General features: G+C 41.5%; 2 protein-coding genes and 1 long non-coding RNA gene across 9 annotated transcripts in view; 2 read left to right on the top strand and 1 right to left on the bottom strand.

Moving 5' to 3' along the window:
- arid3c (AT rich interactive domain 3C (BRIGHT-like)) overlaps window positions 1–4,182 on the bottom strand; it is a 59,071-nt gene extending 54,889 nt beyond the window's left edge. For both annotated transcript variants that reach the window (XM_077001084.1, XM_077001085.1), the window contains exons 1-2: window positions 4,042–4,182; window positions 2,694–3,371 (exon numbers count right to left, since the gene is read on the bottom strand). In XM_077001084.1, coding sequence (XP_076857199.1) covers window positions 2,694–3,371; window positions 4,042–4,080 — 717 coding nt within the window. In that variant the 5' untranslated portion in view covers window positions 4,081–4,182. The remainder of the gene's footprint in view (window positions 1–2,693; window positions 3,372–4,041) is intronic.
- Window positions 4,183–9,783: 5,601 nt separating this feature from the next.
- Window positions 9,784–30,196, top strand: npr3 (natriuretic peptide receptor 3). 6 transcript variants are annotated; one of them, XM_077001083.1, is made up of 8 exons: window positions 9,784–10,776; window positions 16,977–17,099; window positions 17,714–17,889; window positions 24,426–24,561; window positions 25,344–25,438; window positions 25,963–26,041; window positions 26,221–26,305; window positions 28,439–30,196. In XM_077001083.1, the coding sequence occupies exons 1-8, from the start codon at window positions 10,116–10,118 to the stop codon at window positions 28,545–28,547; spliced, it is 1,464 nt and encodes a 487-aa protein (XP_076857198.1). In that variant the 5' UTR covers window positions 9,784–10,115; the 3' UTR covers window positions 28,548–30,196. The 6 variants fall into 6 exon arrangements, with proteins under 6 accessions (XP_076857198.1, XP_076857197.1, XP_076857194.1 ...); XM_077001082.1 differs by having other exon boundaries at window positions 26,218–26,305; XM_077001079.1 differs by having other exon boundaries at window positions 25,963–26,095.
- A 31,617-nt stretch (window positions 30,197–61,813) lies between these two features.
- On the top strand, window positions 61,814–62,458 carry LOC143509812 (uncharacterized). Its single transcript, XR_013129787.1, has 3 exons — window positions 61,814–61,936; window positions 62,129–62,170; window positions 62,311–62,458. It is a non-coding gene; the product is annotated as an uncharacterized LOC143509812 (long non-coding RNA).
- Window positions 62,459–72,089: the final 9,631 nt, after the last annotated feature.

The raw sequence follows: 72,089 nt of genomic DNA, 5'->3' as shown, positions 1-72,089 counted from the left end.
CGAGAAGCCAGCCATTAGCCTAGATCTGCCAAAGCAAACAAAAGAGGGAAACACACGTCTGGTCTCTGCAGGCTTCTGTAGTGAAACAGTACACCGCCACCTTCTCTCCGCCCCTCCACCACCTCTCCGCCCCTCCACCACCTCTCCGCCCCCTCCACCACCTCCCACCCCCTCCATGGCCTTCCGAAGGAGGCTTGTTATGGGAAAAAGCCATTCGGAGAATTTTTTATGTTTGCAAAACATGGCATAAGAACGACAAGGGCAGAAGGGAGATCAAATACGAGCCCTGAATCCAAAGTGCAGGCTGGAAGGAGCACACAAAGGTTTTCTGTTGTTATCCAGCAATTATAATGAGATTAAAAGTTTGCTAGATTAATTTTTTTTCACCAACTTCAAGAAGTGATGTATTTAATAACACTGGACTTTAAACATAATGCTCATTATTTTAGTCACAGGCAGACTGCTCTTCAGGACACAAAACAAATCCGTAATATGCTTTCAGTTCTTTCTAAAATCTGTCAGTCTAGCAATCACTGTCAGAAGGGCTACAACAATGTGACAGAGAAAGTGTGTGTGTCCACCAAAGGTACGCTGAACAAACACATGCACGTTTGTATGACTGGATTGTGTCGAACTATGCAGTTTGCTGCGATTTCGTAATGCTCTGGCTGTAAGCCGACACACATGCACGCTGCCAGACAGGGAGATCCCAGCATTTTTGGGTGGGAGCCAGACTGGAATGCCAGCAGGTCTAGTTTTCTGCTCTCCTGCCAAAACTCCACGTAACTTTGCACTTCATTCCTCCTGCCCGCCTCACTCTTCCTCAAACAGCAAACGGTTGTGTGACAAACGTTTTGATTTTGGGGGTTTATTTGGCTTCTCTCTACTTGTCCCTTATTGTGTTGCTGCGCATGCACGGGTGTGCGTACACAGCCGGGGGGAAAAAAAATAAACATACTAGAATGAAGAAATCAAAATATATAGTAAACAATGTATCATGAACTCATTCTTCAACTAAAACACTTGTTGTATGGACACTAGATAGCATATAACATCTTATTAATAAGTTGGCCAGAGTAAAACCGCTGCATGAAGTTATAAAAAAGAAATGTTTAAAAGTGGTGGCTTGTAATATGTCAAAGGTTAATCTCTGAAAGCTAAACAGACAAGCTGGCATTATTCACTGTCATAAATGCAAAGTTCAGGAATCTGGTCACAATGTCCAGTGAAATACACTCCTCACCCCCAAAGCAACATCTTGTTCTTATTTCAGAGAGGTATTTATTGCCTTTAAATGTGGGGTTTTTTTTGCAATGTCAAAAACAGGCAGTATACTGGCTCCACTCAGTCTGCTAAATGCATCCTTTCATTGTTACTGCGTGTGAATTGATTTGTGGAAATATCTTAAGGCTGATTACAAAAAGCATGTTTCTGACCTCTTTGAAAGAAAATTGCTTATGACTGTGTGGTGTTTTTTATAGCTTGTTTTGATTCCTATTAGCATTTCCTGACAGACTTTTTACTGAGCATCTGCAGAAACTGATCTACATAACCTCTATCACCTTTTGAACTTCACAATGCTTTTTCAAACTGATATTAAAAATTACATTCTGATAAAAAAATTCATAGTATAAAGTTATTCCTGTATTTTTTGTTGACATTTATGACAGTTTTATTGTATTACACAAGTGAGTGTAGAAAAACAACAGGACATTGTATGCCCTTCCATTTTTTTTCCATTGAAATGCTGCTCATATGCGAATAAGAGGAGAAGGCTCCTATGTCGTTATGTTCCATTTTATGACCCTCAATTAAGGCTGATGCCCTCATTTGAATTGCATTTCTATGCCTTAAATTACACCAGTGCATACACTAATGCAACCCCTAATGTACACATCTCATTTAGCCATGGCTCTGAATGATCCATCATAAATAAAGAATGAAAGGTCCATCCAGGCCCACTCTATATAGATCTGTGTTAGCTTAAGAGCTCAGCCGTCATTGTATCAATGTAAATTTTCCTCAGAGAATACGCTTGAGCTATCTTCTGGGGCAGCTTATATGAGCACTATGCTGACAATTCCAGTGCATAACTCTGTAATGCCATCACACGCCTGCAATTGCACAAATATGTATTGTTTCTTCACTGATTTTTTTAAGACCTAGTTAGTGCCATAACATGGACATAATTAGCATAGAGGTCAATTAGCATAGAGGTAAAGCTAGACAGAAAGGCATGTGCCACCTGGATACGCTGCTCAGACATTATGTAACTTGGCTGGAAGTTAGTCTGAGTACAGCAAAGTCAGAGTAAAGAGTGAATGGAGATGTAAGGAGTTCAGTGCCTATTCAGAGATATTATTAAGCTAGGACCTCAATACTTTGAACTAAAATATCTTATACGTAAAGACACTCTTAACACAACATTAGGCTAATTATCTATCACTGTGAAAAACCATTGTGTACAGTGAAATGACCACATGGCCTTCATGAACTTGTACTGGACAGTTACGGGATGCTGAGGCATTTCTGATACACACAGATGAAAGGTTCTTGGTGTGCCAACTTTGCAAACTCTGTGAGAACAATGCTGGTTAGATGTCATTATTTATTATTTTATGCCAGTTATTTAAGTTTGGGGGTAAGGTACTTTCTTCACTTCTAAACCTAACCTGCAGCTGATGCTGTCTTACCTGTTTAAACTGTTCCTCGTAAGTCCACTCGTGGTGCTGCGATTGTGCGTGCGGTGTTAGTGCACTTGGTGATTCGGGCTGCCTCGGAACCGCATACGGAGGCTGAACTCTGGACAGAGGAAGCGCCGAAATACTTTTTGGAGACTGTCCCGCACCGGAATGCAAGGTATGACGAGGTGGATAACGTGCAAGGGGTCCTTCGAGATCATCGTCTCCTATGCCTTCGTTCATACTGTCTTCTTCCTCAAGGTCCCGGTCGTCCTCATCCATTCCGCGGTCCGCATCTTCCTCATCATCCATGTCGGAGTCGTCCAGGCGCTCCGCAAGACTCCGGACGTCGTGGCGACTGCGGTGCCGCTCGCCGGAGCTCGAACCCGGCGAGTTTGGTGCCCCTCCGGCGAAAGCCCCCCGAACCGACGCCTGGTAGTGACGGAAAGCGAGAGCTTGCTGTTGGATCTGGGTCTCCACCATAGACCTGATGTCCTTGTCTTTCTCGGCTTGGCGAAGCTTCTCTTCCAGGGCGAGGCGAGCTGCCTGCTGTCGCTGGAGGTTTTCCATAACCGCCTCCAACTTCATCCCGGTGCCGCCGGAGTGAGACTGCGCCCCCGCGAAGTGGCCGTGTGGGGCGGGAGAGGGGACGTGCAGGGGAAGGGTGCTCGCTGACGAAAACGCGGCTTGCTGTGGGAGGAAACGGAGCGTCAGTCCCAAACCTCCAGCCATAGGTGAACAAAACGCTAATAAATGCCCACGCCAGCAAAAACAGTAAATGCAAAAGTCACTAAAGTTACGACGGGGCGCACATCTTAGTGCTTTTCAAGGGAGCTTGCGAATTGACCAGATATTCTTAAAAATATAACGAAACGGCAAAAAAACTTTGCATTCTGCAGTGAGTATATAACTAACCGTTTTCTTGTACAAACTTACAATTGTTTTCACTCATTAAGTATTTTAACATACAGGCAAACCAGATATTTTGCGTCTAACAAAAACTGAGTTGCAAAAGTTATCATTCAAAAAGTTGGAAGGAAGTGGAAATTCTCGTGTTCTAAGGCTAACATGTAAAAAAAGAAAGATGTTACTAAGACAGGTAAATGAAATCAAATCTGATTCATATGTATGTACTGCTCAAGGTAACAGAATATCTTATCAAACAGCCTCAGTACTGTCTGCTAGTGCGCTGCTAGTGCGTCTAAGCGACCTAATTGGGTATCAGATGCTATTAAAACATCAAATTCCGTTTATACAAACACACTTTTTAAGAAATAGCTTTAAAGATGTTGAATGTTGTAAAATAAAAACTTTATGCTCCGTTACACCGAATGCTGTAACCAGGACATCGGATGCTTACCAATGCAGATTTAGTTGCAATGCTTGTGTTGTCAACCATGCTTCTCCGGTCAAAGGCAATTAATTTGTTCAAAAGTATCCCTTTATCAAAGAGTCAGACGTCGACGTGTTCCCGTTTCAACATCTAGATATTACGATCGCGAGGAAACTCGATTTGGAAAAAAATATATAAATATATATACATATATATATTGCTATACATATATATATTTGATATCGCGGCGAGTCCGCAGGCTCCGAGGGTTTTGGCAACAAGTGGCAACTGTAGGCAGGATGACCTCTTCAGGCGCAAGATCAGCCCTTCTGCTCCCATTTGCCTACAACACGTCAATGGAGTGATAAATACTAAGGGCAGGGTCTATAGTCGGCTAAGGAAATACAGTTGAACAGTCAAATCAAACCGTGGTTTAACTGATGCACTTACACCTGATAAATTAGGAGGTTGAATTTAAATCACAGGAGTGATGTGAAGACATGTGGAGGTGAGGAATGAGTTATGGAAACAACGGGGCGCTTTAGATGTTTCAAATAAAACACAATTAGATGAATATACGTGTCTGTGTTATATTGTTATATAAAGGAGTTTTGTATGTAATGAATATGTAATCGAAAGCTACTGATATCATGGCGGAAAGGGGAACAAAAACAGTAAGGTGACAGTGCACTGCAAACATCCAAGCCACCGGTATCTCAGTCGTTGATTCAGATATCCTGGAAGATTTTTTAAAGTAACCTGTCGAAGCGTGCAGTGCAAACTACAATATTTTACAATTAAAACGCGGATGATTCTAAATTATGTTAACTACTCAATCTCTAATCCATGGGGCCAATCCCTAAAACAATAGTTAACTACATTACATATCACTTTATATTAGTCTCTGTGAAATGTCAGTAATCCCGCATTGACACTTGACAGAACTTCAGTAGCTGCCTGAAATGTGAAATCACAATAAGTGGTGGTTTTCTGTAGATATAACTACCCTACTATCTGCAGAAAGTATAATTGCCACGTGTCTTTCGATTACTTCAGATCTCTATTTATAACGCCGTTTCCCGGGCTCATGGTTTCCTCTCATATAATTTAGTGAGAATCACCATCACAGATCTTAGATATTAGGTTTATGTGTCATTTCACAGTCATGATTTTCTCATTATTGTACTTTATCCTCATATTGGACATTTCATTAGTAGATAGACTTCAGTCAATCAGACACAAATATGTAAACTTTATCATTTACCAATTTTTGAACACTACTTTTTACTGCATGAAGTTTCTATTTTATAGCTGATTAAAATCGTTTAGTTCGTTGCCACTCCCATGACTTGATGCCTAACAAAACTCTCTTTCTGTTTTTTGAAACTTTGATGAGGAAATCAGTTGTACGGGTTTACGTGTAAGCGACCCGCATAGGTTTAAGGTCTTGATACCATGATTAGATTAAACTGATTAATGATCAATGCGCATAAAGATGTGTGACTGATATAAACTAGATCCACATGTCAGCGTGTAGAAAGATAATGTAAACTAAGGTGGGTTCTTGTGCCAAAGTGTGTCGAGGAGAAATATCCAAATGAAACAAAAGATTTATTAATATTTAATATATGTAGCCTATCTAAACCAGATTGGTACTTTACTACAAGTACAAGCGAAATAATGACACGACAGTTGTCTGAACTCAACACTGGAAGCCCACGTGGTCATTCACAAAGTGAATGTCATCTTGAATCCTGCCCAAGATCGCCATCTACTGTTCACATCTTGTCATCCTCATGAAGATCTTTTTTTCTTCATATCTTTGTGGAAAATCTAATGTATAGTTATCATTGTAAACATAAACCAAAGCTGACTCAGTAATAATAGTTACTTGCACAGAGCTTGTTTAACGTATAGCTACAATATTCATGTTTTTGGTGTCATTTGAAAATTACAGTTTGAGATAGGATGAATTATGTATATAGTATACATGTTCAACTCCACGTAGCTAAAGAAAGACAGAAGTTGGGTGGACAGTACTTCCAGTGGCTACTGGAGAAGACAAAAGTGAATCAGATGAATATGTTACCTAAATAGATCAGGTTTGACACGGAGGTACGTGTGGCTCAAGGGGAAATAAACATGACCTTGCAGCCTGCTCATAAAATGAGACTTTCCATGACAACAATGTGTCATTTCTGATGTTGATCACTTAGCGTTAGTTAAAACAATATATTTTCCTAAAAGACAACATTAAAATATGACACAGTAAGGGCTTATTTATTTAGGCATTATGACAAACATGTTCACATACACGTGCACGCACTCACATGTGCACACACACACATGCACGCACACTCACACGCGCACACAAACACACAAGTTTGAACACCTTTTTGACAGTTATTTTAATAGTTATTTGCAAACACCTCTATGGTACATAAATATCACATGCAATTAAAGTGATTCAATTATGTTGATGTTCACAGAAATAATAATGTGGCTTCATCCCTTATTTTAGACCATTTCAACTTCTCTTAATTAAGTTGCCACAGCAATAGATTGATTCATCTTTATACTGGTTGTGATTAAATGTATTCTTTTTGATTATATGTGGACAAATGCAATTATACCATGTCCAAGCAGCAGCTGTGGAAAACACTCAATACACAAGATGTTGGAAAGGTTGTTAGAGTTTATACTTCTCTTCTGTACTTAGAACAGCCTGAAGTAACACATCTTCCAGAAAACATAAGTGATATGCTCCATGCTTTTAAAAGAGGATATGTTCACTCACAAGATGAACTACTCAGCCTAGGGAAGAGCAATTGATGGAGGGAAGAAAAAGGACAGCAGATGAAGAAATCAATATTGATCAGGGATATTGATCACTCAGTAGAAATGGAAACAGGTTTATCTAAGGACATTTGTCAAGTCACCTAATAGGAGACTAATCAAGCACCCGATGATAAATGAGACAACATATAACTTTGTATCCGATACATTTAGTGCAAGCTATTACTACAAAAAATTCCAGCATTAATATTTCTGTGTCACAGTAATAGAATATTTGGCACACAATATACATGTGCTGTTTTATAACATTTTTTTTGTAAGTAGAGGTAGTTAGTACCTGTATTGGCATCTAAAAATTTCTCCAATTTTAATTAAAACAATTAAGAAACATCAATTGATTATCACAACACCCCCCCCCCCCCCCCCGAAATCCCAGGAACGATATACATCATTGGCAAATTAACTATCCAGTGTAGCAAGAGTGTGAGGATATTCTTATTATGCAACCTGTTTAGATTGTGCCTTCAGTATCAATTTTAAGACAGTGTTATCAGCATTTAACAAAAGTACATTATATAGGCTACTGTAGCTGATGAAATTATAATTTAGACGTTTTAAAATTAGCACTGTACATTCTGATGTTTGTCATATTTCAAACTTTGTGAGGTTATTTATTGTTAAATATTATGAAATGTACAAATAAAATAATAGAAAAATTATGTTAAGGAGAATTTTGGTTTTGTTCTGTCACACTGACATACAAAAACTTTATTTCCTAACAACAGAGTGAAAACACAAAGGCAATTTTCTCTGACGATTTGTGTTTTATAGAAATGTCCAGCAGATGTCTCTTGTAACACATGGAATCTCCAGTTAAATTTTAATTGTATAGCATTTTCACAATATTTATAAGGTCAAAATGCCTTTAACAGACCCCAAAGTCACCCCCAAGTCAAAGTTCAAAGTGCAGTGTAAGGTCTCCAAGAAGACAAGATACAAGTTCTCTTGTATTTAGCTAGGCTCCATCAAAGACCTTAATGCAAAAGCCCACTGGGACACTGAAAAGGACACTGTCACCTGACATTTCATTTCCTGTGACATTATTTTATAGAATTAAATAGAATTCAATTTTACAGAATTACAATTTTCCAAATACTAAAATCACTGGATAATGAAATGAAAGCAACATGAATTGGGAGTATTCTTAAGAAAGAGAGGTGGATATATTATAGGTCTACATCTACTTGATATTCAAGGTTGCTTCTGAAATTACATCCCTTTCCCCTGCCATGACAGATGGTGACTGTGACAATAGCACTTTAATACATTTAAAAGAGCTTAAAAAATCTTCTGCTTAAATGAACACATCATGCAACAACTTGTATTTAACAAACAAAACCAGTTTTGGTAATAGGTGGTAAAATGTTCTGACTTAGTGAGTGAATGTGATATATTCAATTCTGATGCTCAAGTCAAATTTTGGATGAGTTTCTGAATCAGTGATTATTCTATTCCCAGTGGAGAACTACACCTAGTTTAATAGAGGAAACAGTCACTACTTACACGATCCTATGTACCAAGGTGCCCAAAATTCAAGTTTGTTCTACGTCCCAAAACATTTTAATTGGCCCATGGGAATAATTTAGTTTGAATTACAGGCTAAAGAAAACCCCCAGTAAAGGGCCTGTTGACTGAAACGTGTGTAGGTATTTGTTTCTGTAAACCCAGAATTAACTAATAACTCAGAGTGCAGCAAGTGTCATGTGTAGTCTCCACGCAGGACCAATTGCTACGAGGTCGTACACCATTTAGAAGCGTTATGAATGACACACTGTGCCTTTTCTGGAGAGTTTGGGTGAGTCATTCTCAGCGTGCCACCTTAATGAAGCACGCTAAATCGACCTCATCATGTTTCTTTTATTTATGAAAATTGAACACTGGTCAGTGATCTTGCATTAAGAAATTCCATAATGGAAATGGAACACATGTTGAAGTTTCGGAATGTCATAAAAAGTTGAAATAGGCTGTTTTCTATTAAATATAATTCATAGGACGTTTAACCTAGCTTCTTTTGAACTGAACTCGGATTCCAGAGCCTTAATCGTTCGTTTCTGTAGTGTAGTGTATTTTCCGCTAGATGTCGCTGTACACGAAATTTTTCATTTTACGATTTTGTTCCGATTAAAATGCGAGTATTTTGTCGGTGACACGAAACAGTGAAGGGTAAATATGCTTTACAAAATACATACAAGTTTATCAATAACAGGTCGCTGATAACGTTCCGTTTCCACATGTACTCCAGTTGATTTTTAGTTCTTAAGTTTTAAGTCATGCATTAGTTCTGCATTACATTTTGTGCATTTTATGATAAAGTATATGGTCTTAATGTGTCGTTTCATTTGTTTTTTTTCTTTTTTTTTCTTTTTCTTTTTTTTGCTAATCTTTTAAATTGGGAAGTGCACATAACTTCTTTTAAAATAAAATAGGTAACTCCTCACTGCCTTCGAAAACCCAGAGTGACTTGTATATCTATCTATCTATCTATCTATCTATCTATCTATCTATCTATCTATCTATCTATCTATCTATCTATCTATCTATCTATCTATCTATCTATCTATCTATTATATATACACAGTATATGTATGTATGTATATAGTTGTAGTGTGTGTGTGTGTGTGTGTGTGTGTGTGTGTGTGTGTGTGTGTGTGTGTGTGTGTGTGTGTGTGTGCGCGCGCGAGAGAGAGAGAGAGAGTGCGTGTGTGTGTATAAAGACAAACAGACAGATAAATCAAAAACTCACAGAAAACATACAGAATGTGAAGTGTTGGTTGTGTGCGTAAGCAGACAGCTCCATGTTTGTGGAGGTGAGGCTCAATGTAAAGCTTGTGAGAGGTGATCCTGTAACTTTAAGGGAGAGGTGGGCTGCACACAAATGACGCAGGAATAATAATGAAAAGGATGCTTCAAAATTCCTGACCAACTGCAGCGTGTGTGGTAACGACCAGCACAGTTATCATATTGAAACAAGAGGAATTACAAAGAAAAGCCGGAGAGTTAGATAGGGACACAGAAGACCTACCAAGAGAAGAAGGGTTCTGGAGATTCGGACTTGCCCACAGGACCCATGCGCCATTCATTCGAAATCCCGAAAAGAGTGGAATTTTAACATAAGTTTAATTGCGGAGATCTCCAATATTATAGTTTACTGGAGTAAGATTAATTAATCTGAAAAGAAAGTATTTAGAAAAAGTTACACAGTCTACTCCGTCAACTTCTTTAAGAACACTTAAAGATACTACAACATGTTATATTTCCCGTATCTCTGCATCTCTATTTGGGTACTTGGGTTTTCTGTCAAGACAAGTGCACTGAATGAGAACGTCGACGTACTAGTGTTTTTACCTCAAAACAGTTCCTACATTTTTTCAATTTCAAGAGTTTCTCCAGCAATAGAGTACGCAAGACAGCAGCTTGCCAAAGGGCACTTTGCTGGTTTAAGTTTTAATATTCAGTATGTGAGTTCAGAATGTGGGGTGGATGCTCTGTTCGCGCTTGTGGACCGGGCGAGAGATGCCCGACCCGACCTGATCTTGGGTCCGGTTTGCGAGTACGCCGCCGCTCCCGTGGTGAGGGTGGCGTCGCACTGGAACATCCCCGTGGTGTCCGCAGGTGCGTTAGCGTACGGCTTCATCAATAAAAACTCAGAGTTCTCGCTTCTGACACGAACTGCTCCGAGTTACATGAAAATGGCGGAGACGTTCGCGGCTATGTCCCAGCGCTTTGGCTGGAGGAGCGTACTCTTGATATATCAAGATGACAAGGAGGAGAGAAACTGCTACTTCACAGCGGAAGGTGTCCACGTCCTCTTGGAAGAGGATCACGACATGTCTGTGTATGTGATGGATACTGGTGCATCGCAGACACACCTGGACGAGTTCATCAAGCTCATGTACAAGCATGAAGGTAGTAACAGCATCCTAGAGAAATTAAGATGATTTCGTTTTAATGATTAACTTTCTATGATGCAGATTAGTTACACTGTTATCACTTATTGACCAAACATCACAAAGCAAACGTAAGGTGACTTACAAAGTGATGCTAAATACTGTTGATTTCTCTTCTAATGTTTATTACCCACTGATATGCAAACTGTAAGTAAGGGTATGATATTGTTGTGTAGCCTAATGTTCTCTTTATAGCAATTTAGGACGAAGTATTCCAGACACTGTGACTTGTCTTTCAAGATAGATAAGGGGTCAGCTGAGTTGCACAAGAGTGCATGTGGAAAATATGATAAGAATTTTGACAGGCGTGCAGTACTGGCAAACGTTGGGAATTTTAGGTACCAATTGCAGGCTTAGAGGCTTAAGCACTCCCGTACGCACCCACAGGATTAAAAAAGAAACCTATGCACCTCCAGAGAAGCAAAGCAAAGTTAGAGGTCTCCAGTGCTGATCATGCAATTGAGATAAAAAAAATCTGCCCGGCTCTCAAATGCATTTATACGGTACCTTATAAATCTAGGCATAGATGCAGGAATACTATGAACTGTTGTATAGATGACGGTTTTATTATCATTTATTTAAATTAGAAGTTATTTTTGTTTCAATCAGAAGACTAGAGCTTTCAGCTTTGGAAAAAGCTGTTCTTATTGTTGTATATCACTGGTCACCAGCATTTTGTTCTAGAAATTAGTTCAAATTTAACTAAAATAAACTAAACTAAAAATGGTTAATTAGTTTAAAGAATGCCATAGTTGATTAATCTCAAATGTGCACTAAAATCATTTTCTATAATATTTTATGATTGCAATACCATGATAAATAGGGATCATTAGTAATGCATCAATGTGCAATACAGTAACACTACTGTGTGTAGAGTGAATGGACACAAATACAATAAGTGTAAGCATAGTAGAGCCAAAAATCTAACGTATTCTATACCTAGATGCAACAGCCAGAAAATGCCTCCATTTATTAGAAGGATGTCTGTTTAGCTATACAAATTTATCCCAGAATATCCCTTCTGATCTAACTTTTGCTCAGTCTTGTGATTCATTGTGCTTTGCTAGCATATCCAATAGCATTAGTAGTAATGGGCTTGTGGATCTGGACGTTGCTGTACGTAAGGTATTTGCACATGCTTTAGAATCCAAGCATATTGGAAATACCAGCATATACGCATTCGTCTGCTAGAATTTCCTTTGCTTATTTTCTTTGACCATTTCTGGTCACCTGAGAAAATAGCATATAGGCATTATTGTATTCCTCATCTGAGTGTTTTCTTAGGACTTTATAACAGAGATTGGTTTACATTTTACACCTAAGGTGACAAATGTCAGTCATTAAATAATACCATGGCGTTTATAATTATCCTCCTACTGCTGTTTCATCATACACATCTCCATGATGCATTATGATATGTTCTGACTGTTTGGTATTTTGCTATTACAACGAAACTAAGGTCTGAAAGGAAAAGATATTAGAAAAATAAGTTAAGCCATATATATTAAGTCATTAATACAAAATACCTGAAAAACGTAGCATAGCTAGCCTTTGTATAGAATGCTTTTCAACAGTAACTTCAGGGTGCTGAATAATAACAGCTTTATCAAAACATTAATTACACGTATACTCACAATATTTAGTGCTGCTTAGGATGATGAATGGAAATCTATGAATACAGATGCTGTGACTTTTCTTAGGACGATGAATGGAATGGAAGCCTATGAAGATACTGTGACCTTTCTAAGAAGATGTGAAATAGGAAGCTAAGTGGTTTGCCTGGATTTGACAGAGTTTCTGATATGTGATTTGTGATGTATAAAACTATATACCACTGAGCTTGGTTTGGATCAAATACAAATCTATGCATCCTTTCCATTATACTTTTTTAGCCACGTATGAGGAAGAGAACATATCTATTTAACATGCTTTTCATGTAACAGCATCTAGACATTGCCACTAAGATCCATCTGCACAAGGAATTTCTCAGCAGAGTTTGAGCCCTATAACACTTTTCTCACACAATGGCTTCTTCTGCGTGTCAAATGTTTACTCTTACTTGCCTGGAAAACAGATTTCTGTTTCACTGGCTGCCAGTGGTATTCTGTGAATGTTTAACAGATTTTCCATTATCACCTTGAACCATCTAATGCTGTTAAAGTATATCAGTATTTTGCCACCTTTTTCAGTCGGGTGACCTCATTCACACTGATGGTCAATCAGTGGGAACCTCTGTAGTGTGTCCTTTGTACAGTACTTTAATACTAATTGTGCTATTTAAATAAAATTGACCTTACCTTATCTAAAGGTGGCTAGGTTAATCACTTCAGGTGGTATATGACAACACTGTGTGCCCTGAATATCTGGCATGTATGATATTACAAAGGCATGATAGTCTACTGATAAGTCTCGGTGCATTCAGGAAAGACTACAGCAAGGCACTGCAAGATGAGTACCTTGAGTTAATCGAGGCCTATAGTGGCATCTGAGTATTAGTGCCAGGTTATGGAATAAAGCTCTGCAGGGTGGTAGACCTCCAGGTCTACGTCTAACATTTGGCCTGCCTAGAATCAAATTTGGGAATGCTGATCTAATAATATTCTATATATCTTCCTGGTAGTGGTTCTTTTAGATATCTGCCAAGTACCAACAAAAGCCATGTGTTGGTACCAAGGTATAACATTTCCTGTTTTTTGCCCAAGAAAGTGGCCCATGTGAAGTTTGAACTACTCTTGTAGGGGTTCACTCTCTCTCTCTGGTATGTTTCTCATGCTAATACTTCTGCAGGTTTAACATGTAGGTGTTCTTTCGAACCTATTGTTGTCTCGTTGAGTCTTTGTCAGGGTCCCATGAACAAGTCAAAAACTGAGAAACCAGTGTAAGCATTCTGTCTGTAAACCAAGAAAACACAAGACACCTGTCAGTACTTTAATGTGTAATTAACAAATTGTCATAATGTTTTCTTAATAGAGTACCACTAAAATATTCCAACCATTTGCTGTAGCGTAAAACATTTGTTGTAGTGAAATTCATATATACTATATATATACACAATATCAAGATTTGTTTTCGAAATTACATTATGTAAATCAGTCAATATGTAAATCTGTTGACATATTCAAGCATTCATATTCAAGACATTTGTTGACATTTGCCCTACTGCATATCAAAATGTAACTAAAAGGAACTTCATCTATATAGATGTTGTTATTGCTAATGTTATGTAATCAATTTTGACTTAAAGTAATGAACACAGGTATTTAACAGACAAGACTACTACAACTCCCAGCAGGTGAGTGCAGTTTTACAAATTACCATGGCATCCTATAGGCAGTAGAATACACCCTTTATTGTCTATGCACACCTCCTAAAGATATACCCTTAGTCTCATTTCCACTCTTATCCTTTGTGTGTGACTGTTGTGCTCATTGTAGAAGCAAACCTCAGAATTTTATTCCTTCCTGAATCCTCAGACCTTTTGCTCACAGAGCCACAGAGTGTGGGATTCCTATTCATCACGATGTTCGGCTTATGCAACCCAGTGAACACAGTTTTGCATAGTTTTCCTTGGTGTTGTGGGCAGAGCAACTCGTGTTTTTTTTCTTTGGCAACTCATGTCTCAACCCGTGCTGATCAAATTCACACAAGTCTTCCTGCCCATTGCTTGGCATTGTGTTTTTAGGTTTGCTTAATCTGCTTATCGTGGTCTACAATGCTAGGTCAACCTATCCATATGGCCAAAGGCTGGATTTACAATCTTTAGTGATGCTGCAGATATCTCTGCATGAGCAGTGGCCACCACTTCAGCCAGCTCAGCTCCAGATGCAGTCTTTATCATCACCCCAGTCGGCCATGTGTCCTTCACCTCACCGTTACTTTGGAAGATGCTTCCAGTTCCATACATGGTTGAATGGTGACAGTGACTAAGGAGGAGCTACAAGGGAAACAAAAACACCAAAAATGTCTGTTTAATGTCCACAACAACTGGGTTTAGAAGGGCATAGACCAGTGGGCCAAAGACCCCACAAGAACCATTTCCTTATTTAATGCTTCGCCTTCCAAATTCAAATTACACAAACCAGAACAAATACAATAGTCAAAAAGTCATTAATGTGGTTTGAGCTTTTTTTTTATTAATTAATGAGGGACTTCTGGATTTAGTAACATGCAACACATGAGAGGTTTCAGAGGCATTTCTCATGTCCAAATTTAAGTGCTGTTTTTTTTAATCTACACCTTTAAGTGTTTTCTAGCTTGGACTTGTGGCAGGGCAGCACTGAATTGGGTTTGTGCCTTTTTCTTGATTTTTCGTATTTGTGAGAGAGTATGTGTTTATGTCTGTGAGTGTTTAATCAAACAACTTTGACAAAACAAATTGCTGTCACAATAAAAAAAAAACAAACAAATTCCACTGTGAATGGGGTCCTGTGTCACAAACACGTCATACTGGTAATGTAGCAACAAAGACATGAATGATGGATGATGAACCAGATCATCTGTCCATTTTACTGTCACTACACAAGAAGATTTTACATCCAGGACTAGTCATGTGCCATATGACATGTCATGTGCATGTCTTTTAGGAATACAAAACATATGAAAGACAATGTAATGTGTTGTGTAAATATTTACTGGGTTGAGTTTTACAAAAGTCGTTTTACGTTTCAGTTCAAGATGCTTTAAACTTGGATGCTTGGCCTTGAAATGTACAATACGTATGTCAGAGAGAGAATTATGCAAGAAAGTTACATTCAGATTCACCTACGCTTTGCAAACATGTGGTTACCTCTCAGCGTCTGATCTAAAGGTGTTGTGGAAGTTCTGGAATATAGCCATTTCTTTCTTTCTGTCTACCATTTCTTGTAGGACCTTAGTAATGAAACTTGACCAACAAGCCAGGTTGTATATTACTGTGATTTGTTTGTTACAGTCAATCAAGAATACTTTAATGAGGATGAAATACAATGTTTTGACACCAAATGACGTGAGCATTGAACCCAGCGATGGCCCAGTGCAGGCCTGCAGATGAGACCCTGGGTCACAAATGAGTCAATTTCCTGAGCAGATATGTCATTACACTCCTCTTACTCTGCATTCTGCACTGATGTGCAGAGGACCAGACCGTAGCCTCTTAATGTCACTAACAGCATACCACAAATTTGCACAGCAACATAATTTGCATGCATGGGTTCAGAGCTTTTAAAATGACCCCGGGCACATGAAATGTGCCACAGCCGACAGTGAGGACGCCATGTGTTCCCCCTTGCATTCCTCAGCTCATTTGAAACTAGCGTCAGTGGGAAAATCCAGATTTTTGAAATATTGCTGGCTGGGGCCGTACCCCACGGAATGGCCAGCGAGTGGACACAGGGCCCGTAGTGTGCTGCACACTCTGTAATTAAAAGGTGCCATAGAGCAGGAGTACTGAGGTGAAGTTTGTCCCACTCAGTTGAGGATATTTCAGGCAGCGCGCTACACTGACAGAGTTGTGGGGAATGTTCCAGAACTCTGAATCTTCCTATTTATGGGACACTTTGCAAACCTCTGTTTGCATGCTTGTTTGTTTGTTTATTTATTTTTGACCCTCTTGCTCCATGGGAAAATATTTTATCCACCCAACTCTCTTTTTTGTAGTATATTTCTAGGTCAAAATTAAGTTATACTGCAGTTACATGGCATAGCGGTTTTGTGCATTTTTTTTCAGTACATTGTACATGACATTCAAATTGACATATGTCTGTTATTATGAAATCATTGCTGATGTAACCTTTGAATGAGGGCCAGGTGATGGGTTTAACTCTCAGATACTTTTAAAATGTTTGGTACTTATGTGTGTTTGATTTATAGTCTATAAATCTTTTATGAGAAGGGAGCACTTTATTGTGCTCCATTTATCTCATAAACATAATCAGAAAAGGACATTTAAGCAATTTATCCTCATAAGTATAGCTATAAAAATAAGGAAATGCATATTCCAAGTGTTGCCAAAGAATGGGTAAATACAGTGACATCATCATCATTATCACAACTACATTTGACTGCTTGAGCAAACAGTAAAAAAGCTAAACAAAAACAACAACAACAAACCCAAAAATGCTGCACCAGTTCAATTAAAAATCGTTTCTGCTCTTGTTTTTTTTACCCTTGATATCTTTGCAGTGGTGATCATGTGCACCCATGCAGACGCAGTGCGAGAGATCATGTTGAGCGCCCATAGACGGAGATTAACCACCGGCAACAGGGTCTTCTTCAACATCGAGCTCTTCAACTCCTCCTCCTACGGTACGCTTCTCCAAACTCTGTATCTGCTGGTGCTGTTCAGCACAGATTACGCAGCTTATCTTCACAGGCAAGATGCTCCGCTGCTCTGTGTCATTTTCCCAGTCAGACCCTTGCCAGACTGAGGCTGTCCAAGTGAAAGCAAAGCTAGGGCTTCCAGCTCCTCTGTTTGACACAGATTACATTCAGGAGCCTCAGAAGCATTTGGTTCAGGAAAGCAGTTTCTGCATTTTGTTTGGACATCAAGATGTTCCTTTGGAGTCCAGGATAAACTATGCCTAAAAAGAATCTACGATTGTTCCAAGAGTAATCTGTCACTTTCAAAGTATGATGTAATTATTTCTTAAATACAAAGGATCATTCAAATGAAATGTTTAGATCAAAACATATTAGGGCTGTTTACTGTAATTCTAGCAATTTCTACACTTTGTTATTGTTATCATTAACATTTCTTCAATCTCACTAAAGATGTTATCAAATTATAACAGGAATGTAAGGCTGTCTACATATTAAGTACATATTAAACATTTTTGCCACATTCAGCCAAAAGAAACCCATCTAACATGCGATCTATATATTGTGATATGTTCATGTATAAACAAAACAACTTTTCACAGGAGATGGATCATGGAGGAGAGGAGACCGATTCGACAATGAAGCGAAGGCCGCCTTTGCTTCCCTGTACACGGTGACACTGCTGAGCTCCACCAAGCCTGAGTTTGAGAATTTCTCTATGGAGATGAGAAAATCCCACCAGAAAATAGGACTCGATGTATGTGAAGGCTGCAGTAATGTACGTAAGTCTTTGATAGTGGTGCAATAATGCTGTGTACTGGTAGGTCTGGTTACTGGTTACTATTTACATGTAACATTACATGTAAATGTTCACTTGCAAATATTTACGTGTAATCACAGTAAAAGATATAATTTATTATTTATATTAATTGCATCATATATTACTTACATCATTGCATTAAAATATTATGTTTGGCATATTTTGCTAATGAAGCTTGGGCTACAATAGTGGAGTGTCAAGGTGCCAGGGGGCCGAGCTGAGAGAGCAGGGAAAACAACGAACATTCAAGGACAATTCAAAGACAACAGAGGGCAACATATTACAGTTTAAATACACACAATAATGAGAGGAAAACAAGAGACAGGTGAAACAGCTAGCAAAGGCTTTGCTAACAAGAGGGAGTAGCAACGCTAACAATGGTAACAACAAACAAGCATCAACAAACATGCACACAGTGGACCGTACAAGTCAGCCGATACCATCGAGCCAGTTTTTTTATTAATAATTATTATTATAATATAGCCATATTTATCTGACATCTGTGTACATGCTCTCTGTTGGCTCTGTTGTGCATGATGTGACATCAAATGAATTACCACTGGAGCCACCAGTTTTTCTTACTTGTGCACAGGAGGGGTGTAGAGGAGGGGTGTACAGGAGAGGCATCACAGTGGTGGTGGCCAACTTTCCTGATTGATTCCTCTCTACAGTGCCATAGTTTGTCATGTTTCTAGTGTACTTGTGATGACTGGTAGCATGAGGCGGTACCTGCAGACCAATTCAGACTGCACGAGTCCACCTCCTATGGGATGGCACATGCATGCATGTCGCTGCAAGGAGGTTTGCATCTAAAGAGCAAGGAGGAGATACCAGCACATAACCCATTACACAAGAAGAGCTGGACAGGCCCTTAAAGGAGCATCAACCCAGCATGTATGGTATGGTCTAGGAAAACATTGGAGGGTCACACAAACATCTACATAGTCAACAGTACCTGCCGGTTGTCTTAGCACTGTGAAACTTTGAAACAACATTTCTGTTTCTATTGACAGTGTATTGTCCACTTGTATTTATGAAGTACAGCATGTCCTAGTCCTGACTGCCTCATTGTACAGTTTTAAGAATTTGTTCTGATTCTTATGGCTCCCACAGTATGTGTTTAGTTGATGAGATTGAGAAAGGTATTCCAGATTTGCCACCATTGTTCAATATGATTTACATACCATATGATTCATCCTCTTACATGGTAGAAATACTATAAATGCAAAGGCATTGCAGAAAAAAAACTTGTTAACATGTAACTTCAAATGCAATTGCTGTTCTTGTTTTTGTCTTAGTTCACAATTCACTGTCAATTATTACTGAAACATAATTTAATCTACAGAAATACTCAAGCTTGCTGACATGTTTACTTAGTTATCAAACGGCATATCACACACCAGGGCCGGAGTGGGACACTTTTTCAGCCCGGGAGTTTCATGCCCAAATCCGGCCCAAAATTATTTTTCGGCCCAAACTAGTGACTGACATGAGCCAGCCCATCAGGAATCCTGCCGAATTTCCCGATTAGCCACTCCGGCCCTGTCACACACTGACAGCTGACCAAATGACCAGTTTAAGCACTATCCATATCACCTGTTCTTATTCCTAACTCCATTTGAACTTTGGTTTATTTAGATCTGTCTTTGTGACCTGTGTTTGATATGGTGGGAGAAAGCAGCAGACTTTCAGGCTGCCCAAAGCTCTAAAGACAAAGCCCACTACATTTACTCTGTGCTGATGAAAGCCTGAATGGGGTGACCCGTGGTTCCATAAAGCTCATACGAGTCCTAGGAGTGACATGGCTGTTCCGCCTGGCTCTTTGTCAGTGGCGTGTCAGATCCCTTGAAAAACCTTCAGCCATTTGTCAGAGGAGGCAGCGGGAGCCGTCATGCCGAAACAAATAGTTGCTGATGAATCGGCGCGCTGAGGTTAATAAGCTCAGTGGGGTCCCTGCCTATTTCCAGCAGCTCAGCTGCCAGATTAGCAGGAGAGACAGAAGTGAGAAGTTCTTCTGCTCTCTGGTTAGGGACCATAGACTGGGGCAGGCTCATCAAAATCCACAGTCACCAACCTACTGTATGAGAACAAAGACCATTCAGAGTGCCAGGCACAATTACTTTATTGTGCGAGCTCTTCAAGTTACACGTCCCCTATGCAAGTATGGTCTTAGTGGCCAGAAATCTACGCTTGATTTGCAAGATCAGTAATATGTCAGGAGCTGGATTTCCTGCAGAAGGGGCTTGTACCATCTGTTCATTTTGCTGAGTCCAGTGATGTGTTGATGCATACTAAATTACTGACTGGGCTGAAGAATGCACGCTTTATTCATTAAGGAAGGTGATACATTTTTTTGGATTGGCTTACAGTGGGTCGTGGTCTTATGAGCACCCAAAACTGTTTCCAGCAATTCATGCCTGTAGCCAGGGAAAAGGCCTGCCCATTTGCTCAGTACTTATCACATATGTAGAGCTGCAGGCGACATATTCTCATGAAGCCAAATGTTTTGATTATCTACAATATAAACACAGTTATTAGCATGTTATCCATCTTATATTCGACAGCAATGCTTCTGTATACTGAACAATTATTAACTGAACATTTGACTGAATAACTATAATTTTTTTTCATTATTAGATTTTCTAATACATATAGACCAGTCCTCACAATTGAAGCCCATTATAAGACTGATGAGTAATAAAATAACATTTTCTCTGCGTTGCTACATACACACTATGGAAGACTAAAGCCTAGAAGGACCAGATCAGCAAAGGTTATGAATTCTTCCTCTTGGGCAAAGTGGACAGACTCCTAACTGTGTCTCTGTCTCGGTTAGCCCTCCATGAGCAGAACTGAGTAAGGAAGATAAGGGACAAACACATTCAGCTTCTAACTTCCACAAAGCTCCTTGCCCATGGATCGTTATTCAGAGGGCCTTCACACAAAAAGCCACTCATTTGAGCACTCTGTTTAGAGTAAATTCCCACGAGATCCTACATCATAAACGAATAATTCAAGTCACTCAAAAGCAAAAGCAGTCAAGATATTTTTAAACAAGCAATTAGTTACACATCACTGAAAATGTACAGATTAGCATGTACCAATGTTATCTTTTCTTCTAGATTGTTGGTTTGTCCTGGCGTTATCTCAGCTCTTACAAGGATAGCACTAGCGATATATGAAGTTCAAGCTTGACAACAAAATTTATCTCAATTAGTTGGACTTTTTATCACAGTTGTTGGTATTTCTGACAGGCTGTCTGCTTAGACTCTAACAATAATGGCAGACTGTTTAGAGACTGTTACAAAACCCTTCACGGTTGTTAGTGAAGGTTTGTCTTTAAGCAGTTTATATCTTATGCCAAGACCTAATGCACATCACTCAAAAGTCAAACAACTTGCAAAAATATTCCAATTTAAAAGGCAGCTATACCTGAAAACAGTTGATTGAGCCTTTCTTTTACATCAGTGGAGTGAATAAGGGAATTCACTGTTGAATTCCAATTCACTGGACCAGTCTGCAGATCGGTGTAATTGCCTTTTTCCTCAGAAGACTAATCTTTTATCTGGGGCAAAATGGACAGACAATTTTTTTCTGGACCATTAAGGAGACATGAACTGACTATGAAAAATTTGCAAGAAATAGGGACAAAGGGAAAAGAGACAACGGGAACAATGGACATATCAGAGGCCGTACGCTGGCGACAGAGCACTCTGTACAATTGCTGGCAGATGCTGACTGGACCTTTTTCTGTCTCGTATGAACTTGAGTTGTTTTCTTTATAGTCATCCATTTCAAATGGACATGCATATGTGATTTCCGAGTCACATATAAAATTAGATGCTCTGACCTCAGTTTAAGCATACATAAATATTTGTGTAGAGCAAACAAAACCTTTTTCATGTTGCTAAGAGTGCCAGAGTGATTTGAGCTGTCTTTTTCAGTTTTTCAGTGTGAGCATTATTTAAAGGCACTCTGAAAGCATGCGAACACTTCACATCTATTCATTCCATCTAATTCCCACTGAGCCAATCGTGAGATCTGCAGGTCCATAATGCAAGGGTGTCGGGCGCAGCATGATTGATGGGTTTTGTTCTGACATGTACATCAGAGCTGCATTGCAGGATAGTGACAGGAAGACAGTGCTGGGTAATTTTGCACCAGAGCGGAGAAATCGGCATGTGGTTGCTCATTTTGGTGCTGGTCACTAAGGTTAATCCATCTTATGGAAAGGCTACAGGCAAAAGCCTTATATCGAATGAGATTTAAGCATAATTTAATTTCGGCTGGTCATGCATATAGCAATGACTAACAATTTGCTGAAGTCCTTCTAAGTTCCTGGATCTTGATCATAAATGTGCACAGGTACTGGTTCCCCTCAAAGACATTTCAACTGTGTTTCTCCAACTGCTACAGTTTTCTTTTTCTTATTCTCTGACAGTGAATCTGGTGTTTACAAGAACTGTGGTCAACTGCACACACACACACACACACACACACACACACACACACACACACACACACACACACACACACACACACACACACACACAACATCACCACAAGCAATGTAAAGTGTTTTCCCTCATTACAAAATAGTAACCCAGGGTGATTGCTCCATTTAAAAAGGCTGCAAACTGTGAGGTAGCAGAGCATAAATCCAAAAGCCCATGACAGTGGCCTCGTTCCAGGGAAGACGTAACCCCCTGCTTCAACATCTCTTTCTTATGACACATAAGGCCAAAGCCCTGTGTGGTCTTCATGGCTGACTTCTCCCCAGCAACCTGGCTCCCACCGTCAAGCCGCCTGCACATGACGTACAGCCCAGTGATGTGTTTCCTCTTTTCAGCGAGGATTCACTGGCTCTTGCTCGAGGAATTGTTCGCCCCTAAAAGCTGGTGTCTGGTTCAAATACAGCAGGGATGCGACCTGCCACTGTTTTTTCTTTATTATTATATCTTCTGTCACAAGTACAGCTTTAAAGAATGGACAAAGATTTTTTTCACTGCATATCTAGAGGTCCTTTATAAATTAGGCTAGAAAGCTGATGACTGAGCACAGGCAGTTCACGTATAGGCTCTTGCAAAAACTGTTACCAACAGCGCCTGATCTCCAGTGTCAGTGGGGTTTATGTTTCGCAACGAAAAAGAACGACATACTTCAAATGTGGAATGTCCATTCAAATACATTGTGTTGCTGAATTTCACTTCCTGTGAAAACACTGCAGGCTTTGTTATCATCAGAAGACGCTGAGATTCCTCTGCAGATTGCACTTGCAAGAAAGGAATATGCATATAAACAGTTGTATAACTGAATCAGCTTTTCCTGCTGCTCCACTCCTATTAGGCAGAGAAAGGTGAATGTAAATATACAGCGATCCCAGCCGCCAGTTATCGAATCTCCCCCAAGCAGCGGCCCCACTAAGTCTTGGGTTTTACTATTGTTTGCTTTGGGAAGCACTCACGCAACATGCCGTAACACAGGAATGAACCATTAGTCCCTGTGATAACATAAGTAACTATTATTAGTGTTTTCAACGTTTTAATCTAATGCACTTCTTATTGACAGATGCTTTGACAGGGGAGGCATTTATTAGCAAACAGCTCAATTTTATTAGCTAGCTGCGGTTCTAGATTGACTCCACCTCATGATTACATCTTATACTACATTTATGATCAAAATACTGTAGGTTGTGTGTGATTTTGGTGACAGAAGCTAGGTTGTTTGCATACCCATGCTCCCGCTTGGGATTAAGTGTTGTTTGCATACCCATGCTCCCGCTTGGGATTAAGTGTTGTTTGCATACCCATGCTCCTGCTTGGGATTAAGTGTTGTTTGTATACCCATGCTCCCGCTTGGGGTTAAGTGTTGTTTGCATACCCATGCTCCCGCTTGGGATTAAGTGTTGTTTGCATACCCATGCTCCCGCTTGGGATTAAGTATTGTGTGCATACCCATGCTCCCGCTTGGGATTAAGTGTTGTTTGCATACCCATGCTCCCACTTGGGATTAAGTGTTGTTTGCATACCCATGCTCCCGTTTGGGATTAAGTTTTGTTTGCATAATCATGTCCTGCTTGGGATTAAGTGATGTTTGCATACCCATGCTCCCACTTGGGATTAAATGTTGTTTGCACACCCATCCCACTGCTTGGGATTAAAGCACATTTTTCTTGGTATATTCCTGACATTTACAGTTTTCAGTTCACTGTGAAAAAATGCTATTAAAGGCCACCAAGACCTATAGTATTAGGGACTTAGAAAACCTCAAAGACAAAATCAGTCCACTTATAAGCTTTTAAACATCACATAACCTGTACAGTAGCGACTGTCAGTGAGTCCATGAGTGGAAGGCTAATCTTCATTTGAATTTTGGGTGTTTGTCATTACTTTATTAATCCTGGTCCACATGACAATGTAATTTAATACTATTGCATTTGCTTTTTTGAATTAAATCTTGTTTCTCTCTTTGTGTCTTTGTTTGATATGTTGCAGATCAACATGTTTATGGAAGGGTTCCATGATGCTTTGCTGCTGTATGCGCTTGCCTTAGATGAGGCCATGAAAAGTGGTTACACTAAGAAGAACGGAAAGGAGATCACACAAAGAATGTGGAACCGAACGTTTGAAGGTACATGGTGACATCAGTGTCTCTTATTAAAATAAAACATTTTGTTTTATGGGTCTAAGAGAATGACAAAGCTGTGGATGATCCAGCTATGACGTACTGCCTTGGACTGCCTCGTGACCTTTCTTGATGTAAACTGACCAGCCGTTATTTATATGCATGTGTTTCTGGAGAAATGTGGCTTGACCAGTTTGATTTAGTGGGAAACAAATCTGTGATGGAACCAGATGGAGGAAAAGTAAACAGCTGCAAAAAAAGCACATTTTTAGGGTTAATGTTCAAGTTTACTTTTACATCTTAATATTTACTTTAATATTAATGCTAATGCTTTTAATGAGAATTATGTACATATAAGGTTGTAGAATTCACATTGGAACATTTAATTCAGTTTAGTAGTTTCCAGTATTCTTTCCACTTTCATTCATAAGCTTCACTTACAAAGTAGGTGCTCAGCCATGTCTGCTGCTCAAGCCCCTTTTATTGACCGCAATGCCAGAACCAAACGTGAAATAACAATGTTATGTTCTTTGGGAATCATCAGGAACAGGGTCATGTTTTCTTGTTAAATGAAATAATATTTTAAAAATGTCAAGAATTTGGGAACACAGGCGCAGGGATGAAATTACCATTTCTGCAGACCATGCCAACACAAACGGCGGGAGGCAGATGAGGTTTCCCGTTGTATCGGCCGCCTGGAATTTTGTCGACTCTTGCTGATGTTTTCCTTGGAATGTCTGACTCTTCCAGCTAATTAATTTTCACATTCCTTGCATTCTGTCGCACAGGCATTGCTGGCCAGGTGTCTATGGACGCCAATGGTGATAGAAACGGAGATTTCTCTGTGATCAGCATGACAAACCATGAAACCGGAACCCATGAGGTAGGAGTGATAATACATGAAGAAAAACGCCCTGTACATAACACTGTGAATACTGACGTTATACTCTTTTATTAACATTACAAGTTAATACACAGTTTATTACACTAGTGAGGATATACGGGATGCAAATTATACATAATTGTATAATAGAGCTTTAGTTGTTATGTAAAGGTTAAATATATCATAGTGCCTTAAATTATTCACCAGAACTGAATAATAATCAGGCACTTAATACATTTTCTGACAAATTCAGTCAGTAAAAGTAAACTGTATGCTTAATGAGATGGAAATTAGAGCACTACACTGCCACAAACAAACCCTGTAGCTTTCTAGAAAAAAGCATTTGTGTTCTACCCCACCCACCTACCAAATGATGGGCTTGCGAAGTTAAACACAACAGCCTCTATGTTTGTCTGCACTATTCTGTATGGCCTGTTATGTATTGTGTGACTTGTAAAAGTTTGAAGAGGACTGGAAAACAATACTTGCTTTGACATGGTTCTTTGTGTCTTTGTTTTTGTTAGACTGTTATGAACTATTTTGGCACCAATGGAAGTTTGCAGATAAATCCTGACTTCGACCAGAAACTCTTCACTGTCCGGGGTACACCTGAACCTCCAGCCACAAAACCTACAGACCAATCATGTAAATTGGATGGTAAATTGGAGGATGCTTAAACTGTAATATTTATCGAGTTTATATATACAGTTTATATATAAACAGTATATATAAACTTAATTGCAATATTCCTTACTAATGACATCATTTTGTCTCCTAAGCAGGTGGACTAGGCTTATCAGCAGTGACAGGGATTATAGTTGGAGGTCTTCTTGGAACAGCACTACTTATGGCCTTCTACTTTTTTAGGTAAAGGATAAAAAAGGAAATGTTGTTGACTCATTAGTGTCTTCAAAATCTACAGAATATAAGTCACTGTTAGGAGAGTACACACCTTTAGTATTGAAGTACAGTAAACGTGTCCCTAATTTGATGATTTTTTAATTACATCATTTAATTACAATCTCTTATAGTATTCTCTATACTGTGATAGGCAGGGAGTGCGAAATAAATTGGAAGTGATCACGCCAAGTCTTAGGGAAAAGGGAGGGTTTAATGAAGAACGTGTGCAAACCAAAAACCCCTGACTCTATCCAAATTAAGGATATAATAACCAGCAGTCAACTGGTACAAAGACAAGACATATATAAACAGACAAATGACCATCAGGTGAGACGGATCATAGACCCCGGCAGGGGGCCCTCCGTACCCCCCACCAAAGCCGCACTCCCTTCCGGCTGTGCGGCACACAGCGACAGCACACAAAACAGAGCAAAGGGACGGAGGGCAGGGACAAGACAGGGACCCGTTCCCTGCTGTCTTGGGGCTACGACACAAACATACACCAGCTCCCCGTCACTGGGCGGAGACAAGTCAGGGACCCGCTCCCTGCAGTCCTGGAGCTGGAACATAAAGACAAACAGGTTAGCTCAACTCCCTGGGCGGGACCCTGGACCGACTGGGCCGTCAACAAGATAAAACGATGCCCCGGGCGGTCACAGGGCCCTCACGCCCTAACCGGCATTCGGCCGCTGAGCCCCACAAAAGTGTGGGGACTGGGAGCACCAAGCTACCACACGTCACAGGTGTGGATGTGTGCAGGCTGCCACCCTGGGGTGCGGCTACACCACCCACTAGCCACCTCCCAAACCTACCTCTCCTCTCGGAGCTGACCCCTGCCTTCTGCTAGGGGTCACCCCAGCCTCCCGGGGCCTATCAACCCAGGAGTGCTGGAGACCGAGGCTCTGGGCATTCCCATCAACGCTGGGAGAACCGCCCCAGAGCCCTCCTGGTCACCCGAGAAGGAGGGGGGGGGTCTCCCTCCGGTAGACCCCACAAGGTCCAGGAGTGCCGCAGTCCACTGCCAGGAGCAACCTGCAACACGTCACACACACACACACACACACACACACACACACACACACACACACACACACATACACGCACACATACATACACACAACACAAAAGCACACTTAACCTGACCATTAAAACCCCTGAACACAGGGGGGAGGAGACCCCTTCTACAGGGACGCCCTTACCCGTCAACACGGGATATCGGAAGAGCGAGGCAAAAAAGCCGAGAAGCTCTCGCGTCTCTCACTCACACTCCTGTGCGTGCAGCACGCACTAGTCACCTGTCCACACACAAACACAAAAAAACCAATGAAACATTCACACATCAACAAACTCTCTTATCGGCTCAAGTCCATGTCATTACATTAACAATACACAGTACTCACACACATAGACATACTAACGAATGCTGGATGAACAAAACAAGAGGCACTTTAGTTTCACTGGGAGAGCGGTGTTCTGTGGTCACAGGCTCAAGTCACTGCCATGTTACTTAGGGTTCTCAAGACGAACAGACACTTAAACATGAAGGGAGACCGACCAGGCACACTCTCACACAAAAGACACGACAAACATACACCACGTAGACAATCACTCACCACGAGACATGACCATGAACAAAGGAGAAAGAAAAGGAGACTGGCGGCTTCCAAAAGGTGGCTGGTTATTCTGTGATGGGCAGGGAGTGCGAAATAAAATGGAAGCAATCACGCCAAGTCTCAGGGGAAAATGAACACGTTTAATGAAGAACGTGTGCAAACCAAAAACCCGTGACTCGATCCAAATTAAGGATATAATAACTAGCAGTCAACTGGTACAAAAACAAGACATATATAGATAGACAAACGACCATCAGGTGAGGCGGATCATAGACCCCGCCCACCTGAGGGACGAACACAACACAACAACTGCCGCTGTGGATAGGGTCGACCGGCATGGGGCCCTCCGTACTGTGAAATATACACTAAATCAACATCAAATAATTATGTTAATGACCTTAAGTAATAAATAAAGACATGAAGAATGAAGCATGACGATAAAGAATTTTCTGCTCTTTACAAAGACAAATTGTGCTTGGTCCCTCAGGAAGAATTATAGAATAACCATAGAGCGGAGGACACGGCGGGAGCAGTGTGATGGCAAACATCGTCAGCTACGAGAGGACTCCATCAGATCCAACTTCTCAGCAGCGTAGACGTAGGCCAGACCAGCAAACATGCGAGTGCCAGTCCAGTTCTGGCCAAGGTGTGTGTCAGGGCTGTCTGAAGACTCAATAAACACCATTCTAGGAGTCCTGAAATATTTAAACACATACTGTAGTTTTTTTTTCTTGTAAATGTCTCTTGTTCTTTACTTTCATAAACTCAGGAAAGTTTCATTAATTAAAGAGAGCTGCTCGTATAGCTTCTTGAATGAAAATGGATGGGTCTATTTTGGTTCAACTATAGACCTTGTGCTTTCTGAACAAGTTAGCCTTGAAGAGGAATTTGTAAAGGCCCCTATTTGTACAGACTATAGTTAACTGAAAACTGTTCAGTTCTTGGATTGGTGGAGACTGGCATTGATGAATTAAGAGGAATATTAGCAAATCAAAGGTAAGGAGAGGCAAGGTTTATTGAGGAACGAATGCTTTTCAACTCACTCCTCATTAAAATACACGTGAGGAGTAAGTATTCACTCCCATTGGAGGTTTGGTGGAGTCTTTGAGAGGAGGCACTGAACTGTAAAACAAAATCATATGTAAGATTATAATCTGTAAAACCAATGCTTTCACAGGAAAAGTTAATGTTAAGGAATGTTATTAAAGAACGAGTCATTAATTATACATTTATGACGGACAGGCTGCACATATTAGTTTGTTCCAAATTTAAACGATAGAGGCCAGTGTCATTTGACTAGGAAAGAGGAGGCTCTTAAAGGAAATGCAGATATGAATAATAATGTTTTTGGAAAAAAAAGCTATGTTTATAAGTAGAATTTATATTGCACATGTACATTTTTTGGAAAATCCATATATGTATCTAAATGTACTATGTCAGGAAATGCTCATTAATACACCATATTAATTCTATATGAAATATATCTATATTTTTCATGTGTCAATTTTAGGTGTTAAAATGTGAGATTTCACATAAAGCTGTGTTTAAGATTTGTGCAAACACATATTTTAGGGGTTTATTCAAGACTAGTTGCGATCGCAAATGTGTACTGATGTAAGTAAGTGTATCTTCATAATGTGATGTTATTTATTGATCTTTATTTGGTAGAAGTTTCAGTTCCTTAGTGTTGATTTATTAATGTTTTTTCTTGTGTGAACATAAAGAACCCTTTTGTAATAAAACAGTTTATCTGCCATTTTGGAGCATATTTTGGTTGATCATTTGTGTACATGGCTGTGTAAACAAACTAGGCAGAACTGTCACTTATTTATATTACCAGTACATATTGACAAATAAACAAAAAACTATTTTACCCGCTTGTATGTAGAATGTAATTATTTCTCCAGTCTTGAACTTTGGGAGGAAAACATTTATATTGCACAATTTGATAATATTTTGATCTTGAAAAAATAGTTTGTTGTGTCACGGTCACAGCTCCGGACCCTTCCCTGTGGGCGTGCCACTATGTCGTCTGCGTGTCGTTATGCCCATGTATGTACTTCCGTGGGTGTGGGTTGTTCGTGAGCGTGTTCGTAGTCGCACCTGTGCCTTGTCTCGAGATCACGAGGGTTTGTGTTATTCACCTATTTAATGTGCGTTCGCGCAGTGTCTTGTGCTCGTCTTTGTCTAAAGTTTCGTGCCTGTGTGAGAGGTGTGTTGTCTGTTTGCACTCCGCACGGAGCTTCACGTGTTTGTTTGTTTTCATTAAACGTTCAGTGTTGCACAGTTGACGTTCGTCGTGCTTCATATCTCGAGTGTCACATGTTGGTGTTTATAGAATCCCCTAAAAACACTTAACTGCAAATAACTAAGTCTCCTGTGGCTTATTTTCTTTTAGAAAATGGCAACAAAATCCATTAATATCAAATACACTGATGTTCAATATGTTATTACATATTATTAATAATAATCACAATATATTCTTCCAACATGCAATGACGTTTGTTCATAGCAGGCTATGGTTGCCAAGCAACATAATGATTTGAACTATTGATGTATCAATACAAAACTAATATATGTAATCATCTTGTATGTGTGTAGAGTATTTTACATCGGCTTCAATCTTGCCTCAAACAGTCCAGTTATAGAACCATGATTAACCATATGTTTTATAAATAACTAAACCTTCATTTTAATTTCTATTTCCTAGGGCCAAAGTAGAGCACAGACACCATGGCATAAAACAAAGGTTAGAAATTCCTCATGGACCTGAGGCATGGTTGGGGCAAATGATTCCAGAGTATTGAGATGATCCCAGAATGCTCTGGTGTGGCCTGCTTTCTTGACACAGCTCTGAACCACATTACACAAAGTCTTTTAGTTCAGAAAATCTGTCCCTGTGAAACTGATCTTACATGAACACAAGCAGAAATATTGTTAACTTTTAAAGCTCTATTCAACTTTTGACTGGCCAGGTTGAGCACAAAACCACTAAACTGATGAAGCCACCCCCCAGTGGCGTTGCACCAAAGTAAACGGGCAGTTTGTCCCCATGCCCAGCCCCCATGAGAAAGCTGTGGGCATCAGGAACTGTAGCTTTGCATGTTCACTGCTGCAGTGTCTGCACCATGATAAAAGACCAAGTGCGTTGCAAAAGCTTTAAATATATTTAGAAAATCTTCCCTCAATTTCTTGCATTTAAGAATTAATTCACTCTATTTAATAAGTAACTCACTGCTACAGAAACAGGCATGTTGTGTTGGAATTAAAATGTTCAAACCCACACCCCAGCTGTCACTCAGCCAGGAATCTACACACACCAGCATCCATCACAATTCACAACCACGTCCCCACTCTCAATCACCAGTTTATTGATTATCACCTTCGCCTGTCACCCAATCACCTCTCCCCCTATTTATCCCTCACAGGTGCCATCCTCCAGCATGTCACATTTAACTTGGTACAGTCTAAAGGCTAGCTTGCATCTGCATCCATGAAATTGCCTGTAGCCTACACTTCTCTAAGCATTATTTAGTTTAATTAATCCCTGCTGTTTGCATCCGTCACTTGCTCGTGTTCAGTAATATCACAAATGCTTTATTTATGAATTCCTATTTATCTGTAGTCAGCTACTCTCCCATGCAAGTAGCACAGCAGTGCTTGCTAGCATGCTGTAGGCCTACATGGAAATAATGTTAACAGATTTTTTGATAGTGCTTTCTAAGGGCCCAGTTTCTTAGACAGATGTTAAACATGCATTTTGAAATGAGATTTTTCATTGGAAGAAAAATTATGTCCAAAACTAATGTTGGGCTTAATACCGTTGGGAAGCTGGCCTAACATGTTCATCTTGATTGCTAGCAAGCACATAACCATGTCGTAAAATGGAACAATTAACTTCTAAACTATTATAGACTGATTAATCTTTATGGCTCCAAATTTTGCATACACTAGCCTGCATTCTAGCCCAGGCAGTATTAGCATATGCTTGCACAGCTGAAATTTCATGTTTGGTTTTCCCATGTGTTCTCCTTCCACGCCCCTGTCAATTTGTAACCTGCCCCCACATTATTAGTCTCATGTGTTACTTTAGTATTTAGACCCCATATGTTGTCATTCATGTGGCTGATCTTGTATAATGGCAGTGGCATCATGAAGCGATTAGGAGGTAGACACAAATGCAGAATACTAGCATGTTCTCTTTGTCTCATTGGAAGAAATAGTCTATGTATAGATTACAGTAGGCTATATGATTTTATCTTTGTAAGTCCATTTGTCAGGTAGCTAGGGTTCCCTGGCGCTAAACAGTCTGTACTGTGGCATCTTCCATATCTATCCACACACTGTCAGTTTCATCCACCTCATGCTCTCCACCACAGGAGCAGGCTCACCAGCACCACCATGACCTCCTCACTATAGCCTCTATTATGCTGATGTGGGCCTTCCTATATAGGTAATATAAGAACACCCAACCAAAATCATTGTTTGGGTTTTTTTAATTCTGGCACAAACTTTGATACACAATAAGAAGATTGTAGGAGTTAGGACATAGCTCTGCCTTCTAGCAAGGAGGTAAAAATAAAAAGTACATTAAACCACAACCTAATGTGAAATAAAAATCACCATACAAGTACTAGTCTAAAATTGGCGGCAATCTCTACCATAGGGGTATTTCCTCACGATGAACAAAAATCTCCTTACGAAACTTTAATAACTAAAACGTCCAGATGAATGCCAATATTAACCACAATAATCACCACTGCTGCTGCAATCCGAGACACACTACTGCTCAAACCGTGTACTCTTTCCTGAACACACAGCTCACATGCATAACAACTCCCGCACAGAGCACAAGGGTAGGGGAATGCTCCACAGATTGTACATAATCCTTAGGCTAATTTAGTCCAAAGTAGCAGTGGGCATTCTTACTCTTTTTAGTAGATCATATCAATTGGCTCAGCTCAGCTCTTTCAGCTTCCCAGTGGCTGTTCATTTACTTATCATAAGGGTTTTTTTATTTCCTTCAAACTTCCCAGTATTCATATGGAGGATGGCAAATTCAAATGTACAAGATAAAGAAGCATTTCACTATTTCTTAATCTAAATCTAAAGTCAGATATTGATATGAAGCTCTGGATGCATGCACTGTGAGGGAGTTACAACCTAGTTTATTCCCTATTTTACTTGTCTTAAAAAAACACACAAAAAATACAACCTGCTCTTAATTCTCCTATAATTCACTTAAAAGAGCTGGCTAGTATAAACAGCCCTGACCATACAACAGACTATACAACAACAGGCTGGACAAGTGAGCATTGAAGCCAGAGGAAAACCAGGGTAAATACTTTGGCTGGGTGAATGGGGGTCAGCAGGTGGGGGGTAGGGGAGACACTACCCCCTTCTTTTGCTTCACTAAGTCTACCCCAGATCTGCATACAACTGTGTAAGCAGAAATATGTCTGTAAAGTGTTGACAACAGGAAATAAATAAGGTGAGATAGAGTCTGGCACAATACTATTTTAACCTATATAGATTTGTGTATGTATTTTCTTTGTTTTCAAAATCAGTGGTCACATTTTCTAACAAAATTGAATTTCTGGCATCATACACAAAATAATTACAGGCATTTTCAATCAGTGAATGGCTGTACGTGACTTAGGTCCAGTGTCACGTTGAGGACCCAGGCCCCTCCCTTTTGGGCGTGTTTACGTCGCCGTGTATTGCGTGCGCCGTCTGTGCAATATCTGTGTCATTATTAAAAGTGACGTCTGCTGCAACCGAGGACTCGTGTCTCGTCCTTCGCCCTGCCCGCATGTCACAGAACGTTACTTTAAAAAAGTAATTAGTTATAGTTACTCACTACTTGTTCAGAAAAGTAACTGAGTTAATAACTGAATTACTCTATAATAAAAGTAACTCGTTACCAGGGAAAGTAACTATTTGCATTACAGTTTTAAAAAAGTTATATGCCAATGAATAAGAATTTTTTGAAAAAGCAGTTTTCACAGTCGGTTGAAATGAGTAGATCATACAGGTGTTTAACTTTTGATATTTATTGCACATCAACAGACCAGTGCAGGATAACATCCTTTAAAATCCCAAATTTTTGAGAAAAAAAAGTAAACAGTTACACTATATAAAGTGCATTTACATCTATGAAATTAAATTAAATTCTCTCAACCTGAGACAACTGGTTTGTTTACAACAGAAGTAAACTTAACAATAAAACCTCTATTCTTAATTAAATAAATCAAATACCCAGTCTGGTAGACATTCAGGAACTTCAAGTATTTTCTTAAATAATGTTTATATCGCCACCTTGAAAATGCTAATTTTTCTTCGGCTTGCTCCTGACGCGCCATTTCTGCCTCTTCTCCGTTTGTGTCACGTGTCACTGGTGTGCTTCGGCACGCGTGTAAAAACACTGGCTCTGATTGGCTACCATAACGCTGCCTTAGCCAATCGCTTACTGACTTGTTAAGTTAAACAGGTGTTACACCGAGAACTGTGACCAGTTTTGCCAACTTAGCGACTTTGTCTCTATATTTAGCGACTTTTCAGACCCTTACTTTTTTCTCTCCCAACGTTATTCATTTACAGCTTCAAAAATGTATTATGCAAATTAGGTGATGACGTCATTTAGCGACTTCTAGCGACTTTTAGGACAACCAATAGCGACTTTCCTTACTGAGGAGTTGGCAACAATAACTGTGACCAGTGTTGCCAGGTTCGCGGTTTTCATGCCAAATTGGGCTTGTTTGAAAATCAATCAATCAATCAATCAAAGTTTATTTGTATAGCGCTTTTCACAACACATGTTGTCACAAAGCGCTTTACAGGATTTAAACGGTTAACAGTACTACGGGTCCAGAACCCTAATGAGCAAGCCAAAGGCGACAGTGGCGAGGAAAAGCTCCCTATGATGGTGGGGAATAGGAAGAAACCTCGGGAGAACCAAGACTCAAAAGGGAACCCATCCTCCATTGGGTGGCCCGTTAACACACAAATTACACAAAATACAGACAAATACACAAGTCACACACAAATCACACAATCAGACTAAGTAAAGGTAAAAATGAAAGTTCTGGGTTATGATATTGTCACTGTAAATGTCTGTTGATGAAAATCCAGCCGCGGGTAAAAATTCTGGGGTTGCGGGGTGCGGTTTTTTGGGCTACTTTTGAGTTGGGCTACCGCGGGAGTTACAAGTCAACACTAAGAATCGATCGCGATATAATACTAAATTTGTCTCCAATTTACACTCGTTACCTAACGCCGTTACCTAATGCCTTTATTTTTAACAGCGTTATTCCCAACACTGCTTAGGTCAAAGCAACAACTGGCATGCACACTTAAATAGACAAAAATAAACAAGACACATTAGCAAGATGCGGAACAGGAACGCTCCCACCAATGCACACATAGACGCACATAGACACAGGTGTTGTCACGGTGACGGCTCCGGACCCTTCCCTGTGGGTGTGTCGTTACGTTGTCTGCGTGTCATTAGGTCCATGTTTGTACTTCCGTGGGCGTGGGTCGTCTGTGAGCGTGTTCGTTTGTTACACCTGTGCCTTGTCTCGAGATCACGAGGGTGTGTGTTAGTCTGCTATATAATGTGCGTTCGCGCGATGTCGTGTGCTCGTCTTTGTCTTGGTTTGCACGTCGTGTGTGTGTTTATGTTACTCGTACAAATAAAAGCAAGTAACGTTGGCTACTGCAGACTGGATCCGTGTCTCATCCTTCCGCCCACTCCCAGCGTTACAGAAAGACGAGCCGACAACGAGACACAATGCCAGGCTACAAGGCGAAGCCCAAAAAGGGGAAGAAGCCCAGCAAGCGGCACCACCGCTCTTCTTCCTCCCCCCCGCGCCGCGAGCCCGCCGACTTTGGCGCAGCTCGAGCTGGACCCGGTCTGTGCGTCCCTGCTACGACAGGCAAGGGTGCACCACAACCCCGAGGCGGCGGAGAAGCTCCGCCAGGAGGCGGTGCGAATTTGGGAGACGTACCACCCCCCTTCGTCCAGGGAGCTTTCACCCCTGCGGGTGAGCTCCTTTGCGCTCGGCGGTGTGGAGAAGATCCCAGAGAACGAGTTTGGAGAGGGGGATTCCGAGGCAGAGGACTCGGACGAGGGCTACCCTCCGTCGGTGGGCGAAGCGTCCACTGTGGACTACTGCGGAGGAGTGGACCCGGCTCCCTCGGTCTGCTCCGCCCCCACGGTGGACTATGGGGAGGGCGAGGAGGAGGGGCTGGACTACCCTCCCTCCGTTGGCTCTGCTTCTGCAGACGACCTTAGTGAGGGCAAAGGGGACTATCCACCCTCCTTATATTCCGCTCCCACCGTCTACTACGGAGAGGACGAGGAAGAGTGCTACCCTCCGTCCGTGTGTTCCGCCCCCACCATTGACTACGGTGGGGAAGAGGAGGAGGAAGAGCGCTACCCTCCGTCCGTGTACTCGGGTGTCTCTGAGGGCACGGACAGCGATCCCGGCACTGAGGAGGAGGGCAGTCCGTCCCTATCTGAGCGTTCTGCCGGGACCGTCAAGGGGTGGAACCGCTCAGAGGGAGGCGCTTCCTCTTATCGCTCCGAGGGGAGCGCAATGGACTGCTCCCGGGGTGGCAGCCCGGAGCTGCCCATGAGCTGGAGCCAGGGCAGCGAGGCGGCGACCGAGATGGAGGTGGACGCTCCCGCTGTCTACTCCAGAGGGTGGTCGCGAGGCGAAGCGGGCGCATCGAGTGGCCAGTCGGACGAGGAGTCAGACCAAGGCGTGGCACCAGGCGTGGCACCAGGCGCGTCAGCCCAGCGCGCGGCACTAGGCGTGTCAGCCCAGCGCGCGGCACCAGGCGCGTCAGCCCAGCGCGCGGCACTAGGCGCGTCAGCCCAGCGCGCGACACCAGGCGCGTCAGCCCAACGCGCTGCACCAGGCGCGTCCGCCAACCATACTGCACCGGGAGGAGGCTTCGCGGCAAATGCGGGAGGGGTCCCGTTCGCTGCAGCGCCTGCAGCTCCCGTGCTCTCTCCTCTCATCGCCCTACTCATGGCGCGTAGCTTGGCGCCTGTTTCATGTCCGTCTGTCCCTGTTTTCGTGTTTGTTCCCGTATGTTTGCCTAATCCCCTTTTCCCGTTCGTGCCCATGTTTGTGCAAGTACCTGTATGTGTATTCGTGACTGTACCGTTTTGTGTATCTAACGTGTTTTGCCCTGTCCTCCCAGGGAGGGTGTACTAGAGCCGTTCGTGGCGGCTCCCGCCGTCGGGGGTGACGGCTCTCAGAGGCTCAGGGTCCCTGAGGCTCCGGACCTGCCCGTTGGTGCTGGTTCGGGGCTTTCCAGCTGCACGGGACGCTCCGGGAGTAGCGAGCCCCTGGCGGAGGGTTCTGTCACGGTGACGGCTCCGGACCCTTCCCTGTGGGTGTGTCGTTACGTTGTCTGTGTGTCATTAGGTCCATGTTTGTACTTCCGTGGGCGTGGGTCGTCTGTGAGCGTGTTCGTTTGTTACACCTGTGCCTTGTCTCGAGATCACGAGGGTGTGTGTTAGTCTGCTATATAATGTGCGTTCGCGCGATGTCGTGTGCTCGTCTTTGTCTTGGTTTGCACGTCGTGTGTGTGTTTATGTTACTCGTACAAATAAAAGCAAGTAACGTTGGCTACTGCAGACTGGATCCGTGTCTCATCCTTCCGCCCACTCCCAGCGTTACAGGTGTCAGCAGTCAGGGGCTGTGCTGTGACAGTAATGGTTTTAAGGGTTTTTAAAAAATATCAATGAATATATTTATTCATAATAAAAAAAAAAGTTATTCTTTCATAATAATTTGTGGTATAATAGCGAGAAACTGTATATGTAACCTTTGCACCTTGCCCCAATTTTCTTGGTACCCTGTCTCGTGACTTTGTTTTGGTTTTGCTTCCTGGTTTTATTTCACATGCATTATTTTTTTTACCACACTCCCTTGTTTAGTTCTTTGCCCATCACTATTGATTCCACTCATGTCTTCTTATTATTAGTCCTTGTTATCTGATGTATCGAAACCCTGTATATTTCCCTTGTTGTTGTGCCTTGCTGGTTATTGTTGTAGTGCCTGGTGATCAGGCTGTGAATGAGGATCCAAAAGCAGAGTGTGCAAGCAGAGTTCCTTTAATGAAAGGAGGACAAAAATACACAAAAAGGGAATAGCGAGGGGAGAAACAAGCCATAGGTATAGGACACCAACAGCCAGATCAGAGGACTCGGGCGAGGTCAGGCAGAAGTACCGAAGGGCTATACAGGGGCAAAAGACAAAACCAGAATGAGATCAAGCACCAGAAAGACAATCAGAAAAGTCATTTAGAATACGCTCAGTAGTCACTCATAAAGAGATGGCAACACTTCGCAAGTTTGGGCTGGGGGAGACAGGCTTTAGTACTGGTTCTAATTAACCGCTGACAGAAAACAGCTGATTCCTAAAACTCCAGTGATTGTGACCTCTGGTGGCGGACGGAGGTAGTGACTCCCCCCACCGAAGGGGCGGCTCCCGATGCCACAGAGTGACGTTGCCGAGGACAACCGCGAGGTCTGGGTGCTGGACGACTAGGGTTGCCTGCATGAAAGTCCCAAATGAGGGAGGGTTCCAGGATGTTGTTGGCATTGACCTGACTCCTCTCCTCCACACCATACATCTCCCAATCCACCAAGTACTGTAGAGTACGCCGGATCGCCCTTCGTATTGTTACGGCAGTTTGGCAGGATATTGGTTATTGTGTGTGGTGTTTTCTTTCTCTCTTAATGCGCTGGGCTTTGTTGGTGCAACCTTTTCATATTGTCCTTCAACACAAAAAGGGCTCAGATAACATTATTGCCGATGCCTTGTCCAGGTCACTGGCTCCCTAGTTTTTTTTGGTGCGGTGGTGTTACGGCAGTTGGGCAGGATATTGTTTTGTGTGTGTGCGTGTTTTCTTTCTCTCTTTGTCTTTTTCCTCCTATTCCCTTCCCCGAATCCAGGTGGAGCTGTGCCCACATGTGGCTGCTGTGGGCATAGTCCTTCCCCCAGAGAAGGTTAAAGGTGGAGTGACCCAGGAAGTGAAAAGGGGAAAAGGTTGGAACAGGGTGCCCCGGAAGGTTGGCCTTCAAACCTGTGTGTGTGTTTGTTGGGAATTTTTGGGGAACTGTGTAACCTGTGTGTGTACACTAACTGGTTGAAACATTCTTCTTTTATTAGATCACTTTATAGCTTGACTTTGATGTGTCCATTTATAAATACGCTTGTTTCCTTTTGTTATCCTTCTTTTTGTGTATTGTAAAACACCTATGACTTGCTCGCTGCGTCGGAACCAGTCATCAACCGTGGGTAAATTGGAGGGTTCTCTTGGCAAAGAGAACAGCGGGGGTTGGTAGCCTAGTAAGCACTGGAAAGGCGTGAGTCTGGTGGAGGAATGGGTCAGTGAGTTTTGCGCATGTTCAGCCCAGGGGAGGAACATACTCCAGTCTGTTTGTGAATGACTGGAATACAATCTCAGAAACCTCACGATCTCTTGGTTTAACCGCTCTGCCTGCCAATTAGATTGGGGATGGTCACCTGATGTGAGGCTTAACGTAATGTTAAACAACTTGCAGAATAACTTCCAGACACATGATGTAAACTGGGGACCTCGGTCAGATACGATGTCTTCCGAAAGAACAGATGATGTGACAGAATACAACTTCCACAGTTTCCATAGCTAAAGGGAGTTTGGGTAATGGAACTAAGCTTTTGAGAATCGGGCCTTTGAGAATAGGTCTATGGCTACCAAAATATAGGTATTACATCGAGATGAAGGGAAATCTGTAATAAAATCCACAGTGAAGTGTGACCAGGGTCGTTTTGACACAAGGAGGGGTTCTAGAGGACCGGCTAGGAGTTGTCGGGAGTTTTATTTCATGCGCAGACCTCACAGGCGCTGATATAATGCACAATATCCTTTGACATGTGCGGCTACCAATATTGTGCTTGTATCAACGTTACCGTACGTTGGATGCCTGGGTGACCAGAGCTCGGTGAGGAGTGAATTTCCTGAATTAACTCAGGCCGTAATCTTAGTGGCACATACATTTTAACTGTTGGACAATCACTAGGTGGGGGGTCTAGGTTGTGTGCATGACAATTGCGCGTGTCCACGTCCCATCGACCAGGAGCGATCACAGAGGGGGGAATAATGGGTTCTAACTACTCCAGGATCTCATCCTCAGGCTCTCCAGTTCCTGTTCCCGCGACCCGGAAGGGGTCTCCAGTTCATGTTCCCACAACCCAGAAGGGGTCATCTCCTGTTCCCGTGACCTGAAAGGGGTCTCCAGTTCCTGTTCCTGTGACCCGGAAGGGGTTGTCTCCAGCTCTTGTTCCTGCAACCCGGAAGGGGTTGTCGCCAGTTCCTGTTCCCACGACCTGGAAAGGGTTGTCGCCAGTTCCTGTTCCCGCAACCCGGAAGGGGTTGTCGTCAGTTCCTGTTCCCGTGACCCGGAAGGGGTCTGCAGTTCCCGTGATCCAGAAGCGGTCAATTCCTGTTTCTGGGGCTTAGCCCCCAGACTCGCCACCTCTGAACGTCACTGCCATGCTTCTGGGACCCCCGGATCCGTCGCCGCCACAGCCCCGGGCTCCCCGGACCTGCCGCCACTGGACATTGGTGCAGCCCCCTGGGACCTCTGAGCCTGCCATCGCTGGACATTCCCAACGTGCCCCAGGACCTCTGGTCCCATCCTGATCAAAAATAGAAATTTCATACTGGATCGGTCGAGGCCCGGGTTAACAATGACCGCCACTGGTGCTGTTGTCCAACAGGGCATTAGCAGAAATTGGAATACTGTTGGGACAAGGAGGAGGAGGAGAGGGGGGAAGAGGGTTCTGAACCTGAAGGAGAGAAGGCAGAGCAGGAAGGTGGAGGTTAGCGTTGGTACGTTGAATGTGGGCTCTATGACAAGGGAGAGAGCTAGCTTATGCGATGGAGAGGAGGAAGATAGATATACTGTGTGTACAGGAGACCAAGTGGAATGGGGAGCAAGGCCAGGAGCATTGGTGGTAGCTTCAAACTCTTCTATCATGGTGTAGACAGTAAGAGAAATGGAGTAGGGGTGATCCTGAAGGATGAGTTTAGTAAGAGTGTAGTGGAGGTAAAGAGAGTAAGTGACGGTGATCTGTGTAAAGTATGGGTGGCCATTATGTCGATCGCGAAGGAAGTGTGGGTCAATCGCATGACATTAAAAAGTAGTGGATGAATGACAGGCTATCGTCCATCTGCACTGACGGTTGTACATGTTAGCCAATCTGACGTCTAGGGTTTGACACACGCAGCACCCCCCCCCCCCCCCCCCCCCCCCCCCCGGCAACAATCGACACACGCCGCTAAAAAATAAATAGGTAGATCTTTCTGACTTAGTCATCTTATAAGTAGCTGGCAAGCTAAAAACTTATGGGCACCCCTGGTGTAAAGTTAGAGATTGATGGGGTGATGATGACTGTCATCAATGCTTATGCTCCTCAGGTAGGTTGTGATGTGGAGGAGAAAGAAGAATTCTGGAGAGAGTTAGATGAAGTTGTTTTGCAGGTTCCTAAAGAAGAGAGAGTGGTTATTGGAGCAGATTTATATGGACATGTTGGTGGAGGGAACAGTGGTGATGAGGAGGTGTTGGGTAGATATGGTGTTAAAGAAAAGAATACGGAAGGACAACTGGTGGTAGATTTTGCTAAAAGGATAAACATGGCTGTAGTTAACACTTACTTTAAGAAAAAGGAAGAGCATAGGGTAACATATAAGAGTGGGGGAAGATGCACACAGGTCGACTATATCCTCTGTAGGAGATGAAACCTGAAAGAGATTAGTGATAGCAAGGTGTTACCAGGGGAGAGTGTAGCTAAACAGCATAGGATAGTGATATGTAGGATGGTTTTGGAGGTGAAGAAGAAGAAGAGAGTGAGAGCGGAACCTAAGATCAGGTGGTGGAAGTTAAAGGATGAGGACTGTGGTGTAAAATTCAGGGATGAGGTGAGGCAGGTATTGCGTAATGGTGGTGGTGTTCTGGATACCTGGGATGAGACTTCAAATACAGTGAGGGATGTGGCTAGGAAGGTACTTGGTGTAACATCAGGACAGAGGAAGATAGGCAAGGAGTCATGGTGGTGGAATGAGGAAGTTCAGGAAAGTTTGAGAGGAAAGCGGTTGGCTAAAAAGAAATGGGATTTTCAGCGAGATTAAGAAAGTAGACAGAGGTACAAGGAGATGTGTCGTAAGGCAAAAAGAGCAGTGGCAGAAGCTAAAGAGAAGGCATATAGCAAGCTGTATGAGAAATTGGACACTAAGGAAGGGGAAAAGTATCTGTACAGATTGGCCAGACAGAGAAACCGTGATGGGCAAGATGTGCAGCAGGTTAGGATGATAAAGGATAAAGGTGGAAATGTGTTGTCTGGTGAGGAGAGTGTCTTGGGAAGGTGGAAGGAGTATTTTGAGGAACTAATGAATCAAGAGAATAAAAGGGAAAGGTTAGAAGAGGTAGAGGTTGTGAATCAGGAAGTGCCTCAGGTGAGCAAGGAGGAAGTAAGGGCTGCAATTCGGAGAATGAAGTGTGGTAAGGCAGTTGGACTGGATGATATTCCAGTGGAGGCATGGAAATGTTTGGGAGAGACAGCAGTGGAGTTTTTGACTGGGTTATTTAACAGAATCTTGGAAGGTCAGAAGATGCCTGAGGAGTGGAGATGACGCATAATGGTGCCGATTTTCAAGAATAAGGGCGATGTTCAGAGCTGTAGTAATTACAGGGGAATAAAGTTGATCAGTCACAGCCTGAAAATCTGGGAAAGAGTAGTGGAAGCTAGGCTTAGAGGAGAGGTAGAGATCTGTGAGCAGCAGTATGGTTTCATGCCAGCTAAGTGCACCACAGATGCTATGTTTGCTTTAGGAGTGTTAATGGAGAAGTATAGGGAAGGACAGAAGGAGTTACATTGTGTGTTCATTGACTTAGATAAAGCTTATGATAGAGTACCGAGACATGAGCTGTGGTATTGTATGAGGAAATCAGGAGTAGCAGAAAAGTATGTGAGGGTAGTGCAGGATATGTATGAGAACAGTGTGACAGCAGTGAGATGTGTGGTAGGAATAGCAGATGGGTTTAAAGTGGGGGTAGGACTACATCAGGGATCAGCCCTGAGTCCCTTCCTGTTCGCAATTCTTATGGACAGACTGACGTATGAGGTTAGGCAGGAGTCCCCTTGGACTATGATGTTTGCTGATGACATTGTGATCTGTAGTGAGAGTAGGGAGCAGGTGGAGGTGAGCTTGGAAAGATGGAGATATGCTTTGGAGAGCAGGGGAATGAAAGTGAGCAGGAGTAAAACAGAGTACATGTGTGTGAATGAGAGGGCAGACGGTGGACAGGTCCAGTTACAAGGAGTTGATTTGGTGAAGGTTGACGAGTTTACCTACTTAGGGTCGAGGGTACAGAGTAATGGAGGAAGTGAAAGAGAGGTAAAGAAGAGAGTGCAAGCAGGGTGGTGTGGACGGCATAAAGTGTCTGGGGTGATCTGTGATAGAAGGGTGTCGGCTAGAATGAAAGGAAAGATCTGTAGGACAGTAGTGAGACCTGCTATGTTGTATGGACTGGAGACAGTGGCACTGACAAAGAGACAGGTGAGGGAGATAGAGGTGTCTGAGATGAAGATGTTGAGATTCTCATTTGGAGTGACGAGGAAGGATAGGATCAGAAATTAGTTTATTAGAGGTTCAGCACATGTAGCATGTTTTGGAGATAAAGTTAGAGAAGTGAGATTGAGATGGTTTGGACATGTACAGAGGAGGGAGGAGAGGTATATAGGAGGGTCTTGAGGATGGAACTTCCAGGCAAGAGGAGGAGAGGTAGACCTAAGAGGAGGTTTATGGATGCAGTGGTAGAGTATATGAGAGTGGCTGGTGTGTCAGTGGAGAACACTCAGGACAGGGCCAGATGGAGGAGTTTGATCCGCTGTGGCGACCCCTAAACGGGAATTGCCGAAAGACGAAGAAGATTCATGTGAGTGTTATGATTTAGTCTGGTATCTTTTTTTGTGACTGTGTAAACTCTGCCTGTTCGTTATCTTCTAGGTAATGTTCTGTTTAGTCTGCCTAGTTTTCCTTTTGTCTGCTTTATTATGAGTGTCCGTGTTGGTTTGTTGAACCTGGACCGTGACCCCGACTCTGATCATGGATCTGCCCTTAATAAACCTCACTCTGCTCAGCACATGCGTCCGTCTCCATCAGTCCATGATGCCACTGGCATTACAAATATTGCTTGTAATGTGTTGCCTCAATTTTATTTAATAAATATGGAATAACATTTTTTACAGTGTAAGTGAACCAGGGGCAAATATGCAATCCTGTAGTCTACCATGTAAAATGCGATGGTGAAGAACTTTCAGAAAACTGATTGGACTGAAATAGTGCATTAGTGAAAATAGCCATCATAATGTTTGAATTAAGTTTAATAACTCTATAATTGGCATACTCATTACAATTCAAATAATGTGAGTTGCAACATTAGTTAAATCATCTAGGCACAGTTTTAATAATGTTCCCGCTCCAGATCTGGAAGGGAGTCATTCCTAATTTTTTTTTTCAACCTGCTAGTTAGCAGGCAAGCTTGACAGCCTTTACTGTCATAGCAACTTACCTTCAACTTGCCTTCAGTTAAGGTACTACATAAGGTGTGGAGCTACTTGAGGATCAATATTTACATAGGAGGGACTGCTTGGTCTAGATATAGAACTATGACGCATTTTTAAATTTAAATAAATTTACAGCATTTGGCAGACGCCCTTATCCAGAGCGACGTACATTTTTATCTCATTTTTTATACAAGTGAGCAATTGAGGGTTAAGGGCCTTGCTCAGGGGCACCTCAGTCATGGCCTCAGGTCTGGGGATCGAACCCACGACCCTCCGGTCACAAGACCAGTTCCCTAACCACCAGGCCATGACTGCCCACGCATGCCCTCCATATGGCAAAATCTTCATACTTATAAAAACATAAAAATAATCGAAGATTCATTCCTATTTAAAACCGTATCTAGCCTAAGTAGAGCTAGAAAATTCGATCATATTAGTCCTACACTCTGCATTGCACTGGCTTCCAGTTAAATATCGAATTGATTTTAACATTCTTCTGTTGACCTATAAGTCGTTAAATGGTCTTGCTCCACAAAATCTGAGTGAATTAATTGGATACTTTACCCCTTTATAATAAAATTTAATTGAGTAATTGAAGGATAAAGAACAATGACCTTCACCTGCTTGGATTAATTATCTGTTTTTCGCCACCTTTTCTGACTATAAAAGCCCCTCCCCAAACTTGTGAACAGCACTCAACATGGGAAAGACTAAGGAGCATTCCAAAGCCATCAAAGACATAATTGTGGAGGGTCACAAGGCTGGCAAGGGGTATAAAACCCTTTCAAAGAAGTTGGGCATAACTGTCTCCACCGTTGAGAACATCATCCAGAAGTGGAAGGTTTATGGAACTAGTTAACCTTCCACGGCCTGGACGTGCTGAGGCCAGGCTTGTCCAAACAGTCAAGGCTGACCCAAGGACAACAAGGAGGGAGCTCCAAGAAGGTGTCATGGCCATAGGGACATTGGTTTCAATCAGTACCATAAGTAACATACTCCACTGCAATGGTCTCTGTTCCAGGCGACCCTGTAAGGTACCTCTACTTTCAAAGCGTCATGTCAAGGCTCATCTACAGTTTGCTCATGATCACTTGGAGGACTCTGAGGCAAACTCTCACTCAGACTCTGGTTCAAGGTTCTCTGGTCTGATGAGACCAAAATCGAGGTCTTTGGTGGACATTTGGCAACAGGATGGTACTGCATACCATCCAAGAATACCATCCCTACAGTCAAGCATGGTGGTAGCATCATCATGCTGTGGAGCTGCTTCTCAGCTAAGGGGCCTGGCCATCTGTTCCACATCCATGGGAAGATGGATAGCACAGCCTACCTGGAGATTCTGGCCAAGAACATCCGTCCCTCCATCAAAGGATCTTAAGATGAGTCGTCATTTCATCTTCCAACAGGACAACGACCCCAAGCACACGGCCAAGAAAATAAAGGCCTGGTTTAAGAGGGAAAAGATCAAGGTGTTGCAGTGGCCTAGTCATTCTGATGACCTTAACCCAGTTGAAAACTAATAGCTATTTTAGTTAGTGCTAACAAAGGTTTTTTCACAAAATATTAAACCTAGTGGTTGAATAATAATTGACCCTAATGTTTGTGTTTAAAATGTATTATAACTTAACTGAGCAACTTTTATTTTTAGGTTTGTAATAGTTAGGCATATGTTAATAAATGCTGCTCTTGTTCAAAATTTGAAGGCTCTAACTTATTTGCAACATTGCAACTTATATTTGCAAAAACTGCAGGGGGGTTGAATACTATTTGGAGGCACTGGAAAAAGTCCACATTGTGACAAGAGATTGTGTACCAGAACTGTAAAAATCTTATGCCACGCCAGTGCCCTACAGATAATGATGTGTGCTCTGCGCTGGCACCAGAGAACACTCAACATCACTTGTCAGGTTGGGGACACACACTCTCCTTGATAATAGATACAGGAACTTCTGGAAATACACTTCCATTGCCGATACAAACATCTTTGCCATGAAAAAACCTGGGGACTTAACCTGACGTTGACATCACAAAGATGTGATACAATCCTGGTGATGTGAGCTTTGGTGTTATCAACATTTCTTTGTCAATATAAAGAGTTCAAGTAATGAAAATACAGATCAGTTAACTACCCTCTACAAAATATTTCTGAAATCTCTACACTAAAAGAAGCTTTGATCAGTTTAACAGAATCAGCTTCAGCTGAACAGCCAACCAAGATGGATCAGATCCTCAAAGGTTTCCATGGTGCAGTAAGCATAGCTGACGAATGGCAGTCTATGGTGATAATCAGGATGACCAAGACAGAAATGTCAGCAACGTGATGCAGCATGTAGCTGAAAACGTTCTTGTTTTTAACAGTGGCAAATATACAGTAAACCTGACAAGCATCTAATTTTTTGACAACCTCTACACAGAGGATGGCATCAAACCTGACCCTGGCCAAGGTCCATGATATTCAAAACAAGACGACTCCACAAAACAAAGATGAGCTACATAGATTCATAGGGGAGATAACTTACCTGTTATCATACATATCAAATTTTGCAGACAAAGTGCACACACTTTGAGGATTACTTAGAAATTAATCACCATTGAAATGGGATTCATACCATCAGAAATGTTTTGAAGAATTAAAGCCAGCGATCACTGCAGATGCATGCCTAAAACACTACGATCCTAAAGGACTATGTAACTATTCAAGCAGATGCATCACAGAAAGGCTTGGGCGTTGCATTAATGCAAGACAGCAGGCCACTGCATTTGGTTAAAAAACATTGACAGATTGTCAGTCAAGGGACATCAACACCTAACCTGAAGTGTTAATCATTGTGCATGGGATACAACATTATCATGCATACCTATATGGTAAGTCTTTTCTTGTGTTAACTGTCCACAAACCTCTGGCCACCATATGTACAAAATCATTGCATGCAGCACCCCATGAGTCCAACACATGCTGATTAAGATACAAAGGTTATGACTACAAAGTCTTGTATTGTCCTGAAAACAAATGGTCCTAGCAGGCACACTCTGCAGTGTCCAACACTGGAAATCATGGAGTCATTGAGCTTGATGAATGCATTGAGTAGATGCAGAAATTGAAGATCCAGAATCCCATACTGTTGCCATGATCATCTTTTTCCTACAAATATTGCCTGCAAATGATGCAAAAGGGGTTAAACCATTAAGGATGGCCTGAGAATATACAGGACCTGCTAAAAAAAAAACAATATGCTTACTAGGGTTTTAGAGATGAGCTTTCAGTGGAGGCAGAAGTTTCACATCGCTAAATTCTATGAAGGACTACATTCCCCAGAATTCTGTCCACAAATCAAATCAAATCAAATCAAGGTTTATTTGTCACATACATGGTCATACACAGTACGACAGGCAGTGAAATGAAGTGTAATCAATCACCTTTCCCACGTTCATCATTACCAGAATATTAAGTACACCTGCTACCTCCAGTAGCTTTAAGCTTTCAGCCCCCTTTTTCTGTTGTGAAGTATTGCCATTATTCTTAGTGTGAATACCAAGCAGTTTCTTTCGTGAGTGCATTATCTGTGCACCTACCGTTTGCTATTCCTCCACCCCCCGCACGCCTGCCTCCTTTAGATCTTCTATTAATTTCTCTGCCTGCTCTCTGCACTGGTTCTGTCATATTCAAGGGCAGACAAATGGTCAATCCAGGTCACATTATGGATGACAACCTGAAACAGCTCTACAATATGCACCAAGCTGTCACAAAAATGCAGCAAAAATTGCAAAAATTAATGATGGCATAGATATAAACACAATGATATGGCTTTATTGAGTGACTGAGCTGCTTGACTCTCTGCAATAACACAAAGTAAGAGTAACCCAGCAAAATGATCTTAAACACAACACAAAGTAAAGTCATGAATGGACATTCTAGACATCTGATATATGAACATCTTTATATCCTGATAAATGTTATAAAAAAATTGAATATGTAGAGTATTTAAGGTTCATCATTATTCTTTACAAGAGGCCCTCCTATTTATTATGTATTTAATTGGTCCTGATATTGCTGCACATGGAGGTTGACATCTTAACCAAAGCGTGAAAACAACTGTCAAAGTCTAAATTATTTATATAGCTCTTTTTACAACAGTCACTGTCATAAAGCAGCTTTACACATGTTCGAGTCCAAACCCCGAGTGAGCATGCCAAAGACAACAGTGGCAAGTTGAAACTCCCTAACATGAAGAAGAGATCTTGAGAGGAACCAAGGGGACACTTGAGATGGGTTAAGGCTCAGCAACAATATAACATCAGGCGCAGATGTATCTCAGCAGAATCAAAGGATTATCAGGCATGATCAAATATTACAGTGTGCAAAATAGGGATACTTAATGTGCAATGGGTAAACTCTGATCTTTGAGCTAAAAGGAAACTTGAGACTAGCGTCAGAAGGTAATGAGGGCCCATCTGGAACATCAGCACTGTGCTGCTCTCAGCACATAAAAAGGTTAAATGACAGTCTGATTAAAGTCTGATTAGTGAATGTCTGATTAAACATATAGGGTTTGAGCCTGCTTTGCCACCTTTCTTTGCAGTCACTAAGTTTTGGTCCATACTAAACAAGGGTTCCAGGCTGTGCTGCTTGCTGTAGCTTGTGGTAATGTTGTCTCTGGGTATCCTCTTTGTAACTCAGCAAGGCTGAGGCTGGATGCCTAGACAAGAGCAGGTTCACAAACAGGTTTATTATAAAGTTAGCAATAGCACCTAATAAAATAGAATAGAATAGAATAGAATAGAATAGAATTTTATTGTCACTGAAATAAACATTGTGCTGAAAACATTGTAGCATTTCCTCACTAAGGCAATTGGGACAACTGTACAAAACAAGACATTAAAGTATAATAAAAAATTTATAAAGAATATTCACAATATAAGAAAATATTAAAATATGTACATACATATGGTCTACGGGATTACTTAATTAAAGTCAAATGTGTAACATCCATCGTGATGGATGATAGGGTGAGGTGTGTGTGTGAGTGGGGGGGGGTGGGGGGGGGTGTAGTGGCTATCACATTCTGGGGGAAGAAGCTGTATATTAGCACTAACAGACATACAATGCGACCACACACAAGATGACCACCTAAACCACTCTCTCTGGGAGATCAAGGGGAGACAGACAAGGTACAAATACAGGGTCAGACAAAAATGGTGATAGGACAGAGTGCATACATAAATGAAAACAAGAAATTAAGCAAAAACCACAGGAACAGGGACACATACAGGAACAGAGACAGGTACAGGTATCAGCAGTATCTGTCAAATGGTCATCTAAAATGAGCAGTTGGTAACATGGACCCAGATTCCCCAGAATGTGTGGGATTACTAGAGCTACCATTGTAGACTGACCAAGAGGATCTGCATTATAGTTACTCTACATTCCTTGTTTTCTCTTCAGCACTAAACATTTCATTTCAAACATTTTCTGCAATATGTCCAGGCATGTGACAATAACAACAATCTTGGTCTCTTGAGACTATGGGGGTGATCAGACTGCTTTGGTTTAGATGGTTTTTTTTTAAATCAGATTCAGTTCTGCTCTCAGCAACACTTCCTGTTTCCACCACATCAACTTCAAGAACTTAGTGTAACGGCACAGTGATTTTGATGTTGTGGTTTATTTGGGGTGCGGGATGTGTGTGTTGGAGTGTGTGTGAAATAATTAATGACATACATTACTACACGCCTTCTTCCTCATCTTTGCTGTTTCCAGGATTGCAGTTTTCTGGACAGAGAATACCGATGTTGTTCTTGAGATCTGCTGTGACATCTCTCTCAGACTGGGGGACACAGCCCCTAGTTTTTTGATTACCAAAGAACCACAGTTGCCTTCGCATTCCACATCTTTTCTAGCTCTACTCTTTGCCCTGGATGCTTCACAAGCTTGCCATGTTCCTTGTTCCTCATGTCGCTATGACTTGGGATTGATATTGCCATGGCACTCTTCTGGTGTTTGTTCATCACTACGATGTTCAGTTGTTTAGCCATTTTGTCAGTCTGTATCTGGAAGTCCCACAGGACCTTTACTGATCTTGTATTCATGATTTGTTCATGTAATGCCATAAGTGTCTCTGTGCTGTCTTTCAATGTAGCCTTGTCCATTTAATGGTTGGATTTCTCCATAGTAGACACTTCCACTATTTATCATACATACCATGCAGGAGTTTCTCCTCCCCTAATGGTTCCAGTTCCTCCTCATCCCCCTGGATCTTGGACATGTTATCCTGGATAGTGACTCTGATGCTCACTAAACCTCAGCCTGCCCTCCTTACCCCCTTTCGCTTAGTGTACAGTTTTGGAGTGCTGAATTTGGGATGAATCCCTCCATGCAATTTTTCCTTGTCTTGACGTGAGTGGCTTATACCTCCTTTCGCCATCTTATTATGCCAGTGGGGTATCTGATGACTGATGGACTGTAAGTGTTAATAGTCCAGATTTTGTTCTTTCCATTCAGCTGACTTACCACATTCTTTGCAGGTATTTGGCCATAGCTGCTTTTCACCTGTTCATGATTCCCATTTGCCTGTGATATTCCAAGGCACTTGCAGCAACATCTGTTATGTTTCCTTCTGGTAGTATAATCCCCTTGGTTCTTACATCCTTCCCCCACCTTGTAATATTACAACCACACTTATCCAGACTGAATTCTGATGTTATTCTGATGCCATTGCCATATATCCCACTAACGTAGATCAGGGTTTAGGTTTATGTTTTCAGAGGTGCTGCTTGCATTAAGATTGGCATAAAATCTTCTACAATTTATCTTTATAATTGTAACTATATCTCATCTGGCTTTTCTGTCAGCTGTGTAGTTTTTTTTTTCCTTCCACCTTGGGAAGACCCAGCTTCTGTTGGAGCATCAAAGTTGGTGTTATTCATGTTTCTGTTACCTGGTTTTTGTTCTTAATCTATGTTCACATGATATATTTTGTATGATTATGAGTGGAGGTGTTCAGTTAAATTCAGTGAATACATTACTATGTTTATTCAATACTGTAACTGCTGAAGGGAAAATGCAGCATATGAATCACTGAGGACCATGTCAATTTAATCTTTTAAGACATCAACACATCTGCTCTTTATGCAGTGAAGGTTTTTGAACATTAGTCAAAATGCTTGTATTCTTTAACTTGTTACGCTCAAAAGAAGAGGAATTGTTAAAGTTAGACCAGTGTAGACTATTACTTCTTTCAGTGTCTGTATATTGCCTTGAAGAGTAGCCTTAGAAATGCTTTGTGAGAAGGATAAGCACAATTATCATGTGACAGATATCCACAAAGCTGACCTGTCTTACAGCAGTCAGTAGGATGCAGGTTTGTGTTTGAGGACATTTCACAGTGACCTACATGCAATGGACACTGAACTATAAATTGACAAGCACCTCCAACAGAGGCCTGTGTCATACCATATTGTGTGTCCAGATGTCTTCAATTATGTTATGTAGGGTTTGGAAGTATTTATGGTGCAGTGCAAACTGAATTTTATGTACCAGCTGACCACACCTGACCTGGAATAAATGGTAATTATAATGGTAACAGTAATTTTTAGTAAGAATATACCTAGAATTATGTGATTAAAGACCAAAATTGAGTAAAAGGAAATCTTGTGGACATAAACAACTCATCGAGGAGGATGTCAGTTATCATTCTAATGAACAAGCGGTGCACATTGCAGCCAAGTACAACACTGGTGCTCCATCTTATTTGACCAAATGCACTTGTTCCATAGCACTAATGGGTTATAACAGCAGATGACCGGGTCGAGTGCCGTTGCTGTCTAAGCGAAATGAAAAAAATAGATTCCAGTAAGCAAAAGAGTGCAAATATTGGTCATATGAACCCAGATTTCTGTTGCACCAGGCTAATGGGGAGGGTAAGAATTTAGTGCAAGCAGCATGAATTGCCGATCGCTTCCTGTGAGGTGTCAACAGTTAAGGCTGGTAGAGGTGAAGTAATGGTGTAGGTAGAGGCAAAAGAGCAGTATTTCAGCAAGACTGCACCGTGTAAACAAGGGTCGTATAGTCATGGCAACTGCAAGAAATTTAGCATGGGCCAAGATTCCATGGCGTTTCAACACCTACTGAAATCCAGGCCACAGTTACTTGCTGCACTTCTGAAGAAGGCCCAACACGCTACTAGATGGCTCTCTATTAATGTAGACATTCAGTGTATTTGGAGTTGTCAGAGTCATACCACACTGTGGACACCGCGCCATGCACAGAGGCACAGCCATGCTGGAACAGGAAAGGGCCTTCCCTTCCCAGTGTTTTTTTCCCACAAAGCCGGAAGCATATTGTGTAAAATGTTGTTGTAGTATTAACATTACCGTTCTTATTACTGGAACAAAGAGGCCTATTGGAACTGTGAGTCCTATTCATATTGTGAAAAAACAGCCTCAGATTATTATCACTCCTCCATCAAATTTTACTGTTAGCACTAGGATGCAGTGTGCTTTTCCCCACTCCAGCTGAGGGATGGCACTGCATATACACTATCTTAGGTTTGTACACAGCTGCTTGGCTGTGGTAAGCAGGTTCATGAAAGCTCCTGATGCACAGTTCCTGTGTTGATGTTGCTTCCAGAGGCAGTTAGCCACATGTGACAGCTGACATGTGACTTTTATGCAGTACATGCTGTAGCACATAGCAGCTCCACTCTGTCATCATGGTCTATCGCTTCATGGCTAAGATGTCGTCCCTCCTAGACGCTTCCATTTCGCAGTTAAATATAATAGCGTGTGTATGTGTGTGTGCTTGTGTGTCTGAGAAAGAGACAGAGAGAGAAAGAGATTTTAAAAAACCCTGTTTTTGATTTTTGAAGAATACTGTCTGGAGAAGTGTAGCATTTCAATATCAAGAGGAGAATACTTTGTGAATTACTGTGTAATTCAGGTTTAAACATAGTCTTAAGGATTTGCAAATAACACATGAACAATTTTTTTTGGAAATACCAGAAATAAATTAGAACCACAAGAGGACGTATGTCCTTGCTACCTTATTTTTAGTAAAATATAAAATGTTTGTAGTACAAAGTCATGATTCTAAATGTCTATTTGAGTGTGCAGGCTATCTTGGCTACATGCACACTTCAAAGGGATACCTCACGGCCCATGGAATTGCAGTTGATACAAAGTCATCCTTTAGCTTCACATCTGGAAATGGAAAACTCAATGGAAAATTCTTTGAATGTTTCTTAATCAAAAGGCTGCATAATATGTGGCTAAAACTGTACAATAGGCATAGGCCCTGAACACCAACAAGCAAGTGCTTGGCAGAATCACCATGCAAGTGCTTGGGAATATTGGTGGCCAGGTAGGGAGCTTCTATAATTTGCTGGTACCAAAATGTGGATGTTAGCCTTTACAAAAACTGACTGGTACAAACATGTTACTACAAAGCAGTCATTATAGCAAACATTTTGGATGGGGATTTGGAATCTTTTGAAACTGAACATTCCAATCCAATCATGACACAATCCCAGCCTCTGAATCACTGCATATGTGTATGCTATTAATTGTGTCATGAAAAGCAATGATATATTCAAAACGTTCAACTCTGAATTTATTTTCTATTCATGAAGTCACAGCAGCAATAATTAGCACACTGGTGTCAACTTTATGTTGTGGTAAATTTACCTGTGCCCAAGGTGAAAGCCAATAATTAAGGTATCCCAACATGTCAAATGAGGTAATACACATTAAAATCCCACACCAAGAGACTGACTAATCCCAGTCGTGAGACCAGTGGTATGGTGAATACTGCCAGGTGCATAAAAATGTGACACATTTGTACATTTCACCAAGACAGGAACTGGATGCTGACGTCAGATTTTCTTCATGGCAGGACAGTGAAATTGTACCTCTCCTCAGTCTACAACTGTTTAAGTGTCTTGCTTTATAACAACTAAATTAGCATTCCCTGTGCTTGCTAATTGTATTCTGGTATGTTCAAGCAAACTACCTTCATCTTCACTATGTACTCCAACAATTGCAGTTGCAAAGTTTGCCATGCTCACTCCAAACAGATGAAGAACATGCCTTTTACATTTGTCCATTAACTAAATGTGTGTGCAGAATTTTGTTGATATATAATGTATGTTTTTTCAGAGCAGTGTTCTACTATGAATTGCTAATATATATGCAAATGAGGACAAATACCATATATCATGCAAGCTGTAAAATTTGCATTATTTATGAATGAGGACGCGTTACCATCCACATAAGCCAGACATTTGGCAGAGTGTGTTTTGAGAACATTACAGCTCCCTTTAAGATAAGTAGGCCTGCTAGTAATTTCAACAGAAGAAAACCCATTTTCACCAGATATGGACATGTCTTGGGTGATTTGATCATAAGCTGTCAGCACTAAGTACACGTGTCTGAGAGATTCACTGATATTTGATCACTCAAGCCATATTTAAAGGTGGTCAGATAATCATATAGTTACATTGCATGCTAATTGGTCTTGATGCGTCCAAGTCAAAAATTTAGACGAGCTTGCCAAGAATAGCAGTTGGTAAAAGTCATCAAAATTAAAGTAGCTCCAGGTATAGATCATTTCAATTTTATTAAATCCCTCCAGATGCATATTAATTCCAGGTATAAACAGAGCATAAGTTACATTATCTGGCTGATCTAAGCAAAGTTTTCAGTCATTCTCAAGCTTTATCTGATCTGGATTGTGTAACGCTCGTAGGAAGGAGGCACGACGAGCGTCGCAAGGTGCAACATAGAACGTTTTATTGGACGAAACAGACGTGTAAGCTTTGAGCGTAGAGCGAGCACAACACACACTCACACTGGCATGGAACTTTAGACAAAGACGAGCACAAGACACTGTGCGAGCGCACATTAAATAGGTGATTAACACAGACCCTCGTGATCTCGAGACAAGGCACAGGTGAGACTACGAACAACCCACACCCACGGAACTACTAATATGGACATAACAGCACGCAGACGACATAATGACACGCCCACAGGGAACGGTCCGGTGCTGTGACCGTGACAGAACCCTCCACCAGGGGCTCGCTACTCCCGGAGAGTCCCGCGCAGCTGGAAAGCCCCGAACCAAAACCAACGGGCAGGTCCGGAGCCGCCGGGTTCACGAGCCTCCGAGAGCCGTCTCCCCCGATGGTGGGAACCGCCACGAACAGCTCTAGAACACCCTCCCTGGGAAGACAGGGAAAAATACATTAAACACTGGCACGTGGACGAACACACATACAGGAACATGAAACACAAGGGGCACAAGAGGGAAAAGGAAATTAGGGATAAACAATGGGACTGACAAACACACAGGCACGGGCAGCCAGGAGATCGCGCTCCCCGCTTGCAAGAGCGCGGCCAGCGGCGCAAACCCTCCCAGGGCTGCAGGCGGAACCAGAGGCGGGGTCCCTTCCTTTTGCGGGACCGGTCCTCCCGCGCGCGCAGCGCTGCTTGGCGCTCCAGGCAACCGCGCACCCGCTAGCTTTCCTTTGGGCGCTGGCGGGGGTTTTGCCTGATGCCGCTCACTGGCCGGGGTACGAGGTGCCTCTGGGGGCAACCCGAAACACACCCCTGGGCCTCGGGTCTTTTGCGCTCGCCGAGGTAGCACCTCCTCGCCCTCTGACGTCTCCATCCCCTCCTCCTCCTCCGAGGCTCCTGGGCTCCTTGACATCGCCTCTTCCACGGAGACGTAAGGCGAGCAGTCCATCCAGCTCGCCTCAGAGCCCGAACGCGCCTCGCCCTCCGGTCTCCTCCCCTTCTCTGTACGCACGGTCATTTCTGACCGCACAGAGGGGGAAGAGCTAGCCACCTCCTCGCCCTCGCTGTTGGATTTGGCGAGTGGCGCACACACGGACGGCGGAGGGCTGACGTCTTGTTCTCCCTCGCTGTCCTCTCTGGTGGACTCCAAGTAGACGGACGGGGGAGGACTGACGTCTGGATCCTCTCCTCCGTAATACACGGTGGGCGCCGAGTAAACGGAGGGAGGGGGACTGACGTCTGGATCCTCTCCTCCGTAATACACGGTAGGCGCCGAGTAAACGGAGGGAGGGGGACTGATGTCTTCACCCTCGCCCTCTCCGTAGTGCATGCCTGATTCGGCACTTACAGAGGGCAGAGGGCTGGCTTCCTCGGTCACGAGGGGAGCGGAGTGCTTGAACGGAGCAGAGCTGGAACCTCTCTCCGTCTCCTCCTCGGAATCTTCGGAAGGAAGAGGACTCTCCTCCTCCTCGGACTCCTCGCTCCCAAACTCGACCTCGGGGGGGGCAAATGTCCACGCAACTGTGCTCACATAGAACAGCCCAGTCTCCTCCAGGTCTGCCGGGGGGAAGGTCCCTTCCACCAGCAACTCCTCTCAGGCATGTGCTGGGTGAGATGAATGGCGACGCTTGCTTTTCTTCTTTGCCTTCTTTGCCCGGGGAGCGTATCCCGGCATCTTGTAGGCTCGTCTTTCTGTAACGCTCGTAGGAAGGAGGCACGACGAGCGTCGCAAGGTGCAACATAGAACGTTTTATAGGACGAAACAGACGTGTAAGCTCCGAGCGTAGAGCGAGCACAACACACACTCACACTGGCATGGAACTTTAGACAAAGACACTGCGCACAAGACACTGCGCGAGCGCACATTAAATAGGTGATTAACACAGACCCTCGTGATCTCGAGACAAGGCACAGGTGAGACTACGAACACGCTCACCAACAACCCACACCCACGGAACTACTAATATGGACATAACAGCACTCAGACAACATAATGACACGCCCACAGGGAAGGGTCCGGGGCTGTGACCGTGACAGATTGAAGATAAATTGCAGGAACATATATATTCTTTATCAAGCATTCAAAGTATGCATGGCATTGTCTTGTTTTTATCTATTATCCATAACTAATTAAATAAAATTATTAAGCCTGGTTTATACTTTCGCGAGCGACCGTAGCGCGCGGCTCCGCCCACCTCGCGCGACCCTGCGCGAGCGGTGTAGGCGTTTATACTTTCGCGAACGTCGCGAGCGTCGCTGCAGTGTTCTCCGAAACGATAGGTGGCGATAGGTGGCAGTGGAGAATAAAAAACCCCTGCAAAACCGGGGAAAGAACATTTTTACCTGACCAGAGACCGTATTTAAACACATCAGGCATCAAACGTAAATATGGCTTTGCAGTGTTGTCCGAAACGATACGTTAACAAATACGAGCCTCTTGTAATTCCAGGGCGAAACATGAGAACGTGAAGACGTTAAGATTGGGCGTTTTGAAAATAAACAACCATAAACTAATGTGATAAAAAAAGCGAATTATGTCGATTAATTTCGAGTATATGTATAAATATTTAACTTAATTAAGTTTAACGTGCTGGGAAATATTGAAATGGACCTTTAAAGTGACGTACAAATGCTTTAATTCCACCTTGTAAAGGTGTATGAACCCGGCAAACATGACTTTGTCCATCGCGCTGAAGCGCGGCGCGCGCGCCAAGTTACAAAATTCGAGAGGTGCACGACCTCGCGCCGCGACAGCGCGCGAGGCCCTCGCGCACGGGCGGAGCCACAGCGATTACGTCATTTTCGCCGCGCGGACCCTCGCGCCGCTCGCGGCGCGTCGAGTATAAACCAGGCTTTAGTCTTTTATCAAGGCAGTTTCTCCTTTAATTAATTATAATTCCACATGCATAATTAATTAACTAAATAATGCATAACATTTCCCAAATCTCTCATATAAATCTCATGTCTCATATCTTTGTATAACTTAAAAAATGCTTTTAGAACTGTTTTTGCCATCCAGTTTACAATACACTTTTAGAAATACAGTCTACCGCCACAGTGGCCTATTAAACATATATGTTTGTTTTTTATTATGTATAATTATGCATAACTACCAACATTCATTAAAAGTTAATACAGAAATTTGCAAATTTAGTACCACTTTTTACTGTTGAACCTGACATAAAGAAGTAATTAAGACTTTAAAAAGTGTGTGAATTTCAAACAGGGAACACCAGAGCCAAAATCACAACTGATAAGCAGTCTCTGACGTCTGGTAAGAGGATGAACTAAGGCCACACAGGTTGTGACAAATGATACTATTCGAGCCGATGCTGACGTTTGCAGTGATGCAAAGTTTGTAACAACACTGATGGCAATCGAGAAAGTTTAATGAAGGCATCGCTCACAACATCCCGCCTGGATGATAATATTTACTCAACATCACATGCAATTGTGCAATAAGGCTGTGCAAGTTCATTATACATTTCCTAATTGCATTACTGACTGCCAAAATCTTGTTCTCTCAAAAATGTTATGTAAAAGTAAGCAAAAATCACAACTGATGTAAACAACATCTTGGCAATTAAGAGGGGATAAGGAAGTCAAAATCTTTGGAACAAGATCAAGAATGACAAACTGATCTTTTGGATCAAGATAAAAATCCCAGAGCCTATAATAGGCCAGTCGAAAAAAGAACAGCTGAAAGTGAACTCTAAACGGAAGAGCTTGATGGACCACGGCTGGGGGTCCACAAGACTACATCACACGACGTTCTCAACCAGAGAACAGGCTGTCTCCTCCTGTACTACACACCATGCCAGCATGCTAGGAACACCCCCAGACATGTCACAGAGCAGTAGTCTGACAGGTGTGTCAGCCTACTCAATTATGTCAAAACAGTGTGACTTCTTTCATCTGACCTGAAATGCTGCAGTGAGTGAACAAGGTTAGTTTATGAAGGTGATATTCACCACACAACAAACAAAATGCAATTGCAAACAAAAAAATTCAATTGCACATTGAAGGTAGAGCCTCGATGTTGTGGTAAAAACATACACGTCAGTGGGGGACTACTCATCCGTTTGTGTTGGATTGTGAAAGGTTACATGAATGAAGTCCTTTGTCTCTGCAGATGCTGGAAAGAATGTTGGTGATTTGGTGGTACAGCTATAAATGCCTTTTTTTCCCTTTTTTTTTTTCCCCTTAGTCGCAACAGGTCGCAATATAGACATGTCTATATTCTACTTGCATGAAAAGGTGTTCTTTTTCTTCTTCTCCTGCACAATAGATGATACTATGAACTTTTTTGCTTTTTGACACAGAAGATGGTTGGCATAATAAGTTTTACTTTGTTGTAGCACCTGGTGAAACTACCAAAGGAGTTACATTTGGAACAACTAAAATGGATATGGACAGAAAAAATGAAATTGAGTTACATTTTATTTAATTTGGTGATATATTTTGTGCGCAAGGCTTTAATGGTTATTGAGAACCTGTCACGTTGAGGACCCCGGCCCCTCCCCTTTGGGCGTGTGTTCACGTAGTCCGCGTGTCATTGTCTGCGTCTGTGGATATTCGTGGTGGTGGTTACGTCTAGTGATTATCCGTCTCACCTGTGCCTCGTCTCGTCATCACGTGGGGCTAACGTGGTTTGTCTACTTAATGTGCGTTCGCGCAGTGTCCTGTGCTCGTCGTTGTCTAGAGTCTACACGTTTCTGTGTAAGCGTCGTATGTTTTTCGTGCGCTATTGCGCAATCTCTGTGTCTTCATAATAAAGTGACGTCTACAGCAAGGATCCGGTGTCTCGGTCCTTCGCTCGCCCCGTATCGTCACAGAACCTGTGTATTGGCTGTCCTCCATTTTAACTGAAGCATTACCTACAGCATATATAGTTTTGGAGATAAACATATGATTAGAAAGAAAATAATATAAGATAAAATACTGAAATAATGATTTTAACGATTCATTCTGTTTAAATATAACGCAATTAGGAAACATGGCCAGATTTAACAGGATGTTAACAAATACTATTACAGTAACACATTTCCATTTCTAAATTCATAAATGTGGATTGCAAATGTATTTTACTGCTTGCGTGATATATGGAGCTACCACATTTTGTCGACATTTGCATATTAGTCAGCAATCTGGCCTCTGGCCACAAGAGGTCCTCATCCTCGGCATCCTAGTCCAGTCAATCTTCCTGCGTTTCAATAGTATTTTTAAAATACCCTCACCCACTTTGCCAATTCCAGATTTTATTTGCAAATGTCTTATCTGGCTTACCATTAATAAGAAAGATGAAACAACCAATCATTTAAAGCTAATGGACATTACATTTAGCTAGCTAGCCATTAGCTCAATATGGCTAACATAGCAAACGTAATGAACAATTTGCCAAAGAAATCAGTTCAATTGGTTGCATGTTTGTGTTTACAGCTGAGGGTGAATGCTTTCTGTGCAAAACTCCCTATTCTTATTCTCTTCTCTATTTGTACCTGTGAACATGTAAATATAAATGTAAAACTTACTTTTACGGAACCAGTACTCTTACCAGTTCTCGGGCCATGGGTTAATCCAGGTGGTGATTGCGGTAGCGAGATAAGTATTTAAATATAACAGGGGGACTGAAGAATGGATTTCAATATATATCACTTTTAATGAAGAACAACTGGGAGGCTAGTAGTGGTGGTTACCGGCTAGTCCGGGTCTCCGTTCTCCCTCTCCCGCTCACACTCTGTCCAACTTTCTCTCTCTCTAACTCCTCCCACTTCAACACCACTCTAGCTCCTCCCTAGAGGCTACAAGGCACTCTACACATTTATGAACATATAGAACAGGTTACATCATGCCATTATTGCTCTTACATAAATAACCATGTAAATGGTCACCACGGTGATGCATTTGCTACACCCTTCTGAGTTACCAGGGATGATGGGCGATGGAATGTTGAAACCAGTTTTGAAATCCATGATTGGACCAATTCTCACATAACAAAGACTAAACTGAAGATTCAAATGAAGATTTAAATAAACACTTAAATATTCATTTATATTAAAAGTATATATTTTTAATGTAAAACTTGTTAGTATTCTTCTAACACTGATCTATTCATTATCACACTAGGGCATGTATTCGATGCAGACAACTTATTTCTGTAAGTGGCTATGGTACTTGCCCTTGCCCACATGTCTGACCATGCAATCGAACCCTCACAGGCCAACCCACACACCGCCTCCTCAACCCCTGAGCTAGTCATGCCACCCATGGTTCCTCTGCTGTATCTAACCACATCAGTATGAGTATGACTGTTCACTGGGATTTTTTGCTGCAATGCGTTTTGTATTTCAACCTAATACCCACTGCCTTTCCCCCCCCCCACACACACCAGTGCTGCTAAAGTTGCCTTTGTGATCATCCTTCTCATACAACGTAGATGAGCCACAGCTGTCTGGACAGCCTAACCCTCAAAGAAGCACTTTTGCTGCAGTCCAACACAATTTCAAAGAACTCTTCAACCACCAATGCACTTGGGAAGGGCGAGCACTTATTTCTCAGACAGGGTAAGGAAAGAGACATTGCTTTCTGACTCATCTTTTGTTCACTGGCCGCTGCTATTGGGCAGGATGAGAAAGGGCTACATAGTCAACCACAGTTGACAATGAAAGCACTGAAATCATAAATTTAAAGACGATTCCCTTTCACTGAAGCCAATCCAGCTCTATGAAATGCTATAATCTCCTTTGATCTTGTAGAAGAACTTCACCTCAAGCCTTGCTGCACCATCAGCCACAGAGGTGGATAGAGGGAGCTCTGCACAGAAACCCTACAGTGTTAAGGGTGTTAACATACCATTGCAAAGTCACTGTTCCTGTCAGACATGACATGGTGTTTTTGTTTTCCCCTTGTCTCATTGCAACCCTGATTGATTCTGGAGAGCTGGATATTTCATAAAGAAAATATAAATTCAAGCCCATACTCCCCTGTGAAGTGTCCCTCCAAAGGGCATTGGTGTGGTTTCTGAACTCACACTCACTGTGAAGCCATTTCCTTCTTTGTCCTCTCCACATTGACATCTCGGAAGATGTCACATCCGACACAGGTATCCTGTTCACGTTGCATGCTTGGAAATGATTCTGTTCCATGCTTGACATTTCAGGCAGTTTTACCCCTCAATATAATGGTCAAGTGGAATACCAAAACCAGGAGCTGGGCTGGTTTCTTTCTTATTTGTGTTTCTTGCTTATTGCAGCAACTGAACCCATTTTGTACCTTCAGCAAAATATGCAAGAAATCTCATTGACTCACTTTTCTAACCCCCTTTGTTATGTGCTGCCTCCCTTTCCTTGATTGGATGACAATGTTAACAGGACTGCACTACCCTACAACAATGGGAAGACTCCAAAAGTTGGCAGGTATGAGAACGGACTTCAGTTATGTTTGTAAATTGAATATATGTCTGCAAATAAATGTGTATGTGTAAGACTTACCTTGAGAGCACATAAGTTAAATTAGTATACATGTCATATAGAAGGAGAATGCTATAGTTACTATTAATTCACATGCGTAGCACATTGGTATGACCCATATTTGGAGAGGGCGGAGTATAAAATATAAAAGATGATGCTCAAGGAGGGAGAACTGAGAGCAGAGTGTTATGCAAGAGTGCTTGCTCTGTATGATGCCATAATGTCTGCATATCTAAGTAATGATATGGATGAATCTCTATTTAAATGATGTTCAAATCCATGGAATGAACCTAACTAATTTATATTGATGACACCTGCTGATTGAAGACCCCTTTTAAGGAAGCTTACTGCTTCAACATTTTACCCATGGTAACATGCTTTCATGTTCTAGTCTGGAGTACGGCAAAGGACAACATTTCAAGAATATTCCCAAAGGCACTTTCAAATATTGTAACCCCCCCGCTTGTGGGTGCCTTTGGTACGGTCCACTGTGTGCCTGTGTTTTGTGTGTGTCTGTTGTTGTTGCCACTCCCTCTTGCTAGCTTTCCCCATGTTAGTTGTTTCACCTGTCTCGTTTCCCCATTGTTAGTATATGTATTTGAATTTCTGTGTTTTATCCTCCATTGTCAGTTTTTGAAGGGTTACATACGTGTTCACACCACTCTCTCTTCCCCTCGCTCAACAAGACAGATATAACTGCTGGTCCCAAAGTGTAATGTTTTATATATATTCAGGCTGGATATACTGTGATATTCTGAAAGCAAATGGATATATTATTTTTAGTTAAAAAACCCCATTAAAGAATGCAGTTGAAATATGCAGACTTGTTGATTGAAGATGATATGGGTGGCAGGCGTATATTAGGCCATTGTAGTCTGTCATGTACTTGCATGTGGAAGTTGTATAGTTTTAGTTGTATGCTAAGGGTAGCTGTGAAACAATTATCTGAAGTAGCTGGAAGGTCTAGTCAGTGGCTGTGAATGAGGATAGCACAGACTAGTTATGAGAAATCAGAACCTTGTTCCTGATGTTGTTCTACCATTTTGTTGGTCTGTGTCTGGATATATGCCCTTGAATTACATGCTCTAGCAGCAAGCAGCAGATGGAATTCTGGTTGCCCATCAACAACGACTTGGTTTGGATCTTGTTAAGGAACTTGCTTGTAGACATGACTCTAAAACCCTAGTGGAGATCTCTATAAGACTTGATCATCTGCATTGGGCGAGAGAGTGACCAACCAATGCTGTTCCCAGCCATCACAGTCTCAACGCAGTGAAACTGAGGACGTGCAAGTGGATAACCTGCGTCTCAAATCAGGGCACATTATGCTCCTGCCCCACTCACGCTGCCAGGCGTAAAGCTGAGGGACCGTATGGGTTTGTTGAGGTCTCCTTGTACTCCACAGCAGGGAGCTACTCCTCCCATGCATCTATCTTGCATCTTTTTTTCAGATACTGAGATTGGCTTTCAAGGTGTTTGTTCTGTTGTTGCAGCTTTGGTTGACTTTGGGGCTGCTGGAAACTTTATCGTAAAGGAAGATGAGAATTCTCCAGATTAAGATCTCGCCTACTCTAAAATCAGCCTTGAAAGTAATTGAACCAAAAGAGAGGAGGATGGTATTTTACTAAACTGTAGGAAGGGGGGCTTGTAGTGTCATACCTTCAGCCTCCACTGGAGCTCAATCTGACTACACTTCCCAGAATCCTCAGATGTACCCTCAAACCTTGTTTCAGTCAATATTTGTGGAGTCTCATTGTAGTGTTCATTACTGCACTTGTTTATTATACTTACCTGTTTCATGTGTTTGATGGTTTGCCTGTTCTTTCCCCCCTTTTATCTGTTCCCTTGGAATATGCTTTGACTGTTTTGGGTTTTTTTCAGTATCTTTTTCTGTTACTGATTTTTGCTCTGCTTCATGGACTGTGTTTGTTTTCTGGAATGTTCTTTGTTTGTGGATTATGCCTCTTATTCCAACCTCACAATTTCACCATTCATTGGAAATCATTAATCATTTTTACATTTTATGGCCAGATAAGAACATCAAATGGGTGGATTTTAAAATAATTATGGTAATGCAAAAATTTGCTTATTCCCACTGTGAGGTATAGTGATGGATCTGTGATGCTTTATGGATCATTTAATTGGGATCTTGGTGTATGGCATCATGGCAAAATATCATTAGATTTTATATCAAAATCTTCTATCAGGATAAAGCCTAAATATCTGCACAACCGTGCTTCACTGATTAAAGAATATACTTTTGAAGTGATTATTCCAGTTTTTTAACCTTAATCAAAATTTCAAATCGCATTGGGTTGCACTGAAAAATAGTTTACAAAGAAGGATAATGGGTTGTGAATGACCTGTCAACGACATACATTGTATGGAGGAATGCTTTCAGATCCCTTTATATGTGTCTCCACACTTCACATCCCACATTTAATAACAACACCAGTGCAGTTATCTATCCAGAAGGTAGGTGCATATATAAAGGTACTAAGCATTAAATACAAAAGGGCAACATGTATTTTTAAGAAAAAGTATTTTTGGCTTTAAATGTATTTTCTAAGTATTTCCCTTTTACATTAAATATTTCTTTGTAAAGTGGCTGAATGGTTTGGGAGTCAGCTCCTCACTTATTGTATGCAGCAGTTTATCTATATTACTTAATAGTCCATCTGTCAGATATCTTTAACATCTCCCATGTCAACAAATCAGCAGGAAACAATTCATTAACAAGTTACACAATCAATTTGTTTTAATTTATTTCTAATTTTTTTCCAAAGAAAAGACTTCTGACTGGAAACAGAGGAAAATAGGATATTCATTGTGACAATAATTTGATGTATTCATGCATGTTCCATTATGAGTCATGCGATTTGTGTCTGCCCACTCTAGCAAATCTGTTTTTAAGCTTTGAAATATTCCCTTAAAACATGATCTTAATTCTTAGGACCGATGCAATTCATGCCATCAGACATCTCACGGGTACAGCAACTCCAACGTCAAACTCTATTTGTCTCAAATCATTCAAAGGAACTATTTTTACTAAGGAGAATGCTTTCTCTCTGCCTCTGAAACACTTCACAGTGAAGCCTGGGGTAAAAGACCTCATTCCGACATCTAAAGCGGAAAACGTCTGACTTTAAAACTACATTATGGGATGTAAATCCACAAAGGCACTCCGTCTCTAAGAATGTGTGTGATCCGCCCTGTTTTACTGCTGGGCTGTAATTCGTAGATTGAGGTTCTGAGATCAAGCCAGAAGGTTTACCTGTCACATTTCCACCACTGCCGTGGTTTGGATTTTATTAAAATGGTATGGCCGCAGTTCAGGAGTGTCCAAGAGGTTTCAGTTCAATTATGTCCATACCCTTCATTGCCCTCAATTATTAATATTTATGACAGGATATCATGCTACCTTGGCCCACCCTTAATTGCACACAAGCCCAAGCAAATGAAATAATGTTCATATATGCCATTTTGTTCTCAGTTGTGCTTGTGCATTTATGACTGATTTTTTTTGGATGAGTCCATGCAGTTTTATGTTGCTTTTTAGTTGTGACATTTGGCCTACAATGTTCTTGGTCACTTTTCTTGACTCGTTTCTGAGATTCACTGCCAAACTCACGTCTCATTAATGAAGTTCAAGGGAAAAATATTATTTCCTGATTCAAATATTCATCCTGGCATTTTTTCCTTAGATGTTCCCAGACAATGGGACATTTTTGTGAGCGTGTGTGCATAAGTGTGTGTGTGTGTGTGTGTGTGTGTGTGTGTGTGCTTGTGTGTGTATGTGTTTGTGTGTGTGCACACGTGTGTGTGTGAAGCCTGAGCAAAACATCTCAGCCATTTCAGTTTCACTGGACAATGTGGTGGTAATGTATTGTTTTTTTTAATTAAAGGTGTTTAATTAATAAATTAGAAACAGTGGCTCAATGAGCTAAGTGTTTGCCCTTTTACTGGCTGATTGCTGGTTCAAAACCAGCTGAGGCCAAACTCATCTCTGGGTGGGAGTCCAAGAGGGCATATCTAGTCTTGCTGTCTGTGTTTTGCTTGATGCTGTATGGAACTAACCAATCTAGATAAGAGATTGCCAGTGGCAGTTTTAAAAGATGTGGAGATTGGCTACATGTGTATTGGAGGAAGCAAGTAAACTGGCCTTTGTCCTCCTAGTTTGGTGGTGTTATGGGTTTGGGGGTTAGCTAATGGGTGGTATTTGTAGATAACAAATGTTGGGAAGAAAATAAATAAAAAATTTTAACAGAAGCACATCAGTCTCATGTTGAGAGGTTGTCTGTTTAATTTAATGTTATTTGTTTTCTTTTGTTTGAGTACCAAGTTTGTGTAAGTGTGCTGATACTTTTTGGAGGTGAGGACAATGTATAGCTTTTTTTTAAATCAAAATATTCATCGAATATCAAATTTGCACAATTTTCCATTTACTTAAAAATCTGCCAAGACATTTCTAGTGAAACTTATACCAGCCAGTTAACACTGTGCAAACTGCATGATGGAATCATCTCACAATCATCTCCTACTTCAAAAGGCTTTGCTGGGTTAAATAATATTGTATTATTTTTTAGTTGTGACATTTGGCCTACAATTGTCTTGCTCCTTGTTTATTTTAAATAATACAGTTTGTACATAAAGTTTCATAAAATGTCAAAATTATTTTAATTTTAAAACTGAAAAATTTGTTAGCCAAAAAAGTAACTGTATGATTATTTATAATTCTATCTTAAATAGATTTTTTAATAAATGCATTGTAAACCATGAGTTTATTTGCAAAACTGCAATGGCTTGTGACCAAGCGAAACACACAAGCAAAATCAATAGCCAACTGCCATATACATATCTAAATGCTATTGTATAGACACATACAATAGCATTTTCATAGAAGTTTCAGAACAAGTTCTGTCCAGTAACAACCAGTGTTACAATCTTAACAACACCTAACATTACTTAATTTCACTATTAATAGTTTATGCATACATAGAAAGTTTGTTATGCTACTGAAGTTAATTCTTACAGAACAGAATACAGTCTCATCAAATGACTTAAAATCAACATTTGGAATTTGCCCAATTCCAATTCAGGGTCACAGGAGGTCACAGGGGTTCAGAGCACAGGACACAAGGCAAGAACCTCTCCTGGATAGGGTGCACACACACACACACACACACACACACACACACACACACACACACACACACACACACACACACACACACACACACACACACACACCTTTGAAGTATAGGATCAAACACAGACACAACCAGAGGGAGATTGTGCAAACTGTACACATGCAGGAACAGTCCTGCCTGTCCAGGAACTGCTAACCACTGCGGCACCATGTCAGCTGACTTCAAATCATTATAAAAATAATGTTTGGTGTCTTGGTGTCTCTGACGTTAACCATGAATATGGGTGTTACTCACTGATCTGTGTATTAGTGGTGTAGTTAACACAAATGGGCAGCCACAATAAATCTGCCCTGTTTAAAAGTTGCCCTTCCAACCTCAAGCTAGCAAACTTTACAAGTCCCCATTACACCTTAAAGAAACACTGCATATTTGACACACAAAGATCCTAAACTATATGTTTAAAATGTTTTATGTATGGCGTTCTATGTACACACACACACACACACACACACACACACACACACACACACACACACACACACACACACACACACACACACACACATATATATATATATATATATATATATATATATATATATATATATATATATATATATATATATATATATATATATATATATATGCATTTTGATGGAAATGTATTCTCCAAATGGCTGGATGCATTGTGCAGTACTGATTGCTTTGAGCTGATGTTGCGCATTCTGGATCTGCTGGAAACAACCTTTTCCCACCTCATCCCACAGACACTTGATAGGGTAGCGATCCAGTCAGTGCAGATCCGGAAGCACTCTGGATGACGCCTGGGTGGTGGATTGTCATGCCAGAGGTGCCCATCAAAGTGGGGATAAACTGTAGCTATGAATTAAGGTGTTCAGATATGCCATTTAGTCTTCAGTGTGAATCAGGGAACCTAATATGCCCACCCCCCCTCCCCCCCACACACACAAAGTTTTTGTTTATGCCTTTACATTAACCATTGTCTAAAGGCTGATTCTGTGTCTGCACTGATTCTTGGAACATCAGAAATAGTTTGAAATGTGTTCTTGGGACTCAACTTGTCACCGTCTCCTTAAGGTAAAACAGTTCCTCGTTTCACAGCTGTGCAGTTAAACTTTAAATGTTGACATCTTCAGTTTGTCCTTTGCCACATGTTTTCCATAGCAGTGGTGAACTCAAAACAAAATCTGAGGCTGTCTTTGACATGCAACTCTGGAAATATTTGGGAGTGAGCTTCAAAGCATGCTACTTGTCTGGATATAAAAAATAAAGAAATGTCTTTCATAACGATCTACTGATTTGTCCTCGTATTTACTATCCAGGTTTCAGACCTAAAGTCTCATGTCCCAAGACACTGTGCATTTATAGATACCAGCTCGGTGTGCACATGACTCCTTTAGTCAAGGATAGCAAAATCCTCTGTACCTGTCTCAGGTGTGGTGGGAGCAGGCTCAACACCACTGCAGTGTGCCTAGCAGTCTTAATGACTAGGTCAGGAGCCTCTGCCATCGAATATAGATGCATATAGTGTAATCTACTTATGCCTTTGACCTGGCTTCAGCTGCATAAATATAGCTGAAATTGACAATTGAGTGCACTTTGCCTTTAGCTGGGCTTAAAATAGATGTTGCAACAACAACAACAACAACACAACAAAACAACTCTGCTTTTCAAATACCCAGTCTTGACTGTCTAGTAGCCATGGGTAGTTTCAAATTGCTTGGCAGACTAGATCCTGAGATGACTATGAAACTATGTAACTGTGATTACACTGAAATTAGTGTGTGTGTGTGTGTGTGTGTGTGTGTGTGTGTGTGTGTGTGTGTGTGTGTGTGTGTGTGTGTGTGTGTGTGTGTGTGTGCGTGCGTGTGTGTGTGATTGCATTGCATGTGTTTGTTAATGTGTATCTATACACATACACACAGATACATATAAATAAATTTTAAATATTTTTAAACATCTACTTTTTTTATCCTGCTACAATTTATTTGTTGTAAATCTCAAACATCCTGTTTCTCTGGAAAGTCTACGTACTTCTCTCTCTCTCTCTCTCTCTCTCTATATATATATATATATATATATATATATATATATATATATATATGTATGTATGTATGTATGTATATATATATATATATATATATATATATATATATATATATATATATATATATATATATATATATATATGTATATACTGTATATATATGTATATACTGTGTATATATATATTGGTGGTTGTTGTATTGGTATGTTCTAGTAGTGTGGAGTGTGTACATCTGGTGTTTAGAAATATTGCAGCTGTATAGTTGTACAGATTATAATCCATCTTCTTTCATGCACAGTTTGTGTTAACCACCATTCCATCATCAATGGTCAGTTTCTGACTGCACCTCCAAGTCAGATGTTGGCAGGATACACTGGCATATAAACACTGTTGCAAAAGAATAACATCCACTTCACAGTCATTCCCTCACCATGTCACAGCTAACGGGCGTCACATTGACAGTGTCACACAAATAACATCAAGTAAGCAGCAGTGTTGTGATGAATAAGTGTTGAACAGGGTCGAAGGTTTCAGACAGACGAGCTATGTTATCTAACTGTACACCAATAATGTACCTGCAGGTGTACCTAAAAAAAAATTTGGACATCATCCTTGTGAGTGTAAAAATTTATCAAATTGCATTATTTGGTACATTTACTTTGGTGTACTTTCAGTCATTAGGAAGCATTATGTAACAGGAAACAATTAAATATACAGTATACTGAAAATGTAGTAATACTGATTTTACAGATCATTCTGTAATGTAATTGATGTACTGGTGTATTCAGTAAAAGCTTTTCCCACAGGGCCTTTTATGAGCAGTTCCTTAAAATAAAATGTCAACATTCAGTCATAACCAGTGCCACCACTTCCTCAAGCCATCAGCCCTGGTTCTAAATAAAAGCAGCATGATAAGCACGAGACAGAGTGAGACAGCATGAGACACTGTGAGAGCACGAGACAGCACGAGACAGCACGAGACAGCGCGAGACAGCACAAGACAGCATGAGTTCTGAAGCAGAGCCCCAATCAGACAGGCATGGCTGACATATAACTGATGATGTTGTGCTGTCTGCCAAGGATACACAGTATCAGATATGCAAAGAACAGCTCTTAGAGTGCAGCCCTGGTGCTCTGCTAAAGCTCTGTGTAATCTATGAGTAAGGTTTGTCATACCACGAAAAGAAGCCAGAGAATTAGCTAGTTCCAAGTCAGCCAGTCACTGTAGGTTTTCAGATCCAGGTTAACCATCACTGTAGGTTTTCAGATCCAAGATAACCAGTCGCTTTTAGGTTTTCAGTCAATTAGCTTAAGTTATTTGCTATTTACATACTTTTACTAAATTGTGAACATTGCCATTCATTCATTGCCATAATTAGTTTTCTCCAAGAAACAACATACAAGTTTTAAAAGATTTTTAAAAATTCAAAAAGTGTTTTGTTCTTGAGGAAAAAAGTGTCCAATGATCATGATGTTCATCATTTAACCCACAACATCCAGGCTTATGACCTTAGGTGACATTAAATAATCACTTCTTGGCTTTATCTGTGTTCTGCCTGTCTAAGGCAGACTCTCTCTGTCTTCTCTGGCAGACTAGAGAACCATGTCGTTTGGACCTCAGTGGCCATATCCTGCAGAGGATGTTTTAAGAAAAGAAAGCAAGCTCGAAGTGTAACAGATAGTGTGTGGCTGTTTCTTTTTTTTTTTTTTACACTAATACATAAATCCCACTGCCTTTCTCTGAGGCCTATTGTCAAACATATATTTCCATTCCGTGTTGCATTATGCTCTCTCGTGAGGTTTCAGCTTGAGTTAGGAGGTTTATTTTATACTGCCTTGGATTAGTTTAGTTGGATTACTCATTTCTTCCCTGTCATAAGTTTTTCAGATGCACATATCTGTGCCCTAAACATATGTGCCCTAAAGACACTATTGTGTTTAACAAAGCTCCACCGCACAACTATGTTCCTATGTGCGAACATTTCCCCCTCTTTTTAAATGAGACATTAGTCATTGCTTGCTTTAGCCA

This window comes from Brachyhypopomus gauderio, chromosome 3 (assembly GCF_052324685.1).
Source record: "Brachyhypopomus gauderio isolate BG-103 chromosome 3, BGAUD_0.2, whole genome shotgun sequence".
Lineage (NCBI taxonomy): Eukaryota > Metazoa > Chordata > Actinopteri > Gymnotiformes > Hypopomidae > Brachyhypopomus > Brachyhypopomus gauderio.
Note: the sequence above shows the minus strand (reverse complement) of the source record. Positions and strands in the feature narration are given on the sequence as shown.

Bases quoted from the DNA above. Each gene is read 5' to 3' on its own strand.
- npr3 (XM_077001078.1), top strand. From the start codon at position 10,116: ATGTTATATTTCCCGTATCTCTGCATCTCTATTTGGGTACTTGGGTTT. The intron at 25,439-25,962 runs GTAGGAGTGATA...TGTTTTTGTTAG, and splicing joins ATGAAACCGGAACCCATGAG to ACTGTTATGAACTATTTTGG. The intron at 26,306-28,438 runs GTAAAGGATAAA...TTGGTCCCTCAG, and splicing joins ATGGCCTTCTACTTTTTTAG to GAAGAATTATAGAATAACCA.